Source organism: Triticum aestivum, chromosome 1B (genome assembly GCF_018294505.1).
Source record: "Triticum aestivum cultivar Chinese Spring chromosome 1B, IWGSC CS RefSeq v2.1, whole genome shotgun sequence".
Lineage (NCBI taxonomy): Eukaryota > Viridiplantae > Streptophyta > Magnoliopsida > Poales > Poaceae > Triticum > Triticum aestivum.
The window spans coordinates 352,312,651-352,384,739 of NC_057795.1; the positions used below are offsets into that span (position 1 = coordinate 352,312,651).

Sequence of the window (72,089 nt, forward strand, 5' to 3'; positions counted from 1 at the left end):
CCTAGTGCATCTGGTCCAATGAAAATCTTTTGTGACAATACTAGAGCAATAGCCTTGGCGAAGGAATCCAGATTTCACAATAGAACCAAACACATCAAGAGACGCTTCAACTCCACCCATGATCAAGTCAAGGAGGGAGACATAGGGATTTGCAAAATACATACGGATCTGAATATAGCAGACCCGTTGACTAAGCCTCTTCCACGAGCAAAACATGATCAACACCAAGACTCCATGGGTGTTAGAATCATTACTTTGTAATCTAGATTACTGACTCTAGTGCAAGTGGGAGACCGAAGGAAATATGCCCTAGAGGCAATAATAAAGTTGTTATTTATATTTCATTATATCATGATAAATGTTTATTATTCATGCTAGAATTGTATTAACCGGAAACTTGATACATGTGTGGATACATAGACAAAACATCGTGTCCCTAGTAAGCCTCTACTAGACTAGATCGTTAATAAAAGATGGTTAAGTTTCCTAACCATAGACATGAGTTATCATTTGATGAATGTGATCACATCATTAGGAGAATGATGTGATGGACAAGACCCATCCGTTAGCTTAGCATAATGATCGTTAAGTTTTATTTCTATTGCTTTCTTCATGACTTGCAACTCCCGAATACCGGATGAATGCCTTGTGTGCTATCAAAGGTCACAACGTAACTGGGTGATTCTAAAGATGCTCTACAGGTATCTCCGAAGGTGTTTGTTGGGTTAGCATAGATCGAGATTAGGATTTGTCACTCCGAGTATCGGAGAGGTATCTCTGGGCCCTCTCAGTAATGCACATCATAATAAGCCTTGCAAGCAAAGTGAATAATGAGTTAGTTGCGGGATGATGCATTACGGAACGAGTAAAGAGACTTTCCGGTAATGAGATTGAACTAGGTATGGAGATACAGACGATTGAATCTCGGGCAAGGAACATGCCGATGACAAAGGGAATAACGTATGTTGTCATTGTGGTTTGACCAGTAAAGATCTTCGTAGAATATGTGGGAGCCAATATGAGCATCCAGGTTCCGCTATTGGTTATTGCCCGGAGAGGTGTCTCGGTCATGGCTACATAGTTCTTGAACCTATAGGGTCCGCAAGTTTAATGTTCAATGACAATTTGTATTATATGAGTTATGTGATTTGGTGACCGGATATTGTTCGGAGTCCCGGATGAGATCACGGACATGACGAGGAGTCTCGAAATGGTCAATAGGTAAAGATTGATATATTGGATGATAGTATTCGGACACAGGAAGTGTTCCAGAGTGTATCGGGTACATATCGGAGTACCGGGGGTTACCGGAACCCCTGGGGGGAGATATGGGCCATATGGGCCATAGGAGGGAGGCACACCATACCACAAAGGGGTGGCACGTCCCCACAGGGAAGGAGGCCGAATTGGACTAGGAGAGGGGGTGGCGCCCCCCTTTCCTTCTCCCTCCTCTCTCTTTCCCACTTTCCCCCTCCGGTAAAAGGAAAGGGGGGGCGAATCCAACTAGGAGCCCAAGTAGGATTCCTCCTACTTGGGCGCGCCTAGGGCCGGACTTGTCCCCCTCCTTCCTTTATATACGTGGGGAGGGGGCGCCTACAACACACATCAATTGTTCCAAGCTGTGTGCAGCGCCTCCTCCACAGTTTACGCCTCCGGTCATATTCTCGCAGTGCTTAGGCGAAGCCCTGCGCGGATCATATCACCATCACCGTCACCATGTCGTCGTGCTGACGGAACTCGTCTACTTCCTCGACACTCTGCTGGATCAAGAGCTCGAGGGACGTCATCATGCTGAACATGTGCAGAACTCATAGGTGTCGTACGTTCGGTACTTGATCACTCAAAACGAGAAGACGTTCGACTACATCAACCGCGTTAAGCAAACGCTTCCGCTTTCGGTCTACGAGGGTACGTGGACACACTCTACCCCTCTCGTTGCTATGCATCTCCTAGATAGATCTTGCGTGAGCGTAGGAATTTTTTTGAAATTGCATTCTATGTTTCCCAACATTCAATGCCATCTGCTTAGTTTAGAGATCATACATGCGAGTACCAGTTGCTTATATATGAACCAAGTATGTGAATTATATCATGCCATCTTGTATACTTAGACAACATGTATGTGAATTATTTCATCCCAACCTATTTTAGAAATACATCATATAGTTTTGTCATGTCATCATGTTTAGATAATCATCATATGTTGAATTATGCCATTATATCATGTTAAGTTATCCATCATATATCTGAAACTGGGTGATGCTATCCTATTTAGTTAGCCATCATATATGTGAAATCGTGTCATGTTGTCATGTTTGGTTAGACAACATATATGTGAACTACCACATCTATCTATCATACAATGTTTGTACGTTCAATTTATTTTTTTGTTTATCAGCCATTTGAATTGGAGGGAGTGATGGCAGTATCTAAGGGATTAAAAACCCGTTCTTCACACAAGACGGTGCTACCCGTCGATGCAGATAGAACCATGGTTGTACTGACCCACAAACTAGCCCCACCACACATAATCGAGACTCTTCCAGATTGTATGCTTACACCGTTGGACAGAGAACCAGCAACACCCAATCTAACCCCAACCCAAGCAGATAGTAACCCAATTCTAGTTGACACAACCCATGTCCACCATAGAGTACCCCCACACAAGCAGTTTGTAAGCAACTGCAGTTCCCAAAGCTCGAAGACCACCACAGCGAACTGATAACCCACAAGTATAGGGGATCAATTGTAGCCTCTTTCGATAAGTAAGAGTGTCGAACTCAACGAGGAGCTAAAGGTAGAACAAATATTCCTGCAAGTTCTATCGACCACCGATACAACTCTACGCACTCTTAACGTTCGCTTTACCTAGAACAAGTATGAAACTAGAAGTACTTTGTAGGTGTTGTTGGATAGATTTGCAAGAATATAAAGAGAACGTAAATAAAAACTAGGGGCTGTTTAGATAGAGACGCAATAAAGTTAGTATAGAAAGTGTGGAAAAGTGGCGGTAGGAGTTGTGAAATTGTCCCTAAGCAATTGACTACTTTACTACACCGATAGCAAGTTTTATGTGGGAGAGGCCACTGCTAGCATTTCATCCCTGACTTGGAATTCTATGCACTTATGATTGTAACTATTAGCAAGCATCCGCAACTACTAATTTTCATTAAGGTAAAACCCAACCATAGCATTAAGATATATTGGTCCCCCTTCAATCCTGTATGCATCAATTTCTATGCTAGGTTGAAGCTTCTGTCACTCTAGCCCTCCAATACATAGTCCTATCAACATACAACTAACCCTATGGTGTGATCCACGCGCATGCTCATATGATGGGCACCAAAGGACAACAACATAACCACAAGAAAATTAAACCAATCATAGCAATTCATCAATTACCGATTGGACAACGAAAATCTACTCAGACATCATAGGATGGCAACACATCATTGGATAATAATATGAAGCATAAAGCACCATGTTCAAGTAGAGGGTATAGCGGGTTGCGGGAGAGTGGACCGCTGAATATACATGGGGGAAGGTGATGGAGATGTTGGTGAACATGACAGAGGTGTTGGTGTAGATCACGGTGATGATGATGGCCCCGGCGGCGTTCCAGCGCCACCGGGAGAGAGGGGGAGAGAGCCCCCCTTATTCTTCTTCTTCCTTGACCTTCTACCTAGATGGAAGAATGGTTTCCCCTTTGGTCCATGGTCTCCATGGTGTGGAGGGGCGACAGCCCCTCTGGGATTGGATCTGTCTCTCTGTCTCTCTCTGTTTCTGCGTTCTGATCCTGCCCTTTCACCGTTTCTTATATTCGTGGAGATCCGTAACTCCGATTGGACTGAAACCTTCAACACGATTATTTTCCGGATATTAGCTTTCTTGTGGCGAAAGAAGGGCAAAACTGCCTTATGGGGTGTCCACGAGGGTCAGGGGTGCGCCCACCCCCCTGGGGCGCGTGCCCCTGCCTCGTGGGCCCCTCGAGCATCATCTCACATTGATTCTTCTTCCCAAAATTCATAAATATTCCAAAAAAATCTCTGTCCATTTTTATCCCATTTGGACTCCGTTTTATATGGATTTTCTGCGAAACAAAAAACATGCAACAAATAGGAACTAGCACTGGGCACTGGATCAATATGTTAGTCCCAAAAATAGTATAAAAAGTTGCCAAAAGTATATGAAAGTTGTATAATATTGGCATGGAACAATCAAAAATTATAGATACGACGGAGACGTATCAGCATCCCCAAGCTTAATTCCTGCTCATCCTCGAGTAGGTAAATGATAAAAAAGAGAATTTTTGATGTGGAATGCTACCTAGCATAATCTTGATCATGTAATCTAATCATGGCATGAATATTAAGACACGAGTGATTCAAAGCAATAGTCTATCATTTGACATAAAAGAATTTAATACTCGGGCATCCCAACAAACAATCATGCCTTTCAAAATATCAATGCTAAAAAACATTATCCCTACAAAATCATATAGTCTTTTATGCTCCCTTTTCTTAACACAAGGTACCCCTCATGCCCATCCCGGTGTCAACCAAGCAATTGGTTCATACTTTTTAACGCGCTTCAACTTTTTCAACCCTCATGCAATACATGAGCGCAAGCCATGGATATAGCACTACAGGTGGAATAGAGTATGATGGTGGAGGTTGTGTGGAGAAGACAAAAAGGAAGAAAGTCTCACATCGACGCGGCTAATCAACGGGCTATGGAGATGCCCATCAATTGATGTCAATGCGAGGAGTAGGGATTGCCATGCAACGGATGCACTAGAGCTATAAGTGTATGAAAGCTCAAACTGAAACTAAGTGGGTGTGCATCCAACTTTCTTGCTCATGAAGACCTCGGGCATTTGAGGAAACCCAACACCGGAATATACAAGCCAAGTTCTCTAATGAAAATTCCCACTAGTATATGAAAGTGATAACTCAAGAGACTCTCTATATGAAGAACATGGTGCTATTTTGAAGCACAAGTGTGGTAAAAGGATAGTAACATTGCCACTTCTCTCTTTTTCTCTCATTTTTTTATTTTCTCTTTTTTTGGTGGGCTTCTTTGGCCTCTTTTTCTTATTTGGGCTTCTTTGGCCTCTTTTATTTTTCATAAAGTCCGGAGACTCATCCCAACTTGTGAGGGAATCATTGCTTCCATCATCCTTTCCTCACATGGGACAATGCTCTAATAAGGATGATCATCACACTTTATTTACTTACAACTCAATATTACAACTCGATATCTAGAAAAAAGATATGACTATATGAATGCCTCCGGCGATGTACCGGGATGTGCAATGATCTAGCGTAGCAATGAAATCAAAAAATGGACAAGCCATTAAAACATCATGCTAGCTATCTTACGATCATGCAAAGCAATATGACAATTAGTTCTCAAGTCATGTATATGATGATGATGGAAGTTGCATGACAATATATCTCGGAATGGATATGGAAATGTCATGACAGGTAGGTATGGTGGTTGTTTTGAGGAAGATATAAGGAGGCTTATGTGTGATAGAGTGTATCGTATCACGGGGTTTGGATGCACCGGCGAAGTTTGCACCAACTCTCGAGGTGAGAAAGGGCAATGCACGGTACCATAGAGGCTAGCAAGTTGCGGAAAGGTAAGAGTGCGTATAATCCATGGACTCACATTAGTCATAAAGAACTCATATAGTTATTGCAAAAGTTTATTGGCCCTCGAAGCAAATTACTACTACGCATGCTCCTAGGGGGGAGGTTGGTGGGAGTTAACCATCTCGCGCCCCCGACCTTCACGCAAAGATAAACAATCAAAATACGATGCGCGCCAATTTGGTTACATAGTTAGGGGACCATACGTGCATGCTTCGGGAATCACAAACCTTAACACCAATATTCTTACTAAACACAACCATTTATTAGAACCTCCCACATATTATCATCTCTATATCGCAAAACTATTGCAAGGAATTAAACATATCATATTCGGTGATCTACAAATTTTATGTAGGATTTTATGACTAACCATGTGAATGACCAATTCCTGTCATCTCTCTAAATAGATATAAGTTAAGCAAGAGAGTTTAATTCTTTCTAAAAAAATATATGACCATGCTCTAACAAATATAAGTGAAGCAAAAGAGCATTCTACAAATGGCAGTTTTCTATGTGAAGAGAAACAGGCAATCCAAACTTCAAATGATATAAGTGAAGCACATGAAGCATTCTATAAAGCCATACTCAAAAGATATAAGTGAAGTACAATGACCATTCTATAAATCAACCCTGGACTATCTCATACCAGCATGGTGCATAAAATAAAAGTGAAAACTAAATGCAAAAGACGCTCCAATATTTTCACATATCGCATGAACGAAACGAATCTGAAAACATACCGATACTTGTTGAAGAAAGATGGGATGCCTTTCGGGGCATCCCCAAGCTTAGACGCTTGAGTCTCCTTGAATATTTACTTGGGGTGCCTTGGGCATCCCCAAGCTTGATCTCTTGCCTCTTCTTCTTCTTCTCACATCGAGACCTCCTCGATCTTCGAACACTTCATCCACACAAAACTCAACAGAAAGCTCAGTAAGATCCGTTAGTATAATAAAGCAAATCACTACTCTAAGTACTATTGCAAACCAATTCATATTTTGTTTTTGCATTGTAGATACTGTAATATAACTTTTCCATGGCTTAATCCACTGATAGAAATTGATAGTTTCATCAAAACAAGCAAACTGTGCATCAAAAACAGAATCTGTCTTAAACAGGGCAGTCTGTAGTAATCTGAACATTCACCATATTTCTGGTACTCCAAAATTCTGAAACAATTAGGAAAAATAAAAAATTTGTATATAAAGATAGTGCAAAAAGTTTCAGAACCGTTTGACATTCCAGTAAATAATGTAAAATCGCGCACTACAGCCAAAGTTTCTGTCTTGCACCGCACAAACCAACAAGCAATCTAAACATCCTAAAGGCAAACCTTGGAACATTATTTTTATAATACAATGGAATTATACAAGGGGATAATTATTTTTGATGAAAATTTTCTGTAATTAAGATTCACAAAGTTTCCGTGAGCATGAAGAAAGTTCAAGGAGCTCCCCCACTTCAACAATGCTTGTCTTTCTCACTTTCACTTTCCTTTTTGAAAAGTTTTGGGTTCCCCTCTTTATTTTTTTAATTTTTTAAACTTTATAAAAGCACTCAATGGAAATAAATGACTCTCTAAAACTTCTGGGTTGTCTCCCTAGCAGCACTTTCTTTAAAGCCATTAAGCTAGGCATATAGTGCTCAAGTAATGGATCCACCCGGATCCCAAGGTATATGAAAGCCAATTTTAATTAACAATGATTTGTAATTTAGTAGTGAGTACAAAGTATCATATATCAAACAACAATGAAGTCTAACTCTCTTCCTATGCATCGGCATGTCATAAAAGAACAATTCATGAACACAAAGTAAAGGCCAATGCATAGTATAAACAGTTTCTTGCAATTTTATCATATTGGAAACATAGAGAGGTGGAGATATAGTTCCTCTCTCATAATAATTGCAAGTAGGTGCAGCAAGCACATGCATATTATATTCATCAAAATCATCATGTGTAGTAGTAAAAGGCAACCCATCGATATAATCATTAATAAGGGCAAACTTCTCCGATATAGTGTAGTCGGGAGAATTCAAAAACATAATAGGACTATCATGCATGGGTGAAATAGCAACAATTTCATGTTTAACATAAGGAACTATAGCAAGTTCATCTCCATAAGCATAATTCATATTGGCATATTGTCCACAAGCATATCAAGCATCATCAAAAAAGGATATTTCAAGAGAATCAACGGGATCATAACAATCATCATAGCAATCATCCTTCGGTAAGCACGAAGGGAAATTAAACAATGTATGAGTTGAAGAGTTACTCTCATTATAAGGTGGGAACGGGTAGCTAATCCGCTCTTCCTCCTTTTGTTCTTCGCTCTCCTCATCATCTTTTTCATCCAATGAGCTCACAGTTTCATCAATTCCTTCTTCCATAGACTCCTGCAAAATATTAGTCTCTTCTTGGACAGCGAGACTTCCTCAATAAATGCATCAATATCGGAATTGAATTCATAATTCTCATAGCAATATCAAAATTTTCAGATCTGTAAACAGCATCATCAAGATGTTTTCACGTTTTAAACAAAGATTCAATTTCATAAGCGCCCATAAAAGCAACGAATTCTTCTATTTGTTCCACATCATAGTAATCATATATACCATTAGCATAAGAAGACGAGGTTTTATTATCATTAAATTTGCATGAAAAGGAAAGGTGTGGAGCCTTCATCCTAGAGCAACAAGTATAGTCACATCTCAAGCATAGTTGACGAGCATACCAATGCAACATATGAATTTGATCCCATAATAGTTTCCGTTTTTGTGTGAAGCGATAATCCCTAAAGTATTCACATTGATCCAACGTGTGTCCCATAACATAATAGAATGGGGTTTTCTCGGGATTATCAAAGTAGTACATGATATTTTTCACATAACCAGCATCGAGGGTTTTAGGAGGTTCCCCATCTCCATGAGTAGCAAGTACACCTAATTTTTTTGGTATTTCGTGTTCCATATCCATAACTAAAGATAGAGAACAACTTAGAACAGCAAATAGAAATTACTTAGTGATAAAGCAAATAAGCACACACGAGAATATTCACCCCACGCTATAACTCCCCGGCAACGGCGCCAGAAAAAGGACTTGATAACCCACAAGTATAGGGGATCAATTGTAGCCTCTTTCGATTAGTAAGAGTGTCGAACCCAACGAGGAGATAAAGGTAGAACAAATATTCCCTCAAGTTCTATCGACCACCGATACAACTCTACGCACGCTTAACGTTCGCTTTACCTAGAACAAGTATGAAACTAGAAGTACTTTGTAGGTGTTGTTGGGTAGGTTTGCAAGAATATAAAGAGCACGTAAATAAAAACTAGGGGCTGTTTAGATAGAGACACAATAAAGTTAGTATAGTGAGTGTGGAAAAGTGGTGGTAGGTGTCGGTGTCAAAACCGGCGGATCTCAGGTAGGGGGTCCCGATCTGTGCGTCTAGGCGGATGGTAACAGGAGACGAGGGACATGATGTTTTTACCCAGGTTCAGGCCCTCTTGATGGAGGTAAAACCCTATGTCTTGCTTGATTAATATTGATGATGTGGGTTACAAGAGTAGATCTACCACAAGATCAAGGAGGCTAAACCCTAGAAGCTGGCCTATGGTATGATTGTTGTTCGTCCTATGGACTACAGCCATCCGGTTTATATAGACACCGGAGAGGGCTAGGGTTACACAAAGTCGGTTACAAAGGTAGGAGATCTACATATCCGTATCGCCAAGCTTGCCTTCCACGCCAAGGAAAGTCCCATCTGGACACGGGACGAAGTCTTCAATCTTCTATCTTCGTAGTCTTGGAGTCTGGCCGATGATGATAGTTCGGCTATCCGGACACCCCCTAGTCCGGGACTCCCTCAGTAGCCCCCGAACCGGGCTTCAGCGACGACGAGTCCGGCGCGTATATTGTCTTCAGCGTTGTAAGGCCGGTTCTCCTTCAAACTTCATGTTCCCGTCGAATAGTGTCCGGCTTCCTTATAAATGTTGCGCTCCTTGGCTTCTACGCCCAATAATGGCCCTCTTCCACGTGTCATACGAATGCGAAAGGCTGGGGTATTTTTACAATTTACCCCCTAACCGTGCGAACGAGCCGCCTATAAGAGAGGCGAGGATCTAGATCCAGCTTACACCATCCTCCATCCGCAAGTTCTCATCGAAGCGCCTCTGACAAAAATCCATTCCATAATGGATAGTCGACGCGGCTCCTCCTCTCATGCTCCCAGCCCTAAGCCAGGAGATTGGGGGAGATGCTTAGTTCCACACAGCGAGCTAGTGGTGCTCCAAACCGAGGGATATCTTCCCCCAGCTTTCATGGTTCCGGTTCGAGCCGGACTAGCCACCTACAAGGGTGGGAAGCAGGCGGAGAGCGTCCCCACCCCTCCAAAGGGGAGCGGATATGCTTTGTCCCCTACCTAATAAGGGGACTCGGATTTCCCATACATCCGTTTCTCCGGGGGCTCCTAGAGTTCTACGGACTCCAGCTTCACCACCTCACGCCTGCCTCCATTTTGCACATCGCGGGCTTCGTAGCTCTTTGCGAGCTGTTCTTGGGCGTCGAGCCCCATTTTGCGCTGTGGAAGAGATTGTTTTGCCTCGTACCCCGTTCTCATGAGGGGTCGATATATCAAGTGGGCGGAGCCGAAATATGGCGCATCGCCGGGACCGGATATCTATCCGGCACCCCGAAGAAGGCGTCCGAAGACTGGCCTTTGGAATGGTTCTACATGGAGGACGCCCCTCTGCCGGATCCAGTTCGGATCGGCCTCCCGGAGTTCAGCAATGCTCCCTTGAAGAAATGCCTGAGTTGGCGCCCACGGAGCCCTCAACGGGAAGATGATAGGAGCGTCCATTATCTGATGGGCCGGATTAGATTACTGGCCCACTCCGGATTGACCATGATTGGAGTCATGGCCACGTGTATTATGCGAGGGGTGCAGCCACTCCAATATAGGGGCCACCCTATGTGGGATTTCAACGGGGAAGATGACGCCACCCGTCATGGCCGCAAAGGGCCAGGCTCGGCAGCCGATCTGGCAAAGATCCTGTCCGGCTTGTACAAGGGAGAGGAGGAGGACTTCCTCCGCACGAATCCGCTGAATGGATTCTCTATGAATAACCCTCGGATCTGGGTAAGCGGATTTTCACCCACCCGATCCATACTTTCAAAGTCAAGTATCTTACTCTGTGATTTCGACGCATGAGCTGCGCCGGGATGTGGAAGGCATACGAAGCCTAACTCCACAGCCTGAGGATCCGGAACGATCCCTTGATCCGACCTCCGAAGAGGATCCGGACTTAGCGGTGGAACTGATCGACGGGGTGTTCCACCAGCTCAGCATAGACAATGCTTTAGTCGCCATTATGGCTGACTACCCTGGTTTTTTCCGGCCTCCCAGGTGACTACGACCGAGGTCTTGACACCATTATTTAATCCGTGCTCAATTCTGACCATCCCATACTGATGGTGCATCGCAGGAGGTGCCTTTAAGGCGGGAAGTCGAACCCGCGGTGGCCGGCCAACAAGGGTCAGTCCAGCCTAGTAGGCGGAAGAGGAGTGCGACGCGAACTGAAACGTCGCCGCAATGGTACGGAGCACCGCTATTTTTAAGGGAAGGATTCCCAGGAGGTATATTAATGCTCATAACTTTTCCAGAAAGAGCGCTTGCCGGACAGTGTCCGGAGAGGTTGCCAATCAAGCCTCCGCCAGCCATGCTCCAACGCATGGCCCGGGAGGGGAGGCGAATACAAGGCATGAGTCGGATGCTCCTCCGACGAAGGATGCCGACATGTTGTCCGCCACCCGGTCTGAGGTGGAGAGCGCCATGAATCACAGGCGTCGCCGGACAGTTCTTCGTGACGCGTGTTTCTCCCCGGAGGCGTTAAATGCCTTTGATGCGGGAAACGCGCACCTCCGTGCCGCTCAAGATGGGTTAACCAGAGCCATGGAGCAGTATGTGAAAGACATACGTGTAAGTAATTTTAATAGTTATATATGCCAGTAGCCCCCGAGACTTAAAGTAGTTAAAATAACTGATTTAAGGATCAATTTTTATGCAGGATCTTACGGAGAAGAATACCCATTTGTCCCAGGAGCTCCAAGAGTGCAAGGCCCAACTTGAGGCCGCACTGGCCGCCACAGGGGGAGCCACAGAGACCCCCGCTGGTAAGACATACTTTGAAAAGATAATTAATCAACAAAGTGCGGCGTGAATCTGACAATAATATTGCAGAGGGCGCCGGACTAGATCCGGACAAGCAACAGCTACTGCGTCAGCTAAAGGCCGGCAAGAGGGTGCTTATGAAGGTGCAGCAGGAGAGAAACAAGCTCCAAGATGCCCACACCCAACTAGGAGAAGAGCTGAAGGGTGTTCGGGCCCAGCTGTCTGGCTCCGTGAAGGAGAATCAGCGGCTTCGTCGCGGCATTTATAGTAAGTGCTTGAGCAAATCCCTTTGAAAAGAAGAATTCGGCGAGGAAGTCGATTGACAGAAATATGTCTTTAGGTGTGCTCACAGGTCGCCCTGCGGAGGAAATGCCTGGGTCAATGGGTGACCAACTTCCCGAGCTGGTGCAATTGTTCGAACATGTTCGGCAGGCGATGAGTGGCGTCGTTCAGGCTTTATGGCCATCCGTCTCCCTACCCGAGGGCCTTGGTGAGCTTGCTAAGAAGCTTCAGCGAGCACGGCGACGCCTCCGTTTGTGGAAGATATCGGCCTGCCGTCAGGGCACCAGGGAGGCCTGGGCCATGGTGAAGACGCGATACCCGAAGGCTGACCCAAACCACATGGCCGAGGTCGGACCTGCGGGGCCTGATAGGAAGGAGATCCCTGTGAGCTTGATGTACGGCCAAGTAGAACTGGCCGCGAAATATTCCCAACAGGACTGTAAATTAGACAGCCTGTTAGATGGGATTGAGGAGGAGTACAATCAGTCTGTTTGACGATGTAATTTGAAATGACATGTAAGATGCCTTCTAGCCGGATTGTAGATCGTTTGTCTTTGCGGACTGTTTCGCTTCAACCTCGGGACCCAACAGTCCGGAGTGTGTCCGAATACCCTTACGGTTATAAAAGAACCGGGGCATGCATGGAGACAAGGCGTCGGGGTCATAATTGCTTTATCAGACAAGTGCCCAACTAGTTATGTTATATTACATGGTTAGTAAGAAACATCTTCCAGGGAGAATAGTTCCGTTAAGGGTTCCTTTCCCTGGGAGGCATGCCCTAAGGTGCAATGCCGGAGTGCGAAAATAGCAGAAAAAGCATCTGGGGGCAGATAAATAAATAAGTAAGTAATAAATCATCTTTCAAGTCACCGACCGAATATTCTCTTAAGAACGCTAGCTTTCGGCTTCACCCAGTCTGAGGTACACATCCGGCTGACCCGGCAGTAACAATCGCAGAGGTGCTCCCTTTACCTCCTAGCCGAACAATCGGGAACGTAGGGGTAAGCACAGGAGCCAGGCAACCCAGCTTGGCCAAAACTTAAGTCATATCGATGCATATAATGGTGAATAAAAGGTACATGTGGAAGTATGACACATGTATTGGGCGTGAAGCCCATATGAATAAGCTTCTGGTAAAGAAGCCCCCAGGTATAATGAGTGCTAGGAGCACATCACGTGTGTGCGAATAAAGCGCAAATCAGCCTATAAAAGGTATTGAAAAAAAAGGTGCGAAGAAAGAGGGGGACAAGAGACAGTAAAAAATATAAAAAGGTGGACGGGGGAGTGAGACGAACTCTGAGTCCGGTGTTTAGGCGTAGAATCTTTGGAGACGGGTTGCGTTCCATGGGTTCGGCTCGAGTCGGTTGTCAGATGCTTTACGTAGACGGTATGCTCCGCCGGCCAGGACTTGGTCGATGATGAAGGGACCTTCCCACTTGGGCTTAAGTTTGTCCTTTTTCTTGTCCGGCAGGCGTAGAACAAGTTCGCCGACATTGTAAGTTTTGGCCCGTACTTCTCTGCTTTGATATCTTCGAGCCTGCTGCTGATAAAATGCGGAACGAGCCTTTGCCACGTCCCGCTCCTCCTCTAAGGCGTCCAAACTGTCCTGCCGATCCAACTTGGCTTCTCTTTCTTCGTACATGCGCACACGAGGTGAGTCATGAATTATATCGCAGGGGCAGAACTGCATCTGCGCTGTATACCATGAAAAATGGTGTGAATCCAGTAGTTCGGTTTGGCGTGGTCCGCAGTCCCCAGAGTACGGAGTCGAGCTCCTCTACCCAGTGCGTGTTAGATTCCTTGAGGGACCGCACTAGTCTGGGTTTGATGCCGCTCATGATTAGACCATTTGCTCGCTCGACTTGACCGTTAGTTTGGGGGTGATAGACTGAAGCGTAATCGAGCTTGATGCCCATGTTTTTGCACCAGAGTTTAACCTCGTCGGCCGTGAAGTTCGTGCCGTTATCAGTGATGATGTTGTGGGGGATGCCAAAATGGTGTACTACCCCGGATATGAAGTCTATCACCGGTCCGGATTCTGCCGTTTTAACCGGCTTGGCCTCAATCCATTTGGTGAATTTGTCCACCATGACCAATAAGTATTTGTGCTTGTGGGTTCCCCCTTTAAGGGGTCCAACCATGTCAAGCCCCCAGACCGCGAACGGCCAGGTAATGGGAATAGTTTTGAGGGCGGTGGGTGGCATGTGGCTCTGATTAGCAAAGAGCTGGCAACCAACGCATCGTTGGACTAAGTCCTGAGCATCTGCCCGGGCTGTCGGCCAATAAAATCCTGTACGGAAGGCCTTGCCTACAAGGGCCCGGGCTGCAGCGTGGTGCCCGCCGAGTCCGGCGTGAATTTCAGCCAGGAGATTCCGCCCCTCCTCTTCGGAGATACACCTTTGAAGGACTCCGGTTGTGCTTTTCTTATAAAGTTCGCCCTCATGGACCTTGTAGGCTTTAGATCGCCGAAATATGCAGCGGGCCTCATTTTGGTCTTCGGGAAGTTCCTGCCGAATTAAGTAGGCTAGGAATGGTTCTGTCCACGGGGCAATTACTGCCATTATTTCGTGAGCTGAAGGTGTCATTTCATTGGCTGAGCCGCCAATTGTGTCAGAATGGTCTGAGTTAGGTGATGCAGCTGGCTCCGAATTGTTATTTCCGGACTCCTCTTCCCATAACACGGATGGCTTAAAGAGCCATTCCAGGAAGATGTTTGGAGGGACGGCATCTCGTTTCGCGCCGATGCGCGCTAACACGTCTGCTGCCTGGTTATTATCCCGGGCTACATGGTGGAATTCGAGTCCTTCGAACCGAGCTGACATTTTTAGGACGACGTTGCGGTAAGCTGCCATTTTTGGATCTTTGGCGTCAAAGTCTCCATTTACTTGGGATATTGCGAGGTTTGAATCCCCGCGCACCTCTAGGCATTGAATGCCCATGGAGATTGCCATCCGGAGGCCATGCAGAAGGGCCTCGTATTCGGCTGCATTGTTGGAGTCTGTGTACATTATTTGAAGTACGTATTGGATTGCGTCTCCAGTTGGGGACGTCAGGACGACGCCAGCCCCCAAGCCAGCCAACATTTTGGATCCGTCGAAATGCATGATCCAATTGGAGTATGCGCCGTACTCTTTAGGGAGTTCGGCTTCGGTCCATTCGGCGACGAAGTCAGCCAGAACCTGCGACTTTATAGCTCGCCGTGGTTTATAGGTTATGTCAAATGGTAAGAGCTCAATAGCCCATTTTGCAATTCTGCCCGTTGCGTCGCAATTGTTTATAATATCGTTGAGAGGTACTTCGGAGACCACCGTTATGGAACACTCTTGAAAGTAGTGTCGCAGCTTCCGGGATGCCATGAACACCGCATACGCTATCTTTTGATAATGTGGGTACCGGGACTTGCATGGCGTTAGAACAGTGGATATGTAGTACACTGGTTTTTGAAGAGGGAATATGTGCCCTTCTGTCTCTCGCTCGACGACGAGTACCGCGCTGACAACTTGATGTGTTGCTGCGATATATAATAACATAGGTTCGCCCAGGTTGGGCACGGCCAGGACCGGATTTGTTGCCAGTATGGCCTTTATTTCTTCGAGTCTGGCTGTGGCAGCATCCTTCCATTCGAAATGTTCGGTGCGCCGGAGGAGGCGGTAGAGGGGCAGAGCCTTTTCTCCCAAACGGGAGATGAAGCGACTTAAGGCCGCTACGCATCTGGTTAGTTTTTGTATTTGCTTGAGGTCCTTTGGAATATCCAATTGTGACAGAGCTCGGATTTTGGCCGGGTTTGCTTCAATTCCTCTACCGGATACGATGAAGCCCAAGAGCTTTCCATCTGGTACGCCGAGAATGCATTTTTTCGGATTGAGCTTAATGTCATATGCTCGGAGGTTGTTGAATGTCACCCTCAAGTCTTCTACTAGAGTTTCGACGTGTTTGGTCTTGACGACCACATCGTCTACGTATGCCTCTACTGTTTTGCCTATCTGGGTAGCCAGACATGTTTGAATCATGCGCTGATATGTTGCGCCAGCGTTTTTGAGTCCGAAGGGCATTGTGTTGAAGCAGAATGGCCCGTATGGAGTAATGAATGTTGTTGCAGCCTGGTCTTTTTCCGCCATCTTGATTTGATGGTATCCAGAGTATGTGTCGAGGAAGCACAATGAATCGTGCCCTGCGGTAGCATCGATGATTTGGTCGATGCGAGGGAGGGGAAAAGGGTCCTTTGGACAGGCCTTGTTAAGGTCTTTAAAATCGACGCAGAGGCGCCAGGATTTGTCCTTTTTTGGTACCATTACTAGATTGGCTAGCCAGTCCGGATGTTTTATATCTCTGAATGAATCCGGCTTCTAAGAGTTTGGCTAGCTCCTCTCCCATTGCCTGTCTTTTAGGTTCGGAAAATCGCCGAAGAGCTTGTTTGACCGGCTTGAATACTTTTAGGATGTTTAGGCTGTGCTCTGCCAGCCTGCGTGGGATTCCTGGCATGTCTGAAGGGTGCCAGGCAAAAATGTCCCAATTTTCCCGAAGGAATTCTCGTAGTGCGGCTTCGACATCAGGACTTAATTGTGCCCCAATGGAGGCCGTCTTTGTGGGGTCCGTTGGATGGACCTAAAATTTGACTATTTCGTCTGCTGGTTTAAAAGAGGTGGACTTGGACCTCTTATCGAGGATCACATCGTCCCTATCCACCGTGGAGCGCAGCGCAGTTAGTTCCTCTGCCGCTAGGGCTTCGGACAATGCCTCTAGGGCCAGTGCGGCTATCTTATTTTCAGCGCGGAGTGCTGTATCTGGATCACTGGCAAGAGTGGTTATCCCATTGGGTCCGGGCATTTTGAGCTTCATGTACCCGTAGTGGGGTATAGCTTGGAAGATTGTGAATGCCTCTCGCCCTAACAAAGCGTGATATCCGCTGCCGAATGGGGCCACTTGGAACGTGACCTCCTCGGACCTGTAATTGTCCGGTGAGCCAAACACTACATCTAGTGTGATTTTTCCTGTGCAGCGTACTTCTCGACTAGGGATTATCCCTCTGAAGGTTGTGCTACTTCGCTCGATGCGGCTCCAGTCAATATCCATTTTTTGAAGGGTTTCCTCGTAGATGAGGTTTAATCCGCTGCCGCCATCTATGAGTACCTTGGTAAGGCGAAAGCCGTCCACTATCGGACTGAGGACCAGTGCGGCTGGTGCTCTAGCTGTTCGGAATTTAGGTTCGTCGCTGGCGTTGAAGGTGATAGCCGTGTCACTCCATGGATTTGCTGTTGCTACTTGGTAGACTTCGGCGAGGCCGCGGATTGTTCGTTTTCGCATGTTATTTGATGCGAAAGTCTCGAAGACTATTAATACCGTACCGGTACTGCTGGGCTGTTTGCCCGGGGCTAAAAAGCCTTCGCCACTTTTGGCCACTTGCCGTAGTATCCAACATGCTCGAAGGCTGTGTGTTGGAGTGGCGCCCTCTGTACTGTGGATTTTGCAGGGTCCGTTGAGCCAGCCCTCCAGTACGGTTCCATGCCCTTTAGGGGGTTTTTGCTTTTTGGTTTTTAACCCAGGTGCTTGAGTATGGCGCACCCTTTTACTTCGGACTAGGGTTGTAGTCAAGGTCGGACTGTCCCAAAACCTAGTTTCGGTGTTCCTGGCACTCTCCACCGCACAGTATTTTTGTACGATGGTCGCTAGGTCGACGAAGCGTGTAACTTTGCGACGACTTATGGCGTTCATGATTCCCTTGTCCGTGCAATTGTTGCAGAAAATTGAAATCGCGCTTTCTTCGCAGCAGTCCTTTATCATGTTCATAACCAGGAGGAATCTGGCCCGGTAATGATGTACTGTTTCATCGGGCTCCTGCCGTATTCGAGATAGATCGCTTATGTTTGGGTGGGCGGGTGGAATCAAGTTCGGAACCCCGCCCGATATGAGGCTCAAAGGCCGAGAGGTTTCCGGATTTGGAAGCTTGACTTGCTGGATGCTTTCCGACGAATCTAGTCCGATGCCTGACTCTAAGTTCAGTATTTGATTAGCGTCCGTCCCTCCGCGAGAATCCGGCTTGGAGGGATCGGGAATCCGGACATAGTTGGTTTTCAACGTAGAAGAAGGGTTGCCGCATTGTTCCTCTACCACGAGAACGTGGTGGGTAGCCTGAGGAGAGTTAATCTCTCTCAGATCGGTTTTAAGCCCAATCTGATCGTAGTCTGTAGCGACTCCCAGGGCGGCAATGTGATCCAAGAGCTCGTTTACAGAGGAGATCTCAATCGGATCTAACTGCTCGGTGAATTCCGAGCTGACGTGAAGATCGCTTTTGATGACCTGAGAGGTCATCGTCGGAGCGGTGGCCGAACAGGCAGTCATAAGAAAACCACCTAGCCGGACAGTTTGGCCGGCGGCCACAGCTCTCTTGACGACGGTGCCGTCTTTAAAGACGGGAAAAGGCATCCTTCCTGATCGCGACGGCACAGAGGAACTCTCAATGAAAGCACCAATGTCGGTGTCAAAACCGGCGGATCTCGGGTAGGGGGTCCCGATATGTGCGTCTAGGCGGATGGTAACAGGAGACGAGGGACACGATGTTTTTACCCAGGTTCGGGCCCTCTTGATGGAGGTAAAACCCTACGTCCTGCTTGATTAATATTGATGATGTGGGTTATAAGAGTAGATCTACCACGAGATCAAGGAGGCTAAACCCTAGAAGCTAGCCTATGGTATGATTGTTGTTCGTCCTATGGACTACAGCCATCCGGTTTATATAGACACCGGAGAGGGCTAGGGTTACACAAAGTCGGTTACAAAGGTAGGAGATCAACATATCCGTATGGCCAAGCTTGCCTTCCACGCCAAGGAAAGTCCCATCCGGACATGGGACGAAGTCTTCAATCTTCTATCTTCATAGTCTTGGAGTCCGGCCGATGATGATAGTTCGGCTATCCGGACACCCCCTAGTCCGGGACTCCCTCAGTAGGAGTTGTGAAATTGTCCCTAAGCAATTGACTACTTTACTAGACCGATAGCAAGTTTTACGTGGGAGAGGCCACTGCTAGCATGTCATCCCTGACTTGGAATTCTATGCACCTATGATTGGAACTATTAGCAAGCATCTGCAACTACTAACGTTCACTAAGGTAAAACCCAACCATAGCATTAAGACATATTGGTCCCCCTTCAATCCCGTATGCATCAATTTCTATGTTAGGTTGAAGCTTTTGTCACTCTAGCCCTCCAATACATAGTCCTATCAACATACAACTAACCCTATGGTGTGATCCATCAGCGCGCTCATATGATGGGCACCAAAGGACAGCAACATAACCACAAGCAAATTAAACCAATCATAGCAATTCACCAATTACCGATATGACAATGAAAATCTACTCAGACATCATAGGATGGCAACACATCATTGGATAATAATATGAAGCATAAAGCACCATGTTCAAGTAGAGGGTACAGCGGGTTGCGGGAGAGTGGACCGCTGAATATAGATGGGGGAAGGTGATGGAGATGTTGGTGAAGATGACGGAGGTGTTGGTGTAGATCACGGTGATGATGATGGCCCCGGCAGCGTTCCGGCGCCACCGGGAGAGAGGGGGAGAGAGCCCCCCTTCTTCTCCTTCTTCCTTGACCTTCTCCCTAGATGGGAGAAGGGTTTCCCCTCTGGTCCATGGTCTTCATGGCGTGGGAGGGGCGAGAGCCCCTCCGAGATTGGATCTGTCTCTCTGTCTCTCTCTGTTTCTGCGTTCTAATTTTGCCCTTTCACTGTATCTTATATTCCCGGAGATCCATAACTCTGATTGGACTGAAACCTTCAACACGATTTGTTTCTGGATATTAGATTTCTTGCGGCGAAAGAAGGGCAACAACCGCCTTACGGGATGTCCATGAGGGTCAGGGGCGCGCCCACCCCCTGGGGCACGACCCCTGCCTCGTGGGACCCTCGAGCATCGTCTCGCGTTGATTCTTCTTCCCAAAATTCATGAATATTCCAAAAAAAATCTTTGTTCGTTTTTATCCCGTTTGGACTCCGTTTTATATGGATTTTCTGCGAAACAAAAAACATGCAACAAACAGGAACTGGCACTGGGCACTGGATCAATATGTTAGTCCCAAAAATAGTATAAAAAGTTGCCAAAAGTATATGAAAGTTGTATAATATTGGCATGGAACAATAAAAAATTATAGATACGACGGAGACGTATCACGAACCCAAACTCCATGTTTAAAGCAGAAGAGCGACTGTTCTCAGGTCAGATTCCGTAGCTATGGTCCATACTCCTTTGCTCTTGCATCACTGTATTTTCTCATACCAACTAACTTCAAATTTGAAGGATCCAATTGAAACCCCAATGGCGCAACAGGCATGTTTTAAACCTATTTCTTTAACTGGATTGTTGTTCTAACTTCTTGCTCTATGCTAATTTCGGTTTCAGTTGTATAAACAATTATGTTCTCATGTCATGCACATTACAAGTGTTGCCAGTGTTGTGTAGTTTCCACACTTATATTCTGTCTATGCTATTGTGTCTTAAAAATATATGATTTGAACTGTGTCTCTATCTTGATTTGGCAACATAAACTAGAACGATGGACAATAAAGTGACCATAGTACATAGATATATGCTTGTTTCATGTTGTTATCATGTCCACCTTACTAATGAACCAGTTTACCAAAATGAGTTTTATATACTACATGCTAAACCTATGATGTGTCTGCTTATTTCTCTTGTAGAATGCGAACAAAATATTGGAGAAGAGCACCCCATTATGCAATGGTAGAGAAAGTAATGTAGATAAGGTTCAAGATAGTGAGACAACCCTGTTGGTCTCCAAGAAAGGTGATAAAAACTATCTTGTAGACAGTGAGACTACCCCAAAGTCCTGTGTTGATGTAGTGTTCGAGTTACTGGCCACTACCGCTGGCACAAGCTCTTCGAACTCGCTGCCTGAATCACTTCGGCTTCTTCAGTCTCAGCTACAAGCTGAAAGGCATCAGTCAGTTGTGTTGCGGCAAGAAGCCGAAGGACTGAGGAAGTCCCTGCATAATTCAGATGCATACTTTCTGGTGCAACAAGAAGCACTGGACGATTTTAGCGCCAAACAAGAGAAAACTAATAAGCTTGCTAAGCTTCTTGCCAGCATGGTGGGTATCTAGGATATCGTTTCTTGTGCTCTTCTGAAGTGGTTTCAGTTCTGGACTTGTTTTGCTGTCGCATTTATTTTCACTGGTGGCCAATTTAGATGCACGGTTGTATGTAATATGATGCTTTGTTCACTATATTTGCACTGGTGGCGAACTTTGATGCCTAGTGGATGTAATATTTGTAATAGCCGTAATTGCCTAGCGTAAGTTGCTTAATTATTTATTTCATTATTGTCTTGTTTATTTTTTTGCTGGTAGTCGATGTAGTTCTTTTTCCGTGGTAACCTTTTTATTTAGAACTAGGCCACAATAACCATGGGAAACATACGGACCGTTGTAACCATGGTACTGCTACCTGCTGTAGTGGCTAAGTTCCGTATGATCCATGGGCCTTCTATGGGTCATAGATTCAATGGGACTTCTACGGGTCGTATGATTGATTGGCCAAACATGGGCCGTACTTTCGTGGACAATTAATGGAACGCAATATGGGTCGTAAATGGGCTATAATGGGAATCGTCTATTTATGGGGCAACCATAATGAGCCATTAATAGGCCCATGTGTACAACAGGCTTAATTCCAACGATAGTCATAACGGGTCGTTAATGGGCCATACTTCATGACGCTATGAAAACGGTCCAACGGATTAAAGGGCCATAGATGGGCCGACTTTAACCATGGGCTGAATTTGGCCCACAAGCAGAACATGCCAGTAATGGACCATATGTAATCGAATGCCGGAAATGAGCCCAATAATAAATGGCCCCTTGGAAGGCCAAAAGACAACACATGCTAAAACAGCCCAATGGAATAATGGGCCATTAATGGGTATAAAGCGATGTACTGTTCATTATGGCCAGTTTCACCACATGTCGTTTATGAGCCAAGATTTACAAAGGGCCTCATATGGGCTGAAAGACGTCATGGGCCATACATGGGTCGGAAGTTACAACGGGCTAGAATCATATTGGATGGCCCATATGGCGCTACTGGGCCTAATTTGGATAGGCTATAACGGGTCTTGAGTTAGCCAGCTGTAAATGGGTTATATACAAGCAGGCCGTCAACAGGCCTTCCGTGGGCCGTTCCGCTACCTTTTGACTAAGTCAAACGGGTCAGCCATTTGACCTGAATGGGCCACTGTTGAGTCATGCCATGTGTCGGTGTATCATAGGCGTGTCCGGTCCATTCACTAGATGACATCTATCCCACCACTGAGCTAACACGTGGATACTCTGATGAATGAGAATTTTACACATGGAAATTCCCCACTAGTCAGGGTTGTTAATGGGTTATCGGATCCAAACCGGAACCCAATAGCTTAACGGCGACCCGTTATGGTGGATGCCACGTGTCAGTTACCCTTGACGAAAACACATCCATGACGCGCGATTTATCGTCATGGATGATGATAATTTTGGTATTGTCATGGAACACTTCTATAACAGCACAGGTATGACTACCTTGATTCTATCATACAATCTTCATGGATGTACATGCATGACAGAAAACGTGACCTTCTATGGCAAACACGTATCATCATGGAAGTGGTTTCTTTGTAGTGCATACGGATTTGAATGTAGCAGGTGTTGGGATCTACGGTAGGGTGCGTCGACTGCAAATTAAAATTCCTACGCAGAACATCCAGGAACATGCTATGGGAGATGGATCATAGTTCATTACCACTAGACGCACAGTGTCGTGCAGCGGAAGAAGAGTTGGGGCAGCGCGTTCGTGTGGATCGTCTCCTCCTCGTCCAATCTCCCTCGAACAGCCGGTCGTCCGATCCCACGTACAAGTTCGCCGGAGCGGTGCAGGTGCACCACCTCTAACGGTATCCGCGCGTGCAGGAGGAACACCATGCGGCAAACTGCTAGGTCCGATCACACAGTCGGCGGCGAGTGCAGGTGGCTATTCACAGCGCATGCAAACCCTAGTCGCAGCACCGAAGTGATCAACCGAATGAGTGTGCCGTACCTCCACCTTATATATGCGTCCGTCGCGGGCTCAACACTTGGGCCTCGTACGGACCCTAAAGCCCAAGGTCTACTCGGTCACGTTCCTAGTCCAGTTCGGATCGCATCCGACCAGTGTCCTACGAACCGACCTCGTAGGTTCCTTCCCTTAAGCGCGCGACCCCTTAGGTTCAAGTCAGCTTGGTCGCAGTTCGGATCACCTCCGACCTGCACGGTTGGTAGCGGCCTCTAGCAAGGCGTGCCGACCACCAAGCAGACTATGAAGCTGGTTAGGCGAACCTGTACAACGTGACACACTTATGTTCCCTTTGCCACACGATATATGTTGTCGGGCTCAAGGCGAGATTGTCATCCTTGTGCTAGCCCGACCTCTTTCTCATTCCAGTGATACCGACCACAAACCGGATTATCTCATAATCCTTGTCGCATGGCCATGCTTATCCTTGTCGGATCACTCGAGGGCCCCAGAGTATATCTCTCCTTATCGGAGGGGCAAATCCCATCTTGCTCGACCATGTCTCGCGGCATGGGACTGGATAAACCCAAAACCTACCTTTGTAACTACCCAGTCACGGAGTAGCATTTGGTCGGCCCAAAACAAGTCTGTCACCATCCTGAATACATGTGTCAGCTCAGGTCTTAGGAAATAGAACGTATGTTGTACTAGAGACTCACAGATGACATATCGATGCGTCTCATAGTTGGGTCTGTCCGACTCGAACCTTATCTCGACTCGGATCCGACTACGTCGAATCAGACCAGACCTTTCCAAGTCCATATTATCTGGTTAGCATCGAATGCTCCATGGCTAGTGAGACCAAGCCATCGACCGTGTCATATGCTAGTCTAGTCGGCTGCGCGTCCACACAGCCCTTTCGACTAGGGACCTTTTAGGACAGTCATCATACAATGCATATTCCCACAAACAAGTCACGTACTTGCTGATACACATCATTGATAATGTCCAAGGACTATCTTTATTCATAAACACATAGGAAATATCATCATACATGATTGCCTCTAGGGCATATCTCCAACAGCATGCCCGTTGACTAAGCCTCTTCCGCGAGCAAAACATGATCAACATCAAGACTCCATGGGTGTTAGATTCATTACAATGTAATCTAGATTATTGACTCTAATGTAAGAGGGAGACTGATGGAAATATGACATAGAGGCAATAATAAATTTGTTATTATTATATGTCCTTATTCATGATAAAGGTTTGTTATTCATGCTAGAATTTTATTGATCGGAAACTTAAATACATGTGTGGATACATAAAGAAATATCGTGTCCCTAGTAAGCCTCTACTAAGACTAGCTCGTTGATCAAAGATGGTTAAGGTTTCCTAACCATAGACATGTGTTGTCACTTGATAACGGGATCACATCATTAGGAGAATGATGTGATGGAGACCCACTCGTTAGCTTAGCATATGTCAAATACATATTCCTTCGACTATGAGATAATGCAACACCCGGATACCGGAGGAATACCTTGTATGATATCAAACGTCACAATGTAATTGGGTGATCATAAAGATGCTCTACAGGTATCTTCGAAGGTATCTGTTGAGTTGGCATGGATCGAGATTAGGATTTGTCACTCTGTGTATCGGAGAGGTATCTCTGGGCCCTCTCGGTAATACACATCACAAAAAGCTTGCAAGCAAAGTGACTAAGGAGTTAGTTACGATATGGTATATTACAAAACGACTAAAGAGACTTGCCGGTAACGAGATTGAACTAGGTATGAAGATACCAACGATCGAATCTCGGGCAAGTAACATACCGACAAACAAAGGGAATTAAGTATGTTGTCATAAAGGTTCGACCGATAAAGATCTTCGTAGAATATGTAGGAACCAATATCGACATCCAGGTCCCGCTGTTGGTTATTGACCGGAGAAGCGTCTAGGTCATGTCTACATCTTTCTCGAACCCGTAGGGTCCGCAGGCTTAACATCCGTTGACGATATAGTATTATATGAGTTATGTATGCTGGTGACCGAATGTTGTTCGGAGTCCCGGATGGGATCATGGACATGACGAGGAGCTCCAGAATAGTCCGGAGGTAAAGATTGATATATGGGATAATAGTGTTTGGCTTTTGGAAAGGTTCCGGAATTCACCGGAAGGGGTTTCGGATGTTTGCCGAAACATTCGGGTACGAGAACACTTTATTTGGGCCAAGGGATAAAGCCCACGTGGTTTTTTGGTAAGTGCAAAAGGCAGTTTTGCATAGGCCAGGGGCCAGACGCCGGGGACCCTGGCGTCTGGTCCTGGAGTCCAAGAAGGACTCTTGCCTTTCGGGCAAAACCGACTTTGAGGAGGCTTTTACTCCAAGATTTGACCCCAGGGCTCAACATATAAATAGAGGGGTAGGGCTAGCACACGAGACACATCAAGAATCACCAAGCCGTGTGCCGGCAACCCCGTCCCCTCTAGTTTATCCTCCGTCATAGTTGTTGTTGTGCTTGGCGAAGCCCTGCGAAGATTGTTCTTCACCACCACCGTCACCATGTTGTCGTGCTGCTGGAACTCATCTACTACTTTGCCTCTCTTGCTGGATCAAGAAGGCGAGGACATCATTGAGATGAACGTGTGATGAATGCGGAGGTGTTGTACGTTCGGTACTTGATTGGGATGGATCGTGAAAGTGTATGACTACATCAACCGCATTGATAAACGCTTCTGCTTAGCGATCTTCAAGGGTATGAAGATGCTCTTCCCCTCTCGTAGCTATACATCTCCATGCATAGATCTTGCGTGTGCGTAGAAATTTTTTGTTTTCAATGCAAGTTCCCCAACATGTAGGAATACGTGTGTCGATCAGCCCAGGCCGGACATGACCCAGAAAAGTGTGTCCGGCCGGAGTTAGTCGAGCATGTTGGGTAAGTTGGTGCACCCCTACAGGGAAGTATATCTATTCGAATAGTCGTGTCTAGGGTAACGGACGCTCGGAGTTGTATCCCGATCTATTACAACTAGAACTGGATATAGAAGACACTAAATGGATATGATGGCTCCGGGATCGCTTTCTCGCAGGGAGTCGGGAAGGATCTCTGGCCGTTGATACTACAACAAACTTATTACTTATTGATACTACAACAAACTTATTACTTATGATATGTTACTCTACTCTCTTCTGTTGCTGCAAGATGCTATTCTTTGATAGGCTAGGCCTTCCCTTCTATTTTGGCATTTCTGCAGTCTAGTCCAAAGATATAGCCCCATTTCTTTGCTATCGATGCATACTTAGTATAGATCTGATGTAAGTCTTGCGAGTATTTTGGATGAATACTCGCGGTTGCTTTGCTATCTCTTTTCCCCTCTACCCGATTGATGCGATCAGATGACGGAGTCTAGGAGCCAGCTGATCCCGCCGACGACTATTACTACCCCGACGAAGCCTATTATTACGTGGAGACCGCCGATGATCAGGAGTAGTTAGGAGGCTCCCAGGCAGGAGGCATGCGCCTTTTCGGTCCAATTATCTTTGTTTCGCTAGCCTTCCTAAGGCAGACTTGTTTATTTATGTCTGTACTCAGATATTGTTACTTCTGCTGACTCTTATGTATTCGAGTCATCGAGGCGCCTGTCTTGTAATATAAAACTTGTATTATTTTATTTATGTCTATAGTTATGCTGTGATATCTTCTTGTGAGTCTCTGATTTTGATTGTGCGCATTTACTTATATGATTATAGCTAGCCAAATGGGCCGGCCCGGTAGCACATAGGAACGGCACGGCCCAGGCACGGCACGGACCAGGCCTGACACGCGGCACGCCATGGGCCATGCCTGGGCCTAGAGGCTGGGCACGCGGGCTGGCACAGCACGACCCGTTTATTTTTATTATTATTTTTCCAGAATTTTTTTATATATATGACCAAAATTACAATCCAATAGGCCTAAAATGCAGCCCAACAGGCTAAAAACAGATGGACCAGTGTGCTAAACATGCCACAGGCCGGCCGTTTAATAGTTTCTTTTATAAAAAAATCCCAATGAAGATTAGCCTTTGGGTTGGTCTCATTTTCTTTAACAGGTGCCGGTCGGCCGGCTCCCACTGCCCATACAACATGCGTCATCGTTCGTCGATGCCATGCCTTGGCCACTTTATTTTTGTATTTTTTGAGGGGTTGTCCACACTAATCGGCAGTTTGCGCGTCACGGAGAGGACGCCGTTACCTTGCCCGCCCTTGCAGTACGAGCTAAGCCACTAATTAACCTGTGTACTCGATGGTGCTTGAAGGTTGCCTTTTTTACACCAGCGTTTGTCAAAAGGGCCATTGAAGATCGCACGGCCGTTCAGTCAATCATCAGATGGTTAGTTAGCACTTGCAGCAGTACCACGTTGCAGCAACTTGCTTTTGCTGGTTAATTAGGTTGGACGCCCCGTAGGCCGTAGCAGCAGTAAGTGTCTTCCTACCGTCTGAAAGATGAGAACTATGTGACGGCGGAAAGGCACACGTGACTGCGTGAGTCAGGAATCGGGGCAGTGGCTCCGTCTTAATTTTGAACAGACGCTTGGATGGCGATAAGCAAGCGATCGATCCTGCCGTTAAGGCGACGGTTAGAGCGTCAGGATTCTCAAAAAAAGGAAAACGTCAGGTAAGGCATCCAGTTCAGCGGGCCATACGATCGATCACATCCCGTTGATGAGAGATGGTAAGCCATTTATCACCGAAATCATTAATTAAAGAGTACTCCTTGCGGAGATCACTCCAGCTCCCCCATGTTGCGATAAGTGGCGCGCTGCATGTGCGTCACTTGTCGCAACCTGAGAGTTTTCCTTTTTTTCGTAGATCCCTTTATTCAAAATGTTTTGTCTCTTAAATCGTGCATTCAAATCTCGAACTGCTTTCGTCATTGGATTCCTCGCGTCGAGATCTTCAAAACTAGATCCCATGTTGATAGGTTTTGACGAACTTTTTTTTTCACGAAAAAACCGACAAAAAAACCGAACCGAGAACACGGGGTTTTTTCCCTTTCCGAAAGAGGCATGCCCGTGCTTCTGACGAAATAACAATCGTGCCTCTCGCGAAAGGAAAAAAAATAGAAAATGCATTTTTTTTCCTTTTCCGAAAGAGGCACGCCCGTGCCTCTCGCGAAAGCACAAACGTGCCTGTGGCGGAAGCAAAACCGTGCCTCACGTTTTTTTTTCTTTTCCGAAAGAGGCACGCCCGTGCCTCTCGCGAAAGAAAAAAACATAAAACGCGTTTTTTATTCTTTCCGAAAGAGGCACGCCCGTGCCTCTCGCGAAAGCACAACTGTGTCTCTCGCGGAAGCAAAACCGTGCCTCTCGCGAAAGAAAGAAAAAAACAGAAAATATGTTTTTTTTTCGTTTCCAAGAGGCACGGCCGTGCCTCTCGCGAAAGCACAACCGGGCCTCTCGCGAAAACAAAATCGTGACTCTCGCGAAAAAAAATGTATTTTTTTGCGCAAAAAAATTATTCTTTTGAAAGAAAAATTGGTCGAAAAGCGAGAAAAGACCGGTAAAAAACTAAAACGTCAAAAAAAACCGAAAAAATCGTTTAAAAAGCCGAAAACACGTGCGTAAAAATAAAAAAAATAAAATCCGGAGGGAGCGCCCAAAGCACGATACGTGGCGAATGGCTATGAGCGCGCCAAGTGGCACTGATAGTTGCGAGGCTTCCGAAGGAGCGCTCGTTAGTTAGTTGCTCCCATTTATCACAGTGGACGCAGTTATGGTCGTGGGCTTTCTTGGGCCGTGCAGCTAAGGTACGGAGCCACTGAACGGGTCGTTAATTAGCGCCGAAAAGCTTGAGTTAACGTTGCTCCCCGCGTGATCTTCTCCAACGACTTGCCTCGTTTCTCGGTTCTCAAGCCTGGAGACTCAAGTCTCAACCCATTCCAACTCACCGCGCACACACGTACTCGTCAGAACAACAGAAGCTCCTCTCCTCTCCTCTCTTCCGTTGCGTCTGCATGCATACTCCACGGCTCGGCTTCCGCGGGCTGCAGCCTGCAGCCATGACCGCCCCCACCGCGCCACCAAGAAAGCTCTCGCCGCCCGCCGCGCCGCGAAGAAGGCTATCGCCGCCGACCGCGCCACCAAGAAAGCTATCGCCGCCCGCCGGACGGGCGCGGCCCGTGAACATGAGCCCCCCGCGCCGCGTGCCCCATCCCCATCCCCCACCCCACCATCGGCCGCCGACGCCGACGCCGCAGCGCAGCCACCTCCACGGCCAGCAGCAGCAGCACAAGCAGCAGACCTCCGCGTGGAGCGTCGGCTTCCTGAGCGCCTGGCTCTCGCAGCGCACCCCCGTGCTCGGCCTCCGCGCCTGGGTCCTGGTCGCCGCGGCCGCGGCCGCGGTCGTCCTCGCCGTCCTCGTGCTCACCGTCTGCCTCTGCCGCTGCCGGCGCCGACGCCGGCGATGCCCCCGCGTCGCCCCGAGCCTGCACCACGGAGGCGCGTCCAGGTCCATGAAGCATCACTTGCATCAGGCGATGGCGGACAAGGACATCGTCGAGGAGTCCATCCGCTGGCACCCGCCGCCTCCGTGCGAGCCGCCGTTCCAGCCGCCGATCGAGGTCATCAAGGCGGAGCAGAAGGCCCCGCTGATCACGGTCGAGTCCGCGCGGACTAGCGGCGAGACGGGGACGAGCATCGCCGGGAGCGCGCGCGGGTGGAGCACCGAGAGCGGCGCCAGCGACGCGGGGGCCGACGCGTCGCAGCGCGGCTGGGGCCGCCGGTACACGCGCCGGGAGCTGGAGGAGGCCACCGACGGGTTCGCCGCCCAGAACGTGCTCGGGGAGGGCGGCTACGGGGTGGTCTACAAGGGTGTGCTACGAGACTCCACCCTCGTCGCCATCAAGAATCTGCACAACAACAGGTAATCCTCGTCCCGGTGCTCGAATTTTTCGGTGTCTCACGAGTTTCTCCAATTGAATTTCAGGCAGCACATTGTTCAACCATTCGAATTTGTTGTCATTAGAAACGCGAAATGATGTCCTCCTTTGAATTCGTTACGAGGCAATCCGAAAGCCACACGTCGTTTGTTGATCTAGGTTCCGGGTTAGCTTCGAAATCTGGATTGATTTAAAATGCAGAACTCCCACTAGAACCGCACTCTTCTGTTTTTTGACGCTGAAATTTCACACTGTTTTCCGATATGTGTGTGATCAGGAGAAGTGTTATTTTCTTGTTTAGTTGGGAGCAACAACTTTGTTCGGGGCAGATACCAGATTTGAATTTTCAGTTCACGTGTACTACTCCGCAACCATGGCCAGCAGTAACTGCCTCCAGCGGCCTTCTGGGACCCAAGATGTTCAAATTTCAAAACAGCGATCACCAACTGCTCCGTCCTTGGTTTCAGGGGCCAGGCCGAGAAAGATTTCAAGGTGGAGGTGGCGACGATCGGGCGGGTTCGGCACAAGAACCTGGTCAGTTTGCTCGGCTACTGCAGCGAGGGCGCCTGCAGGTGAGCAATGCAATGCTTAACTGTGCCACATTTCTTCAGTTACCTCTGTTTGTCCTCTGTTCACAACATTGCTTAATTTGATCCATGTCACTGCTTTGGTTGGATGGATAGGATGCTGGTCTATGAGTACATGGAGAACAGTAACCTCGACAAGTGGCTGCACCATGCGGAGGGTGAAATTAGTCAGCTCAACTGGGACACAAGGATGCACATACTTCTCGGAACTGCTAAAGGGTACGGCAATTCTTCAATTTCGTATCATTCAACAAAGCATGGATTAAAAAACCTAAAATTAAAGATGGTCGATTAGGAGTAGAGAAGAAGTATGGTATGTATCTAGACAACAAATTTTATGCACGCACATCACTGCTGCTAGTTGGCATGATTGACAAGTGGTGTGTCACTCTGAAATCTGAATGCTGAAAACAACATCGCCAGTGCTACTCTTGCTTAAACGGCACATATGTCTTGAACATCGAAAGTCTGATACGCGTGCGCAGTGCACACTAGCAAGAACTGATGTGCATCTTTTACCCGAACTTCAGGTTGGCGTACCTTCACGAAGGGCTGGAGCCCAAGATCGTCCACCGAGACGTCAAATCCAGCAACATCCTTCTGGACGGGCAGTGGAACGCCAGGGTGTCGGATTTCGGGCTCGCCAAGCTCCTCTGCTCCGAGGCGTCCTACGTCACCACCCGCGTCATGGGAACCTTCGGGTCAGTCTCTCAACTAAATTTCCATGGCACCGTTACGTAGAGTTCGTTTGCCTGGCCGCAGCTTAGCAATTCGCCTGGTCGCGTTGCCTGCAGGTACGTGGCGCCGGAGTACGCGCGGACCGGGATGCTGAACGAGAGGAGCGACGTGTACAGCTTCGGGGTGCTCGTCATGGAGATGATAACCGGCAGAACTCCGGTGGACTACATCAGGCCCACCGCGGAGGTCAGCTGCCCTCGCCGTCGTTTTCTTTCTTTTCCTACCCGCGCACTTCGATCGGCATGCACTGCCAGTGCACTCTTCTCTAGTGGAAGTGGAACTGAACTTTCCGTGGTGACTCAGGTGAACTTGGTGGAGTGGCTGAAGCGCATGGTGGCGGAGAGGAGGGTGGAGGAGGTGCTGGACCCGACGCTGCCAGAGGCGCCGCCGTCCAAGGTGCTGAAGCGCGCCGTCCTCGCGGCGCTCCGGTGCGTCGACCCCGACGGCGGCCAGCGGCCCACCATGGGGCACGTGGTGCACATGCTCGAGGACGACCTCAGGTTCAGAGACGTACGTCGCCGTTGCCATACACCGCATTGAACTGCAACTGTGTTTTTGGTGTCGTCAAACCGTTTTGCTGCTCCATGCAGGAACTCCAGCTTGCGCGGGGTCTGTCGGCCCACGCTTCGGCGTCGGCGTCGTCGGGGAGCTACGAGCGCGAGGAGTGAACGCCATGGACAAGGACGGACGAATGGCTGTGTTTCCTTCGCGTTCGCGCACCGAATGCTCTTGACAACAAGCTAGTCGATCGGATCTCTTTTCTTCTCCGGTTGTGTTTGTTTGCATGACAGACAGCAATGACTCAATCAAACAGCAGGCATACAGCCGGCGCATAATCAAGGCTAGCAGTAGTACGAGGAGTACTTCGCAACTTTATATGATCGACATAACGGAAGTCCGTCTATGCTTCCCCGGCACTACCTGTGTCACTTTGGTGTCTATGGTTTGCTTTAGTTGTTGAATTTCGGTTGCCATAAGTTTGCGTCGTTGCCATCGCTTAACTTAAGTTCAGCCCGTACGTACGGTAGCACTCGCCATTTCAAGCAGGGCGCAAGAAAGAGATATTTCTTCTGGGGCCGGCCCACGTGCCACCCAACCCAGGAACGCATCGAGAATGCAGTTACGTGCCACCACTGACCACTGCCCATGGCGATAAGGTTATTGCCACGAGAGGGGAGAGCAGCTCGTCGTCTCCTGCAATCCACCGGCGGCGCGCATGGCCGCCTTGCTCCACGTAGCGGCTCTCCAGCCCCCTCACCCCACCCCAAAAACCCATCATCCATGGACGCACAGCCGGGCCACCACGTCCATCCTCTCGGCACCTGACGCAGCCCCGTCGAAGCGACGACGAGCCCCAGCTCGGCGGCTACACGCGGCCGGCAACGGCAGCGGCGTCGGCACGCCAGCCACGGACAGCACAAGCAACAAGAAGCCGAGCCGCAAGGAGAAGCAGCGGCAGCAGCAGCGGGTGCGGGAGCGGGAGGAGCAGCAGCAGCTGCTGCTCCTGAAGGAGTCGCTCGTGGAGCCCGCCCGCGAGGAGGACGGCGGCGGCCGCGGCGACGACGAGCTGCCGCAGGTGGTGTTCGACCGCATCCTCCGGCGGATCCTGTTCACGGTGGGCGTCCCGATGGCGTCGGGCGTGGCGCTCCTCAACGTGTACGACGCGCTCAAGCGCGGGGGCGGCGCGGAGGTGCCGTCGTGGGTGCAGCTGCTCACCATCCTCCTCTCCTTCGGCACGTCGGCGCTCGGCATCGCCTACGGGACGCTGTCGGCGAGCTGGGACCCGGAGAAAGAAGGCTCGCTGCTCGGCATCGACGAGGCCCGGACCAACTGGCCGGAGCTGTGGAAGGAAGAGATCGAGAAGGATAACAAGTAGTAACTGTAAATAGACTAGATATTTTCTCCACTGGAAATAGCAGTACGCTTGTTGTCGACACTTGATACTCGTACAGGCTACAGCAGTGAAACTATGAAACAATTCGCAGTGGCTTTGCAAGGTCTCTGCAATAGGTAGAATGGCCAAAACTGAACACTTGGCAGCAAAAATGAGAAAACTGAATGAACCCCCAGGCCGGCCAGAATACAACACTGATGAGTCAGTTGCTTTCTGTTCTCCTAAAGCAGATGGATGGGTTATTTTGATCAATCGAGCCACCTGGTGACGCCATCTTCTTCGCTCACCGCTGCGAGGATCTCGATATAGACCTCCAATACAGCCTGCAGACAATTTTAACTACCATCAGGAAACAAGATACTACCAACAGAACTGTTTATTTTCGAGTTAGTCAATGGCAGTGGAAATTTCCTGGTCCAGAACATTAATGGGTCCTGTTTTGTGATAAAAATAAAGATTCGCTATTACCATTGACGGGGACAGGTGTGCATCTTATAACTCTTAAATATTGCTGTCATGTGCATGAAATGGTGATTCATAAATGGGCATACCAAAGGATTTCTGTGGTTGACCAGTTTGCAGCATTCCAGTAAAGACCCTTCCAGCGTCCAGCTCTCCCAAATATCGAAAGCATGACTGGCAAATACGAGCTCCGCCTTCTTATTAACCTAAAAACAAGTTTAAAAGGGAGTTAAACATAGTAAATCGGCAATCTACATAAAGCATTTTACTTTCAATGCTGAAAATTATACAGGGATCGTGGAATGTAAGAACAAATCAGTGATTCTATTGATAAACTCCTCGAAGCTCCTGCAATGGAATCGAGCATGGAGCAAGCACTTCACAACTATTCAAAGTAAATTCTCTAAAAAATAGATCGAACGAAAGAGGAGTACCAGATACACTAGGACTTATTTTAAGCACATCATGGAATTAAGTTGGTAGTTTTCAACCAGAACAAAAAAATGGGACAATGGGTAAAGCATAAAAAATGACGTGACCATAGATGCCATTGCATCTAAAAATTACCAAGAGGTTCATGCACAGAAGAACACCGGTGCATAATCTTTAATTTCACAACTAGTGTTATATTCACCTCTCACCATATCTTCAGAGAACGAGTACTAACTGGAAAGGGTATTATTACCTGCAATAGTTTGCCCCCAGCAACAAAAGATCGCAATCCCATCGTATCCTGAAAGGTGTAAATTCTATCATAAGTACATGTATGTGTAGTTGTACAAAAAAATAAATACATGACAGGTTAGGGAACAGCATAGAGAAAAGAGGGAGAGGGAGAGACAGAGGAAACCCGACTACCACCTTGTTTTTAAATGTGATTAGGAACTGAGAAGCAGGATCCCTCTTTGTAGCATTTGACACAACATCAAGATACCAGCCACCACCAGCAACTCTTTCTCTTGAAACATGAAAACCCAAATTATCTCTTGTCCTTAGGGCAACGACAAAGCCATCTTTAAGCCTCTCAGGAGGCTTTCTACCAAGCCCTGCAGGCAACTTATGTTCAGAAATTATTTCCATTGGAGATTCAGCAGAAGACCTGAGCTTATTTTTGGATTCCTCGGGGGAAGCAAATCGTGAACTGGAACTTAACACTTGGTCCCGGCCACTCATCACAGTATCATCATCTCTTCGTGAAGAATAATTACTTCCACTCTCCACAGTTGACAATTCATCCATTTTCTGTTGTGATCTGCGGCGCGCAGGTCTCTTTTTCCCTTTCTTTCCAAATCTGCTACGCCTTCCTTCCGATCTTAAGCCAATACTTTGGGACTGCCCTGAAGCTTCAGGAACTTCAGGCTTGGAGATGGCTCTTCTCTTGTCACACTCTAGAGTTAGTTGGCTTTCATCTGTCTGTTGTTCACCATCGCAGACCCGCAAAGAGTGTTCATTTGCCTGTTTATATAGCTGATCATCTTCACATCCAACATCACTTATTGCTTCATCTTCATCAGAAATAGCATTGTTTGGAACAATGCCATCAAAGAAAAAGGATTGTAATATTGTGATTGCTTTCTCTCTGATTTCCATCCACACTTCTTCACTGTAGTCTGCACTTCGAGGAAGAATTAACACGTTCGGCATCTCGTGTACCTATTATTGAAAAAAAAAACGTAGTTAGTGCTTAACCATTCATTTTCCTTGCGGCAGGACATGCTCTTATCTTGCCGAAGTTCATAGTAGGGTGACCATAGTCCATACGTAGGGCAAAAGAACTAAAGATTGCATCAATTGTGTATCTCTTGGAACCAGTAGGCAGGTCTATTATCTAACTGTATAGTCTATGCCTCTAGAAGAAAGTTTCCTACATATACATCACTTGCACTGTCTTCCCTATCCTCACTGACATATGTGGTTATGTTAACAAGGAGCACCTTCTGCAATTGGTGAACTGGAAACTGTAATACAGTGTCACGACATATCCTAGCAGAACTGAATCTTCCGCATGGGAAAGAAACTGAAACTCAAAGAAGGCTTACTGGAAAGAAACTGAATCTCAAATAAGGCGTACTGAAAAGAAGAACAGACTATTCTATAGGAAGATATTTGGCTGTTTCATTTCAAACAGCCCTTTGGACAAAAATCAATTGTAGCCAGATCTAAGTTTCATCATACCCATGCTTCCATCCATTGTGGACCTTCAGCGCCATCCAATGCACATCCAGCAATAGTGCCATCGAGCAAGAGTTGTTTGAGTGCACAGTCATCTATCAGCTGGCAGCTACTGGTATTGACTATGAAAGCTCCTGCAGGGCTCAAAAGATAGTCAATCAGAGCAAGCTATACTATGAACTAAGAAAACCAGTTAGCCTGTCAAGGCCAAATATAAGGGAAAACAGAAATATGAAAATAGGAAGCAACTATCTTACCAGGTTTTATGTGCTGCAGACGCTCGGCACTAATTATGTTTGTTGTATCATTTGTTAAAGCACAGTGAAGTGAAACAAGGTCACTTGCTGCTAATAAATCATTGAGAGTATCCATTCTTCTAGCAGAAGAAGGAAATACAATGGAAGGCCGCTTTGTTTTGCCCGCACCCTTCACAAAATGTTTAACAGTTGGAAATCAGCGTGGTCCTTTAACTCTGATACATACTTACATGGGGTACAATTTATTGTATGAAGAAACATAACAAAAGCTGAGAAATTCCTTGTGTAGATACTAATTCCGCCATAAAACATAAATTTATGTTCATGTGGTCATACTAACATAAACTACTCGTGAGACAGGTTGTTGTGAAAAACGATAAATTGAGTTTTTAGCTCTAGAGACAAGATCAGATCACTCCTAAAAGGGCATACAGAATATCAACAAAATTCAGACTGTCTGATCATCTTTACTGATTCTTATCGTGAGTTACTTTAGCATACAAAATTATAAATAAAGGAATGCAATGATTTAACTTTAGCATACAAAAATAGGACGATAATCTTACAAGATACACTCATAAGTAACAGCTAGCAGGAGGGTAGAATACACTAAATGCCAGAAATTTGATAACATATATATTATGAAACAAATGCTGGAAGTTAACGAACAATTAGTTACTATGAAGTCTTCAAAACCACCCAAACTAGCAACGAACAAGAACCATAGAACAATGCTAGAGCTAAACATTAACATAAGAAAAGTAAGCTAACAAAACAATTTAACTGTAAAAACCTAGCAGTGTAGATCAGAGGTTTATAAGCGCAGAAATAGCGGATCCGATACCTCGTAGAGCGGATCGAAGTAGAGCACGCTCATGCGGAAGGCGAGGCTGCGGGTGGCGAGACATCGCGCGGCGGCGTTGACGCCGACGATGCCTAGCACGAGCCCACGGCAGCGCCGCATGCCGCGGCACAGCGGCTGGACGGAGCCGAGCCACCCGGCGGACGGCGTGGAGGAGGACGCGTGCCCGGACAGCAGGTGGGTGCGGCGGAGGAGGCCGAGGAAGAGCGCCATGACGGTGTCCGCGATCTCCTCGGCGCGGTTGGCGTCGACGTGGACGAGACGGAGGCCGAGCTCCGCGGCCGCTGCGGCGTCCGCGGCGCGGTCGGGGGATCCCAAGCAGAGCAGCAGCTGCCACGGCCGGAGCCGGCGCTGCGCGGCGCGCGGGAGGAAGGCGAGAGAGGTGAGGAGCACGGCCGCGGCGGCCTCGACGTGGCCCGAGGCGAGCGCAGAGAGCGGTGCGTGCTCCACGGCCGCCGCGCCGGCCAGCGCGTCCCGCTCCACCGACGGGTCCTCGAGGCAGTTGAGCGTCACCACCAGAGGCTGCCCGCCGCCGCCGGCGGCGGCGGCGGTCGCCGGCACGGAATGGGCCGGGCCGCGCAACATGTTTGGGCCGACTCCGCTGCAGAGTTGCTCGCTTGTCGGATCAGAACGTGGAGCAGAGGACACTCCACTACAGTACTATACAGCAGCGAGGCGCGGTCTCTGGAAGTTTTGGATTTTGGTGCTCCGAGTCGAGAACTCGCGATCTGCACGGCTAAACGGACGAGCAGAGATGGGTGGGGGAATGCGCTTGCTCGTCAACGGTCTGTGCTGTGCACGGGGATCGCTGCTATGAAAAAACTCAATACGCAAGTGACAGCATTGGCCATTCGGGTTGGATAACATGCTTCCACCCCAAAAAAAGGCAGATAATAATGCCGCCGATGGATTCAAGAGTCAAAAGATTTTCGTAGGTTTAGCCTAAAAAAGGATTTCCTTAAGAATTTTGTATATTTGTTGTTTGAGAAAAGTTCAACCTGAATTCGTATGCGAAGTCTGAATCAAACCCTAACCTTAAAATCCCTGAAACTGGCACCCTGTAATCCTGGCCGATCTCCGCCGATTTTCACATAAAGCTCGTTTGGGCTCCAGGATTGCTTACATGGCGCACGTACGAGGGAGAATTCAGCGTTATTCTTGCACTAGAGCTTGATGGTGACATAGTGCTCAACATGGGTCACCTCCTGGTGCTCGACACTTTTATATTGTCGTTGGCAAGAAGCGTGCGGGAAAGGGGGACGGGTAGAGACGCGCTGGTCTGAGCACCTACAGCCCTCAACAGTCGGCATGCTATTGGAGCATGGTGACTGCCCTTCCGTCGGAGTGGGCATTGAGCCAAACACCATGTGTCCCAAATAAACCACCGATCTAGCATTGAGGCATTGAGCTAGTAGTCTTGGCGAAAGACAAGATGGAGAGATAGAATTTGAGGCAATGGCACAATTCTCAAAGCCTACCGATGACTCGAGGGTGGAACCGAGCTGTGAGGTCATCACCGTGAAGCAGCATCACCGTGAAGCTCATCTCCACCTTCTCCCACACTCTCGATGACTCCAGGGTGGAACCGAGTTGCTCATTCATGCTCGGAGGAGTCCAGTGCACCATGACGCTGGAGCAGTTCTGCAGTGCCTTCGGTTTCGAGAACCAAGGAGTTATCAACACCAGGGGCATGCCAGTTGCTGACGCGTAGGGTTCGTGAAAACTGATACGTCTCCAACGTATCTATAATTTTTGTTTGTTCCATGTTGTTATATTATCATTCTTGGATGTTTTACAATCATTTTTGGGGACTAACCTATTGACATAATGCCCAGTGCCAGTTGTTGTTTTTTGCTTGTTTTTTACTTCTCAGAATATCAGTACCAAACGGAGTCCAAACACCGCGAAACTTTTTGGAGAATTTTTATGGACCAGAAGACACCCAGTGGGCCAAAAAAATACCATAGGGGAGGCCCGAGGTGGGCACAACCCACTAGGGCGCGTCTGGGGCCCAGGCACACCCAGGGGGGTTTTGCCCCCCTCGGTAACTGGAACTTGTTGGTGCATGGGTTTCACGTTTCAGCATCACTTTGGTTTGTGCATGGTTGTGAAAAGAAGGCTTTCTATACACTTATATAAACTTCATTGGCGAAAGAAAGAGAAGCTTGCCATGATAAAGCACAGCCTTTCGCACTCCAATAGGCATATATTGTTACAAGGTTATGCCCAAAGGTCTCAAAAACGCCGATGCTACATGCAACATGGCACTCGATACCCATCAAGCGTAGTGTTCAGTAAGTCAAGTCTCTGGCAAGCTTTTTCCGGAGTTCCGGAAGGTGAGATGGGGAGCAGAGGGCCCCTGTCCTCGCCCCGCACCGCCTCTTCGGCCTATAAATTGCCAAATATTTTAGAAACCCAAGGGGAGTCGACTAAAAATAATTTCAGTCGTCGCAAGTTCTAGAACCATGAGATCCAATCTAGACACAATCACGGAGGGGTTCGTCATCCTCATTGGTGCCTCTCCGATGATGCGTGAGTAGTTCATCTTAGACCTACAAGTCCGTAGGCAGTAGCTAGACGACTTCTTATCTCTCTCTCTCTCTCTCTCTCTTTTGATTCTCAATATAATAGTCTCTTAGAGATCTATTTGATGTAACTTTTTTTTGCGGTGTGTTTATTGGGATCCAATGAATTTTGAGTTTATGATCAGATCTATATCCATGAATATTATTTGATCTTCTTTTGATCTCTTATATGCATGATTATTTATAGCCTCATATTTCTTCTTCGAATCTTGTCATTGTTCTCATTGCATTACTCCGTTTGTCCATGAACTTAATACACTAGATGCATCCTGGATAGCGGTCTATTTGTGGAGTAATAGTAGTAGATGCAGGTAGGAGTCGCTCTACTACTGTGCACAGCATGATCCTGATTTCTGTGGTCTCACTGTTTACAAGTTACTAGCAGTTCCTTATTTCTGTTCGCTCAGTGTTTACAAGTTACTTATCAATCACTAGCTAGCCTACTAATACGCTCCTGGCAGTTTTAGTTGCGACGCAAGATTCAAAGGTGTCAGATTTTTGAGTTAAAATGCCTACCTCTAAAGAAACTAACAAGCTGTTCTGAAGAAAATGTCATGCGAATCTGAAGAAACTGCCAGCAAAAACATTCACAAATGTCTTATCTCCCAGCGAACATTCATTAGCTAATGTGATCCTACACGTACACTATCCGACCTACTCGATCCTACACGTACACTATCTGACCTACTCGATCCTACACGAATAAATAGCGGATCACGCACGTACTACCTCCTTTTCGGTTTGCAGGGCTCAATTCAAAAATCTTATCAACCAAGGTAGATGATGAGTGGTGGAATAATTTTTGACAAGAAGGGAGTACCTCATCTGGATGATTCGAGTGCACCCGTTTGACCGTCATGCTGATGTGCAACCCAGCAAGGACGGGACGCAACACTGAAGGGACGGGACGACACATTAGTTTTTTCAGTTTTCCATGATAAGCTGGCGCGCTAAGGCATGCCTCGTTATGCATTGAATTTGGATGACCGTCGCGTTTCCTGTGACACGCTGCTTCACCTACATTCCGCCTATAATTACTGGTTCCCGACGTTCTCCGGTATCACCGTTACCCAACTCGCCCTATCGGCTCCCCTCACAACCCCCACCGCCCCGACGCCGCTCGCCACTTGCCCTCGCTCTCGCCACGTCTGTCATGCCCCCGACCGTCCGCAATAGGCGACGCCAGAGGCGCTCACCACCGAAGCTAGTGTTCTGTTATTCACGGGAAGGAAGACGGAGGGAGGAGACATTCTATCGATCTTTAGATGACAATGCGGAGTACGAGGACTTGTTGAAGTGCGACCGCCTGGCGAAGGAGCAGCGTATCGCCGATTGCGCCGCCAGCGGGGCATGGAGCAGCAGCGCACCACCGCTTTGAGTCGCGAGCAAAGTGCCCGCGACTGGGCCAACTACATGGAGGCCGGTGCCCGGCAAATAGCCCTTGATGCTGTCGGGCACGCACGTGTGCGTGATGCTGAATTTTACTACCTGCTCGTCAAGTGGGTTTCCCGCTTAGAAGCCGAAGCTTTGGTGGACGACGCCGGCATGGAAAGAGCCAACGCGTGCGAGCAACGCGCCCTATCGCACCTCCGGCAAGTCCGAGGCGAGGAGGAGGACGTCGATGCCATCATTTAGCGTGTACCGCAGATGGCGGCCAACATCGTCTAGTTAGCTAGGAGTAAGTCAGTACTTGTACACTAGAGTATTAGTGGGAGTAGATAGTTAATTTGGCTATGATGGTTGTCAACGTGGAAGTTCAGTACTCTACATCTGATCAAACTTGTTACTTTGCTTTGAATGTTAAACTTTCCGTGTGAACGTATGGAATGGGCTGTTATTTTTTTATATGGGTTGTATTTGTCCACCACGGGTTTGGAGGCTGACTTGTGGGCCTACTAGGTTGACGCGTACATAATTAGGAGATGATTGTACGTGGAGACGATGACAGCAGGGACCCACCAGGGTCATGGCAGTATGCAAGCAAGTGCCTCCTTATTTCCAGCCAAAAAATGGTTCCTCCTAATGGATTTCTGACATCCGGGTCACATGCCATTGTCAACATAGTCAATAAACGGGAGAATTGCACAACCAACGGCTGACACGAGGAACCCAGTAGCTTGCCTAGTTACTTTTGTTTTTGAGACGGAAGCAGGGTGTCAACTAGGCCGTGCGGGGCACTCTGGCCTGTCTAGCCAGCCTTTTCTTTTATGTTTACCACAAGACTAGTAGTTTTTTTCATTCCAAAAATGGCTAGCCCAGTTTTTTTGTTCTTTTGCAAAATACAGAACCGAGGCCTACTTGCTTTGTCAGTCCTACTGGGCTACAAATCTTTCAAGATGAGAAAATGGGCTATCAGTGATGAGAAACGGGTTGTACATTTTTAAAACACATCAAACTGACAATTAGTTTAAAAAAATCATTTCGAGATTTTAAATTCCATTGATTTTTATGCATGGACAATTATTTGGATTTTATATTGATATGAATTTATTTCAAATTAGTTTGAATGTGACTCGAAATTTCGGGATTAAAAATAGTTGGGACCGCATGGAAATATGCAAAAATTCGTATAATGTTTTAACCGTGCCCACAATATGGGTTGTAATGCTAACAAAAAAGAATATGGTCTCCAAAAAAATCATTAAAAATTAACACATGGACTGTAAATTATTAGAAATTATGCAAGATGGGGTGTATGCTGTTTTCCACGGATTTGAGGCTGACTTGTGCGCCTACTATAGGTTGATGCATACGCTTTCCTAAAAAAGGTTGACACGCACGCAACGCTGTGCAAACTTAGTCAACACGCGAGAGCAGTGACTGTTGGATGTCCATCCAACGGCCGTCGTGCTTCTTCAATCTCTGCTCTTCCTGCTGCAGCCGCTCAAACAAGCGCTGGCGGGACTGCCTGCTCCCTCCTCCCGCGGTCGGCTGTGTTGCCGCGCAGGCCTCACCACCCCACCATACTCCCATCGCTGGCCTAGCCATCCCTCTACTCACCCAGACCTCCTGTTATTCTCCAGTGATGACAACCTCACACTGCAGCCGAAGCAGTAAACACTCGTACTCCCTCCGCGTGGTAAACAACTGTCGAGTCTTCCCCGGCTCCTGGTCATTCCCTTCCTAGGCCTCGCCGTCGTCCCCGCCTTGGTCCACTCGACGCGGCGTGCTCAACGTGGTCAAGGAACGACTTCCATCGGAAGAGGACTGTACGTGGAGAGGTTGACAACTGGGTCCACGGGTGCAGCAAGAAAGTGCCTCCTTATTACGCGCAAAATAATAATTTCTCCACCTAACAGTGGGGACCCACCGGAAGGACCTCTATATTTCGTGAAAAAAAACATTCCCATTGCAGACAGCTCAGACCCACCAGCTATATCTCTTCGCACGCAAGTTCCTCCTTATTACACACAAAAAAATGAAGACCCCCACTGCTAGGTGGTACCCACCATATTTGGAGGCTGACTTGTGGGCCTACTAAGTTGACGCGGACACAGGGCTTTGTCAACTTAGTCAACATAAATGATTCTAGCTATAGTGACCATACGATGTCCATCCAACGGCTGTCGCGCTTCTTCAACCTCTGGTCTTCTTGATCCAGCCGCCCAAACCATCGCGGGCTGTGCCGCCTGCTCCTACCTCCCGTGGCCGGCTGTGCTACTGCACAGGCCTCACCGCCCCCTCCTACTCCAATCGTTGGCCAGGCCATCCCTCTAGTCACCCACAACCCCTGTTATTCTGCGGTGGCAGCAGCCTCACACCACAGCCGAACCAGTCAACCCTCGTACTCCTCTCCACGTGGGCATCCACTGTCGTGTCTTCCCCGGATCCGCGTTGTCCTCTTCCTAGGCCTCGCCATCATCCACCACCTCGGTGCTTTCGGCGCGGCATGGTCAATGTGGTCAAGGAACGACTTGCATCGGAATAGTACTGCAAGTGGGGAGGCTGACAGCTAGGTCCACGGCCGCAGCAAGGAAGTGCCTCCTTATTATGCATTAATAATGATTCCTCCACCTGACAGCAGGGACCCACCGGATGATCCATCGTATTTCATGAAAAAGACGTTCCCCCTGACAGCTGGGACCCGCCAGCTACATCTTCGCATGCAAGGAAGTGCGTCCATACTACGAAAAAAAGATGTTGTCGGCGTTCTGGGAACCAGGGTACCCAACCCTGCCTGCCTGCGGCCTATGACGTGGCTTCATCGACGGCCTGGTACGGTCCAACTTCGACTACTGCAAGACAAGACCCTCGCGAGGGGCCATGCCTCACAAGGCGGGCGACATCAAGACCTCCCGAGGGAGCAGCCTCCCTAGGCGGCCTCCTGAGCGGAGCAGAGATTTATATGCAAGACCCAGCCTCACGAGGCTGGAATGACATCAGCCATGACGACCAAGGCCAGGCATGCGCCAGCGGGCGCAGTACAGCAGGTTTCCTATTTGGTGCAAAGGAGGCAAGCGCAGGTGTGGAGTCCTAAGGAATCAATCAATGGTTGCCATTTGCATGCAATGAGACCAAGACCGCCAGAACAGCAGGATGGATGTCATCGCCGAGCCCACCACTACGTCACGCTCAGGGTTTTTGCAGGCGAAGACCACCTTTCGTCAGGATTAGATGTACTTCTTATTCCCCTTCAAATTTGGCTGTTGTGGGATCCCTTCCCGCCTAAGTTTTGGAGGAAGAGGACCAAGGCCACTATAAATAGGGCCTAGCCACCACCGTAGAGAGGGGGTCGGTCGGTCGATCAACTCACTAGGTGATCAGCTCATAGAACCACCAAGAGCTCATCACAAGAACACGCCTCCTGAGGCTGTTCTTCCACTTGTACTAGTTCATCCTTAGCCCCCCACGAGGCCAATCCACCACAAAGCAGGAGTAGGGTATTACACCGCAAGTTAGCCCGAACCTGGGTAAACTGCCATGTCTTTCTCTGTCGTGTTCATCGAGCTAGGTCGTGAGAGCAGCGGATCGGGAGGCTTGAGAGGTTGAGTTCTTCTCACATGCCCCTGATTTCAAACCTTTCTTGGGTATGCGGAGCCCGGAATCCGACATTTGGCGCGCCAGGTAGGGGGCGTCTCGGAGGTGGGCCTCTTCATCAACCACGCTCCGCCCTTGCCGTTCCTCCATGGTGGGCACCGCTCCTTCCGCTGGTCCACCGGGCGCGTTCAGAGGCGCTGTGGGCCTTCGGGCCTTTTCCCCCGCCTTGCGACAGGATCAGTGGCCTCCGAAGTTCAGGTGGGAGCTGCTGCCGTGCTATGACGGCACGGCGGACCCTGCGGGGTTCCTCTAGGCGTACGAGGAGGCCATCTGGGTAGCAGACGGAGACGGCAAGGTCATGGCCAACTGGCTCCCCATGGCGCTCACGGGCATGCTACGCACCTGGCTGCTCAACTTACCAGAGTCTTCATTTGCTTTGTGGGAGGAGCTGTGCGGGTTATTCGCCGCACGCTTCACAGTTCTGGCGCACCACGCCGTCGCCGCCATCCTCGGTGGGTCGCAGGCGCCAGCTTCAGACCGCCACACCAAGTAGTTCTTCTGTCAGATGGGCGCTCCTCCGTCCCTGCGAGGGGCCCCTCTGGGCTGGGCGACGCCTCGGGCTGACCTCACCTTTGACGCCAGAGATCACCCCAAGACCACGGACGGCGCATGCGCGTTGCCCATGCTCTGCACCCCCACCATCTACAACATGGCGGTAACCAGGACCCTCATCGATGGCAGCGCCGGCCTCAACGACCTCTCTGTGGAGGCGTTCAGCCTGCTACACATGCCTCACGACCGGCGCCTCCCCACCAAGCCATTCTCCAGAGTGTTCGGCGGCTCCACCTGCCATGTGGGGCAGATCCGTCTCCTCGTCACCTTTGTGACGCGCGACAACTACCGCACCGAGCTCATCGACTTCGACGTCGCGCGCATTGGGCTCCCATACAACACCGTCCTCGGGTACTGATACGTCTCCAACATATCTATAATTTTTTATTGTTCCATGCTATTATATTACCCGTTTTGAATGTTTATGGGCTTTACTTTACACTTTTATATCATTTTTGGGACTAACCTACTAACCGGAGGCCCAGCCCGAATTGTTGTTTTTTGCCTATTTCAGTGTTTCAAAGAAAAGGAATATCAAACGAAGTTCAAACGGAATGAAACCTTCGGGAGCGATCTTTTTGGAACAAACGCAATCCATGAGACTTGGAGTGGACGTCAAGAAGCAGCCAAGGTGGCCACGACGCAGGAGGGCATGCCCTAGGGGGTTAGGCGTGCCCCCCACCCTCGTGGGCCCTCGTGGCTCCCCTAACCTACCTCCTTCGCCTATATATATCCACGTACCCCTAAAACATCCATGAGCACCACAAAAAATTATTTCCACCGCCGCAACCTTCTGTATCCGCAAGATCCCATCTTGGAGCCTTCGTCGGCGCTCCGCCGGAGGGGGAATCGACCACGGATGGCCTCTACATCATATCCAAGGCCTCTCCGATGAGTTGTGAGTAGTTTACCACAGACCTTCGGGTCCATAGTTATTAGCTAGATGGCTTCTTCTCTCTCTTTGAATCTCAATACAAAGTTCTCCTTGATCTTCTTGGAGATCTATTCGTTTTGCGGTGTGTTTGTCGAGATCCGATGAATTGTGGGTTTATGATCAAGTTTATCTATGAGAAATATTTGAAACTCCTCTGAATTCTTTTATGTGTGATTGGTTATCTTTGCAAGTCTCTTTGAATTATCAGTTTGGTTTTGGCCTACTAGATTGATCTTTCTTGCAATGGGATAAGTGCTTAGCTTTGGGTTCAATCTTGCGGTGTCCTTTCCCAATGACAGCAGGGGCAGCAAGGCACGTATTGTATTGTTGCCATCGAGGATAAAAAGATGGGGTTTATATCATATTGCTTGAGTTTATCCCTCTACATCATGTCACCTTGCTTAATGCGTTACTCTGTTCTTATGAACTTAATACTCTAGATGCAGGCAGGAGTCGGTCGATGTGTGGAGTAATAGTAGTAGATGCAAAATCGTTTCCATCTACTTGTTGCGGACGTGATGCCTATATGCATGGTCATGCCTAGATAATCTCATAACTATGCACTTTTCTATCAATTGCTCGACAGTAATTTGTTCACCCACCGTAATACTTATGCTATCTTGGGAGAAGCCACTAGTGAAACCTACGGCCCCCAGGTCTATCGTTTATCATATAAGTTTTCCATCTACTTTTATTTGCATCTTTACTTTCCAATCTATATCATAAAAATACCAAAAATATTTATCTTATCTTATTATCTCTATCAGATCTCACTTTTGCAAGTTACCGTGAAGGGATTGACAACCCCTTTATCGCGTTGGTTGCGAGGTTCTTGTTTGTTTGTGTAGGTACAAGGGACTTTTGAGGAGCCTCATACTGGATTGATACCTTGGTTTTCAAACACCGAGGGAAATACTTACGCTACTTTGCTGCATCACCCTTTCCTCTTCAAGGGAAAACCAACGCAGTGCTCAAGAGGTAGCAAGAAGGATTTCTGGCGCCGTTGCCGGGGAGGTCTTCGTTCAAGTCAAGACATACCAAGCACCCATCACAAACTCATCTCCCTCGCATTACATTATTTGCCATTTGCCTCTCGTTTTCCTCTCCCCCACTTCACCCTTGCCATTTTATTCGCCCTCTCTTTCCCGTTCGCCTCTCTTTTTCGCTCGCCTCTTGTGTGCTTGTGTGTTGGATTGCTTGTCACGATGGTGCAAGATAATACCAAATTGTGTGACTTTTCCAATGCCAATAATAATGATTTCCTTAGCACTCCGATTGCTCCTCTTAGTGATGCTGAATCTTGTGAAATCAATGCTACTTTGTTGAATCTTGTTATGAAAGATCAATTCTCCGGCCTTCCTAGTGAAGATGCCGCTACTCATCTAAACAACTTTGTTGATTTGTGTGATATGCAAAAGAAGAAAGATACGGATAATGATATTGTTAAATTGAAGTTATTTCCATTTTCACTTTGAGATCACGCTAAAACTTGGTTTTTGTCTTTGCCTAAAAATAGTATTAATTCATGGAATAAGTGATATGCTTTTATCTCTAAGTATTTTCCTCCCGCTAAGATCAACTCTCTTAGAAATGATATTATGAATTTTAAACAACTTGATCATGAGCATGTTGCCCAATCTTGGGAAAGAATGAAATTAATGATTCGCAATTGTCGTACTCATGGTTTGAATTTATGGATGATCATACAAAAGTTTTATGCCGGATTGAATTTTGCTTCTAGAAATCTTTTAGATTCGGCCGCGGGAGGCACTTTTATGGAAATCACTTTAGGAGAAGCTACTAAACTCCTTGATAATATTATGGTTAATTATTCTCAGTGGCACACCGAAAGATCTACTAGTAAAAAAGTTTATGCGATAGAAGATATTAATATTTTGAGTGGAAAGATGGATGAACTTATGAAATTGTTTGCTACTAAGAGTGCTCCTGTTGATCCTAATGATATGCCTTTGTCTACTTTGATTGAGAATATAATCAATCTATGGATCTGAATTTTGTTGGTAGGAATAATTTTGGTAACAATGCTTATAGAGGAAACTTTAATACTAGGCCGTTTCCTAGTAATTCCTCTAATAATTATGATAATTCCTACAACAACTCTTATGGAAATTTTAATAAGATTCCCTCTGATTTTGAGAATAGTGTTAAAGAATTTATGATCTCTCCAAAGAATTTCAATTCTTTGCTTGAAGAAAAATTGCTTAAAGTTAATGAATTGGAAAGAAACATTGATAGAATTTCTCTTGATGTTGATTCTTTTAAACTTAGATCTATTCCACCTAAGCATGATATCAATGAGTCTCTCAAAGCCATGAGAATTTCCATTGATGAGTGCAAAGAAAGAACCGCTAGGATGCATGCTAATAAAGATTGCTTTGTAAGAGCGTGTTCTTCTAGTTCCATGAAAATAATGACGAAGATCTAAAAGTTATTGATGTGCCTATTAAATCCTTGTTTTGCAATATGAATCTTGATAATGATGGGACTGGAGATGAGTTAACTTTAGTTAAAAGGCGTCCCAATGATTCGGAGTTTTTAGATCTTGATGCTAAATTTGGTTAAAGTGGGATTGGAGAGGTCAAAACTTTACACAGCAATGAACCCACTATTATGGATTTCAAGGAATTTAATTATGATAATTGTTTTTTAATAGATTGTATTTCCTTGTTGCAATCCGTGTTGAATTCTCCTCATGCTTATAGTCAAAATAAAGCTTTTACCTAACATATTGTTGATGCTTTGATGCAATCTTATGAAGAAAAACTTGAATTGGAAGTTTCTATACCTAGAAAACTTTATGATGAGTGGGAACCTACTATAAAAATTAAAATTAAATATCATGAATGCTATGCTTTGTGTGATTTGGGTGCTAGTATTTCCACGATTCCGAAAACTTTATGTGATGTGCTAGGTTTCCATGAATTTGAAGATTGCTCTTTAAACTTGCACCTTGCGGATTCCACTATTAAGAAACATATGTGAAGGATTAATGATGTTCTTATTGTTGCAAATAGGAATTATGTTCCCATAGATTTCTTTGTTCTTGATATAGATTGCAATCTTTCATGTCCTATTATTCTTGGTAGACCTTTCCTTAGAACGATTGGTGCAATTATTGATATGAAGGAAGGGAATATTAGATTCCAATTTCTATTAAGGAAAGGCATGGAACACTTTCCAAGAAAGAAAGTCAAATTACCTTATGAATCTATTATGTGTGCCACTTAGGAATTGAATACCAAAGAAGGCAATACTTAGATCTATTCTCGCTTTTATGCCTAGCTAGGGGCGTTAAACGATAGCGCTTGTTGGGAGGCAACCCAATTTTATTTTTGTTTTTGTTTAGTAATAAATATTTCATCTAGCCTCTGTTTAGATGTGGTTTTATGTTTTAATTAGTGTTTGTGCCAAGTAGAACCTATAGGATAACCTACAGTAATAGTTAATTTGATTCCGCTGAAAAACAGAAACTTTTGCGTGCACGAGAATAATTTTAATAAATCACATAAACGTGATATTGTGTTGATTCTTTTTGAAGTAGATCAATAGACAAATTGCCCAGGAATTCCTATTTTGGTAGGATTTTTAGAGTTTTCTAGAAGTATTCGAAAGTTACAGATTTGTACAAACTGTTCTGTTTTTGACAGATTTTGTTTTTCGTGTGTTGTTTGCTTATTTTGATGTATCTATGGCTAGTATCGGGGGGTATGAACCATAGAGAAGTTGGAATACAGTAAGTTTAACACCAATATAAATAAATAATGAGTTCATTACAGTACCTTATGTGGTGGTTTTTCTTTCTTGCACTAACGGAGCTCATGAGATTTCCTGTTGAGTTTTGTGTTGTGAAGTTTTCAAGTTTTGGGTAAAGATTTGATGGACTATGGAATAAGGAGTGGCAAGAACCTAAGCTTGGGGATGCCCATGGCACCCCAAGATATTCAAGTACAACCAAAATCCTAAGCTTGGGTATGCCCCGGAAGGCATCCCCTCTTTCGTCTTCGTCTATCGGTAACTTTACTTGGAGCTATATTTTTATTCGCCACATGATATGTGTTTTTCTTGGAGCGTCTTGTGTGATATGAGTCTTTGATTTTTAGTTTACCACAATTATCCTTGCTGTACACACCTTTTGGGAGAGACACACATGATTTGGAATTTATTAGAATACTCTATGTGCTTCACTTATATCTTTTGAGCTAGACAATTTTTGCTCTAGTGCTTCACTTATATCTTTTTAGAGCATGGCGGTGGCTTAATTTTGTAGAAATTATTGATCTCTCATGCTTCACTTATATCATTTTGAGAGTCTTTTAGAACAGCATGGTATTTGTTGGGGAACGTAGTAATTTCAAAAAAAATCCCACACACACGCAAGATCATGGTGATGCATAGCAACGAGAGGGTAGAGTGTTGTCCACGTACCCTCATAGACCGAAAGCGGAAGCATTAGCACAACGCAGTTGATGTAGTCGTACATCTTCACGATCCGACCGATCAAGTACCGAACGTACGTCACCTCCGAGTTCAGCACACGTTCAACTTGATGACGTCCCATGAACTCCGATCCAGCAGAGCTTTGCAGGAGAGTTCCGTCAGCACGACGACGTGATGATGGTGTTGATGATGCTACCGCCGCAGGGCTTCGCCTAAGCACCGCTACGATATTACTGAGGTGGAATATGGAGGAGGGGGGCACAGCACACGATTAAGAGATCAATGATCAATTGTTGTGTCTGGAGGTGCCCCCTCGCCCCCGTATATAAAGGACCAGCGGGAAGGGGCGGCCGGCCAGGAGGAGGGCGCGCCAGGGGAGGAGTCCTATTCCCACCGGGAGTGGGACTCCCTCTTTTCCTAGTTGGAGTAGAAGTGGGAAAGGAAGGGAAGGAGAGAGGAGGAAGGAAAGGGGGCACCGCCCCCCTCCTTGTCCAATTCGGTCTAGAGGGGGAGGGGGCGTGCGGCCAGCCCTAGCCGCCCCTCCTCTTCTCCACTAAGGCCCATCTTGGCCCATTAAACTCCCCGGGGGGTTCCGGTAACCCCCCCGGTACTCCGGTATATGCCCCAAACCATTCCGGTGTCCGAACATAGTCATCCAATATATCGATCTTTACATCTCGACCATTTCAAGACTCCTCGTCATGTCCGCAATCATATCTGGGACTCCGAACTACCTTCGGTACATCAAAACACAAAAACTCATAATACCGATCGTCACCAAACTTTAAGCATGCGGACCCTACGGGTTCGAGAACTATGTAGACATGACCGAGACACGTTTCCGGTTAATAACCAATAGCGGAACCTGGATGCTCATATTGGATCCTACATATTCTACAAAGATCTTTATCGGTCAAACCGCATAACAACATACATTGTTCCCTTTGTCCTCGGTATGTTACTTGCCCGAGATTCGATCGTCGGTATCTCAATACCTAGTTCAATCTCATTACCGGCAAGTCTCTTTACTCGTAATGTAATGCATCATCCTGTAACTAACTCATTAATCACATTGCTTGCAAGGCTTATAGTGATGTGCATTACCAAGAGGGCCTAGAGATACCTCTCCGACAATCGGAGTGACAAATCCTAATCTCGAAATACGCCAACTCAACAAGTACCTTCGGATACACCTGTAGAGCTCCTTTATAATCACCTAGCTATGTTGTGACGTTTGGTAGCACACAAAGTGATCCTCCGGTAAACGGGAGTTGCATAATCTCGTAGTCATAGGAACATGTATAAGTCATGAAGAAAGCAATAACAACATACTAAACGATAAAGTGCTAAGCTAAAGGAATGGGTCAAGTCAATCACATCATTCTCCTAATGGTGTGATCCCATTAATAAAATTACAACTCATGTCTATGGCTTAGAAACACAACCATTTTTGATCAACGAGCTAGTCAAGTAGAGGCATACTAGTGACACTATGTTTGTCTATGTATTCACACATGTATTATGTTTCCGGTTAATACAATTCTAGCATGAATAACAAACATTTATCATGATATGAGGAAATAAATAATAACTTTATTATTGCCTCAAGGGCATATTTCCTTCAGTCTCCCACTTGCACTAGAGTCAATAATCTAGATTACACAGTAATGATTCTAACACCCATGGAGCCTTGGTGCTGATCCGTATGTATCTTGCAAATCTCTATGTCTCCCACCTGGACTTGGTCCCGGATGAAATTGAAGCGTCTCTTGATGTGCTTGGTTCTCTTGTGAAATCTGGATTCCTTTGCCAAGGCAATTGCACCCGTATTGTCACAAAAGATTTTCATTGGACCCGATGCACTAGGTATGACAGCTAGATCAGATATTAACTCCTTCATCCAGACTCCTTCATTTGCTGCTTCCGAAGCAGCTCTGTACTCCACTTCACATGTAGATCCTGCCACGACGCTTTGTTTAGAACTGCACCAACTGGCAGCTCCACCGTTCAATATAAACACGTATCCGGTTTGCGATTTAGAATCGTCCGTATCAGTGTCAAAGCTTGCATCAACGTAACCATTTACGACTAGTGATCCACTCCTGGATTACTTTGTGACCTCCCTGCTAAGCTAATAGCAAGGCACACATCAGGTCTGGTACACAACATTGCATACATGATAGAGCCTATGGCTGAAGCATAGGGAACATCTTTCATTTTCTCTCTATCTTCTGAAGTGGTTGGGCATTGAGTCTGACTCAACTTCACACCTTGTAACACAGGCAAGAACCCTTTCTTTGCTTGATCCATTTTGAACTTTTTCAAAACTTTATCAAGGTATGTGCTTTGTGAAAGTCCAATTAAACGTCTTGATCTATCTCTATAGATCTTGATGCCCAATATATAAGCAGCTTCACCGAGGTCTTTCATTGAAAACTTTTATTCAAGTATCATTTTATGCTATCCAGAAATTCTATATCATTTCCAATCAACAATATGTCGTCTACATATAATATCAGAAATGCTACAGAGCTCCCACTCACTTTCTTGTAAATACAGGCTTCTCCAAAAGTCTGTATAAAACCATAAGCTTTGATCACACTATCAAAACGTTTATTCCAGCTCCGAGAGGCTTGCACAAGTCCATAAATGGATCGGTGGAGCTTGCACACTTTGTTAGCACCTTTAGGATCGACAAAACCTTCTGGTTGCATCATATACAACTCCTCTTCCAGAAATCCATTCAGGAATGCAGTTTTGACATCCATTTGCCAAATTTCATAATCATAAAATGCGGCAATTGCTAACATGATTCAGACAGACTTACGCATCGCTACGGGTGAGAAAGTCTCATCGTAGTCAACCCCTTGAACTTGTCGAAAACCTTTCGCAACAAGTTGAGCTTTGTAGACAGTAACATTACCATCAGCGTCAGTCTTCTTCTTGAAGATCCATTTATTCTCGATGGCTTGCCGATCATCGGGCAAGTCAACCAAAGTCCATACTTTGTTCTCATACATGGATCCCATCTCAGATTTCATGGCCTCAAGCCATTTTGCAGAATCTGGGCTCATCATCGCTTCCTCATAGTTCGTAGGTTCGCCATGGTCAAGTAACATGACCTCCAGAATAGGATTACCGTACCACTCTGGTGCGGATCTTACTCTGTTTGACCTACGAGGTTCGGTAGTAACTTGATCTAAAGTTTCATGATCAATATCATTAGCTTCCTCACTAATTGGTGTAGGCGTCATGGGAATCGGTTTCTGTGATGAACTAGTTTCCAATAAGGGAGCAGGTACCGTTACCTCATCAAGTTCTACTTTCCTCCCACTCACTTCTTTCGAGAGAAACTCCTTCTCTAGAAAGGATCCAAATTTAGCAACAAAAGTCTTGCCTTCAAATCTATGATAGAAGGTGTACCCAATAGTCTCCTTTGGCTATCCTATGAAGACACATTTCTCTGATTTGGGTTCGAGCTTATCAGGTTGAATCTTTTCACATAAGCATCGCATCCCCAAACTTTAAGAAACGACAACTTTAGTTTCTTGCCAAACCACAGTTCATAAGGCGTCGTTTCAACGGATTTTGATGGTGCCCTATTTAACATGAATGCAGTCGTCTCTAAAGCATAACCCCAAAACGATAGCGGTAAATCAGTAAGAGACATCATTGATCGCACCATATCTAGTAAAGTATGATTACGATGTTCGAACACACCATTACGTTGTGGTGTTCCGGGTGGCGTGAGTTGTGAAACTATTCCACATTGTTTCAAATGTAGACCAAACTTGTAACTCAAATATTCTCCTCCACGATCAGATTGTAGAAACTTTATTTTCTTGTTACGATGATTTTCCACTTCACTCTGAAATTCTTTGAACTTTTCAAATGTTTCAGACTTATGTTTCATTAAATAGATATACCCATATCTGCTTAAATCATCAGTGAAGGTGAGAAAATAACGATACCCGCCGCGAGCGTCAATGTTCACTGGACCACATACATCAGTATGTATGATTTCCAATAAATCTGTTGCTCGCTCCATAGTTCCGAAGAACGGCGTTTTAGTCATCTTGCCCATAAGGCATGGTTCGCAAGTACCAAGTGATTCATAATCAAGTGATTCCAAAAGTCCATCAGTATGGAGTTTCTTCATGCGTTTTACACCAATATGACCCAAACGGCAGTGCCACAAATAAGTTGCACTATCATTATCAACTCTGCATCTTTTGGCTTCAACATTATGAATATGTGTATCACTACTATTGAGATTCAACAAAAATAGACCACTCTTCAAGGGTGCATGACCATAAAAGATATTACTCATATAAATAGAACAACCATTATTCTCTGGTTTAAATGAATAACCGTCTCGCATCAAACAAGATCCAGATATAATGTTCATGCTTAACACTGGCACCAAATAACAATTATTCAGGTCTAAAACTAATCCCGAAGGTAGATGTAGAGGTAGCGTGCCGACCACGATCACATTGACTTTGGAACCATTTCCCACACGCATCGTCACCTCGTCCTTAGCCAATCTTTGCTTAATCTGTAGTCCCTGTTTCGAGTTGCAAATATTAGCAACAAAACCAGTATCAAATACCCAGGTGCTACTGCGAGCACTAGTAAGGTACACATCAATAACATGTATATCGCATATACCTTTGTTCACCTTGCCATCCTTCTTATCTGCCAAATACTTGGGGCAGTTCCGCTTCCAGTGACCAGTCCCTTTGTAGTAGAAGCACTCAGTCTCAGGCTTAGGTCCAGACTTGGGTTTCTTCTCCTGAGTGGCAACTTGCTTGCCGTTCTTCTTGAAGTTCCCCTTCTTATTTCCTTTACCCTTTTTTCTTGAAACTGGTGGTCTTGTTGACCATCAACACTTGATGCTCCTTCTTGATTTCTACCTCCGCAGATTTTAGCATCGCGAAGAGCTCGGGAATAGTCTTGTTCATCCCTTGCATATTATAGTTCATCACGAAGCTCTTGTAGCTTGGTGGCACTGATTAAAGAATTCTGTCAATGACACTATCATCAGGAAGATTAACTCCCAGTTGAATCAAGTGATTATTATACCCAGACATTTTGAGTATATGTTCACTAACAGAACTATTCTCCTCCATCTTGCAGCTATAGAACTTATTGGAGACTTCATATCTCTCAATTCGGGCATTTGCTTGAAATATTAACTTCAACTCCTGGAACATCTCATATGCTCCATGACGTTCAAAACACCGTTGAAGTCCCGGTTCTAAGCTATAAAGCATGGCACACTAAACTATCGAGTAGTCATCAGCTTTGCTCTGCCAGACATTCTTAACGTCGTCAGTTGCATATGCAGCAGGCCTGGCACCCAGCGATGCTTCCAGGACGTAATTCTTCTGTACAACAATGAGGATAATCCTCAAGTTACGGACCCAATCCGTGTAATTGCTACCATCATCTTTCAACTTAGCTTTCTCAAGGAACGCATTAAAATTCAACGGAACAACAACACGGGCCATCTATCTACAATAACATAGACAAGCAAAAATACTATCAGCTACTAAGTTCATGATAAATTAAAGTTCAATTAATCATATTACTTAAGAACTCCCACTTAAATAGACATCCCTCTAATCATCTAAGTGATCACATGATCCAAATCAACTAACCATGTCCGATCATCATGTGAGATGGAGTAGTTTTCAATGGTGAACATCACTATGTTGATCATATCTACTATATGATTCACGCTCGACCTTTCGGTCTCAGTGTTCCGAGGCCATATCTGTATATGCTAGTCTCGTCAAGTTTAACCTAAGTATTTTGTGTGTGTAAAACTGTCTTACACCTGTTGTATTTGAACGTAGAGCTTATCACACCCGATCATCACGTGGTGTCTCAGCACGAAGAACTTTCGCAACGGTGCATACTCAAGGAGAACACTTATACCTTGAAATTTAGTGAGAGATCATCTTATAATGCTACCATCAATCAAGCAAAATAAGATGCATAAAGAATAAACATCACATGCAATCAATATAAGTGATATGATATGGCCATCATCATCTTGTGCTTGTGATCTCCATCCCCGAAGCACCGTCATGATCACCATCGTCACCGGCGCGACACCTTGATCTCCATCGTAGCATCGTTTTCGTCTCGCCAACTATTGCTTCTACGACTATCGCTACCGCTTAGTGATAAAGTAAAGCAATTACAGGGCGATTGCATTGCATACAATAAAGTGACAACCATATGGCTCCTGCCAGTTGCCGATAACTTTGTTACAAAACATGATCATCTCATATAATAAAATTTAGCATCATGTCTTGACCATATCACATCACAACATGCCCTGCAAAAACAAGTTAGATGTCCTCTACTTTGTTGTTGCAAGTTTTACGTGGCTGCTACGGGCTGAGCAAGAATCGTTCTTACCTACGCATCAAAACCACAACGATATTTCGTCAAGTTAGTGATGTTTTAACCTTCTCAAGGACCGGGCGTAGCCATACTCGGTTCAACTAAAGTTGGAGAGACTGACACCCGCCATCCACCTATGTGCAAAGCACGTCGGTAGAACCAGTCTCGCGTAAGCGTACATGTAATGTCGGTCCGGACCGCTTCATCCAACAATACCGCCGAACCAAAGTATGACATGCTGGTAAGCAATATGACTTGTATCACCCAAAACTCACTTGTGTTCTACTCGTGCATATAACATCTACGCATAAAACCAGGCTCGGATGCCACTGTTGGGGAACGTAGTTATTTCAAAAAAAAATCCTACGCACACGCAAGATCATGGTGATTCATAGCAACGAGAGGGGAGAGTGTTGTCCACGTACCCTCGTAGATCGAAAGCAGAAGCGTTAGCACAACGCGGTTAATGTAGTCGTACGTCTTCACGATCCGACCGATCAAGTACTGAACGTACGGCACCTCTGAGTTCAGCACACGTTCAGCTCGATGACGTCCCACGAACTCCGATCCAACAGAGATTTGCGGGAGAGTTCTGTCAGCACGACAGCGTGATGACGGTGTTGATGATGCTACCGACGCAGGGCTTCGCCTAATCACCGTTACGATATTACCGAGGTGGAATATGGTGGAGGGGGGCACCGCACACGGCTAAGAGATCAATGATCAATTGTTGTGTCTAGAGGTGCCCCCTTGCCCCCGTATATAAAGGACTAGGGGGAAGGGGCGGCCGGCCAGGAGGAGGGCGCGCCAGGGAGGAGTCCTACTCCCACCGGGAGTAGGACTCCCTCTTTTCCTAGTTGGAGTAGGAGGGGGAAAGGAAGGGAAGGAGAGAGGAGGAAGGAAAGGGGGCGCCGCCCCCCCTCCTTGTTCAATTCAGACTAGAGGGGGAGGGGGCGCGCGGCCAGCCCTAGCCGCCCCTCCTCTTCTCCACTAAGACTCATCTTGGCCCATTAAACTCCCCGGGGGGTTCCGGTAACCCCCTAGTACTCCGGTATATGCCTGAAACCCTCCGAAACTATTCCGGTGTCCGAACATAGTCATCCAATATATTGATCTTTACATCTCGACCATTTCGAGACTCCTCGTCATGTCCGTGATCATATCCGGGACTCCGAACTACCTTCGGTACATCAAAACACAAAAACTCATAATACCGATCGTCACCAAACTTTAAGCGTGTGGACCCTATGGGTTCGAGAACTATGTAGACATGACCGAGACACGTTTCCGATCAATAACCAATAGCGGAACCTGGATGCTCATATTGGCTCCTACATATTCTACGAAGATCTTTATCGGTCAAGCCGCATAACAACATATGTTGTTCCCTTTGTCATTAGTGTGTTACTTGCCCGAGATTCGATCGTCGGTATCTCAATACCTAGTTCAATCTCGTTACCGGCAAGTCTCTTTACTCGTTATGTAATGCATCATCCCGCAACTAACTCATTAATCACATTGCTTGCAAGGCTTATAGTGATGTGCATTACCGAGAGGGCCCAGAGATACCTCTCCGACAATCGGAGTGACAAATCCTAATCTCAAAATACGCCAACTCAACAAGTACTTTCGGATACACCTGTAGTGCTCCTTTATAATCACCCAGATATGTTGTGACGTTTGGTAGCAGAGAAAGTGTTCCTCCGGTAAATGGGAGTTGCATAATCTCATAGTCATAGGAACGTGTACAAGTCATGAAGAAAGCAATAGCAACATACTAAACGATCAAGTGCTAAGCTAACGGAATGGGTCAAGTCAATCACATCATTCTCCTAATGATGTGATCCCGTTAATCAAATGACAACTCATGTCTATGGCTAGGAAACACAACCATCTTTGATCAACGAGCTAGTCAAGTAGAGGCATACTAGTGACACTATGTTTGTCTATGTATTCACACATGTATTATGTTTTCGGTTAATACAATTCTAGCATGAATAATAAATATTTATCATGATATGAGGAAATAAATAATAACTTTATTATTGCCTCTAGGGCATATTTCCTTCAGTATTTACTATGGTTATAAAATTGGTCCTAGAATGACGGGCATCCAGGTTGGGTATAATAAAAACTATCATAGAAAGTGCATTAAACACTATGATCAATTTGATGCTTGATAATTGTTTTGAGATATAAAGGTGGTAATGTTAGAGTCATGCTAGTTGGGTAATTATGAAATTGAGAAATACTTGTGTTGAAGTTGGCAAGTCCCGTAGCATGCACGCATGGTAAAAGTTGTGTGACAAATTTGTTGCATTGGGTGCTCTTTTAATTGTCTTCCTTATGTGTGGAGGTCGGGATCGCGCGATGGTTAACTCCTACCAACCCTTCCCCTAGGAGCATGCATAGTAGTGCTTTGCTTCGAGGGCAAGTAGACTTTTGGAATAAGTATATGAGTTCTTTATGACTAATGTGAGTCCATGGATTATACGCACTCTCACCCTTTCACCATTGCTAGCCTCTATTATACCGTGCAACTTTCGCCGGTATTATACACCCACCATTTACCTTCCTCAAAATAGCCACCATACCTACCTATTATGGCATTTCCATAGCCATTCTGAGATATATTACCATGCAACTTTCCACCGTTCCGTTTTATTATGACACGCCCCATCATTGTCATATTGCTCTTTGCATGATCATGTAGTTGACATCGTATTTGTGGCAAGGCCACCTTCATAATTTTTCATACTGTCACTCTTGATTCATTGCATATCCTGGTACACCGCCGGAGGCATTCACGTAGAGTCATATTTTGTTCTAAGTATTGAGTTGTAATTCTTGAGTTGTAAATCAATAAAAGTGTGATGATCTTCATTATTAGAGCATTGTCCCAAGTGAGGAAAGGATGATGAAGACTATGATTCCCCCACAAGTCGGGATGAGACTTCGGACTTTATAAAAAATAAAAGAGGCCAAAGAAGCCCAAATAAATAAATAAAATAAAAAAAGAGGCCAAAGAAGCCCACCAAATAAAATAAAATAAAGAAGAAAAAAATGAGAGAAAAGAGAGAAGGGACAATGTTACTATCTTTTTTTTCCACACTTGTGCTTCAAATAGCACCATGATCTTCATGATAGAGAGTCTCCTATATTGTAACTTTCATATACTAGTGGGAATTCTTCATTATAGAACTTGGCTTGTATATTCCAATGATGGGCTTCCTCAAAATGCCCTAGGTCTTCGTGCGCAAGCAAGTTGGATGTACACTCACTTAGTTTCTTTTGTTGAGCTTTCATATATTTATAGCTCTAGTGCATCCGTTGCATGGCAATCCCTACCCACTCACATTGATATCTATTAATGGGCATCTCCATAGCCCGTTGATATGCCTAGTTGATGTGAGACTATCTTCTCCCTTTTTGTCTTCACAACCACCACCCTATTCCACATATAGTGCTATGGCCATGGCTTGCGCTCATGTATTGCGTAAGAGGTTAAAAAGCTGAAGCGCGTTAAAAAGTATAAACCAATTGCTTGGCTGAAACCGGGGTCGTGCATGATGGGAGTATTTTCTGTGATGAAAATGAAGCATGACCTAACTATATGATTTTGTAGGGATGAGCTTTCTTTGGCTATGCTATTTTGATAAGACATGATTACTTGTTAGTATGCTTGAAGTATTACTATTTTTATATTTTATGGACTTTTATCTTGAATCATTTGGATCTGAACAAACATGCCACAATAAAGAAAATTACATTGAGAATTATGCTAGGTAGCATTCCACATCAAAAAAATTGTTTTTATCATTTACCTTCTCGAGGACGAGCAGGAATTAAGCTTGGGGATGCTTGATACGTCTCGAACTTATTTATAATTTTTGATTGTTCCATGCTATTATATTACGCGTTTTGGATGTTTATGGGCTTTACTTTACACTTTTATATCATTTTTGGGACTAACCTACTAACCGGAGGGTGTGACAGCCTGGTTTTTGCCTTCTTTTCTTTGCTTGATTTTCAGCTGAGTTGACTTTGGATTTGGAGTTTTGAATCATTTCATTTGGACTTAACCACTTGGGTCTCCCTTGATTTTCACCCAAGTGTTCCCTCTCCTCCTCAAAGCCATCATTTCACCCCTGGCCAACCCAACAATATTGCTTGGAATATTTTTCTTAAATGAAAAATATTCATTATGGTTTCCCAAACCCCAGCTAACTCCTTGAGCTCCAAAGCAACCCTAATTTCTCTTACCCCAAAAATCCTGAGAAAAATCCCAATTATTCTTTGGGCCCTAGGGCACATTTCTGAGCAAAAATATTTCACCACTCTTTGGAATATTTTGTCTACAGAAAATAAAATCACTTCTGGGCTGAAATGGTAGTTTCTACAGCACTACCTTTTTACTAGCTCTAATGTAGCTGGTTTTCCCTGAGCTTATTTACCTTAGTAAGAGTCAGTAAAACCCCAAAGCTCAGCCCTTGAATCCCTGTGGTTTGACCACACTAACTCCCCAAAGTTTCTGTCTAGTAACTTGACATCATCACCATTTTACTTCTACTACACCTGGAACCAAACCAAGCCATGGTAACATCTCAGTTTACTAAGGACTACACGCCAGACATCCTTGTTAGTGCGTAGGTGGCCTAATGTCACGGTCCACGTGGTGACCGCGTTCGTCCGAGCGTGCTGGCATCCCAAACGCGCGATCTGCGTGTCGCCAGCGCCTCTGTTGAGCGCGTGCTCGCTGCTCGGCCGGCCAGAGCATGCCACCCCTCGCCACCATCCTCGAATCCACCTCCATAACTCCACCCTGCCGCTCGCCAACGTCGGAGCTCGCCGCAGCGAGCACGGGCACGGTCCGGCCAACGGCACAGTGCGCACGCACTGTGTTCGTCTCTTTCCCCCTCGTTCCCGTGCTCGTCCGTGCTCGCGTACAATGGCTGCGTGACCTCCGTCGCCTTCTCCATCGCTCTCTGGCACCGTTCATCACTGGACACCAGGGACAAGTGTCCTCCGGTGGAGCCCGAGCCCTCCTCGCCGCCCCGCCTATAAACCCCCCCCCCTCTGCAGCCTCCTGGAGAATCGCAAACCACTCCCACTCCCTCCTAGAGCCATTAGAAGCCGCAGCCCGGCCGGGCAGGCCGCGGGCTGCCTCCCCGGAGCCGAGCTCGCCGGCGGTCCCCTCTGGATCGTTCCCGCAGCTCCGGCCCCTCCCGCAGCTCCAGCCTCTGGATCGTTCCCGCAGCTCTGGATAATATATTCTGTTATATGCTTGTTATGTTAAAATACTTGAACTTCAGAATGTTTGAAGTAAATAATGTTGGCAAGATAAGGAGAACTTAGTTGCAAGTAATAAATAAATAATATGGTCATAGAGTTTGACGAGTAGTTTAAATATTATTTTGCATGATGAATAATGATGAGAATGCTAGAAATGGTTCTGGTATAAGTAGAGTGAGATTTTAACCAGAATGGTAGCATGAGTTGATGATGGCTCCGTAGGAGCGTGGTTGGTGCAGTTATTTGCATGGTTATGTGATGCATATGTTAAGTGATGCATAGTATGGCAGTATGACACCGGTTATTTTTCACATTAAGTTGAACCTGATTAATAATTCAACTTGAACATGTTGTTGACCGGGTCGTGGTGCCGCTGAAACGATTCTTTGCCAGTGCAACTACATTTGCCGGTATGGGACGGCCTTAATGCGTTTCATTGTCGTGCCTCTGGTCGGTGCCTCCATTTAGGGAAGGATATAGGCATGCTGTACCCTGGACCGATAGGCAAGCATAACCTTGTGAGCCCATTGTGAAGTTAATTTTGGTATCGGGTCCCAGAGTGGATCATGGCCACGACGGTGGTCGAGGTGTCTGGAGGTAGACACGGGGCCACCCAGGACTAGCCCGTTGGGGTCTGAGTCGGAAGGGCCGGGAGAGTGTCATGACAATGAAATGGTTTCGTCGGAACGCTGTTGGTCCACCCGAATGGGAGTGCGAGGCCATGGGTTCCATAGTGTGGGTACAGTGTACTAGCCTTTGCAGAGTGTTTTTAATCTATCGATAGCCGAGTCCAGGGTTATGGACACGCTCGAAAGTAGGGTACACCATGGGTCAACACTTAATAAATATGCACACTAAATTGCACTAAGGATGGTAGTGAGGCCATCGTGTTGAGTTGGCCATGAGTTGGTCGGGTTGTGATCGCCATAAGGATCACGGGCCACTAGTTGGTCGGGTTGTGATCACCGTAAGGATCACGGGCCACGAGTTGGTCGGGTTGTGATCGCCGTAAGGATCACGGGCCACGAGTTGGTCAGGTTGTGATCGCCGTAAGGATCACGAGTGTGTTTTTGGTATTATCATGTTTATTGGTCACATCTGGTAAGCAAGTCGGGAGAATGAGTACCCGCTGAGCATAGTCACAGCGTGTTGGATATATGGTTGCATTGTTGTTTAATTGGATAAATATCATGATATTGTTTGTCATCATGTTTATGCTTATTGTGAGCTTGCAAGTACATTCAATGTACTGACCTGGCGTGTCATGCCAGATTTCAGGAAAGTCCTATTGGAAAGGAGTGCTGTCCGAGTCTAGACCGTGTCCACGTCGGTGTCCTTGTGCTATGGAGTCCCGCTACGACATTGTTCCACTGCCGAGTAGTTGTCATGATCGAGGCCCCTTTATGTTCACTAAATAATGTACATATTGTTCAGCCGCACCGTGTGTGCCGCTTGGCCTCGCTAACTGTTGTAATATGAACTATGCTCCACTAGCATGAATAAAGCGGTTGTTTTCTGTACCATGTTGTTGTGAGTTGCCAGAAGACAAGGTCTATGGGCTGGCAATGCAAGGTAAACCGGTCGCTCTGAGCCGGGGTGCCACAATGCTTGGTATCAGAGCCGCGCTCACTGTAGGCCACGCTAGACTAAGCCGAGTTAACTGGACGCTAGATATGAGTTGTAGCTGAGTTACGATAATAACTGTAGCTGGTTGTTGCATTGCTTGCACTGATTATATTTTTCTATGCTAACCTGCTAATGGTTGTGAGTGTAGATGGCTCCGGTGCTGTATCCGTGCCAGTTGCAGCTGATGCCGTACATGTCGCCGCATCTCCTTCGTAACGTGTGGAGTCGGATGTACCCTCACGGAGACGATCCAGTCTATCGTGTGTACCGGGAGCACCTAGCTGACTCAGTGTATGAGTATCACGCCGTGGTTACTCTGCGCGCCAGTTCCGATTCCAGCTCTTACACTCGTACCTCTCGTAGCGGCTACGCTTCTTCCGCTTCTCAGGCTGTCCAGTTTGCTGCATTCGAGGTACTTGTTGAGCTCCGCTACAACGAGGTCCGGATGCAGAATCACCCAGGTTTCCATTACTACCCTTCTCTCCACGATAATGGTCGTGTCCGTTTCCCTATCATTGATCCGGAGTCTGATAGTGTAGCTAGCCACCTTTCTCGCTACATCACTGCTAACTATCTTCTAATCTATGAGCTGGCTCGTGAGCTGAGTCATGCCCGTACTGCTTTAGCCTCTACTTTAGTCTCTGCTCGCTCAGCCACTACTTCTCCATCTGTAGGAATTATTCCCTATGTTCCTGCCAGTTCTAGATCCCCTGTTTCTCCGGTTACTCCCCCGAGTAGCTCGAGCACCGCGACTGCGAGACCACTTAGTGCTCCTGCCGAGTGGGTTTCACTCCTCGCCACTCCTGCAGCCCCGATGGTCCACCCTCCACCTGCCCCAGAGGGAGAGCCCTCGAGGCAGCGTCGTCGTGTCACTTTTAACCCGGAGGTCTCTGTTAACCCTGTCAGTTCTGGATCCGAGTCTACTTCAGGAGAGGACCCCGCAGCGCCAGCTGAGCAGTAGAGCTTTCGAGTATTCTCAGTCATCGGGATGGAGTACGGATGTAGTCGTACGAGTTATGATGTTTCGTTTCATGTATGAGGGTAGTTGGACCTGGCATGTTGTTATCTTTCATGTATGAGTCTATGTATAATTATGTTGGACTTTATTTTATCCGCCGTATTTTCTTCGTCTTTTGGGTTTCACTTGGTTTTTGTTGCTGGCTTCTCCGCAGTTTTTGTTGAATGCTTCTCATCTCGATTGCGTTGACTTGGGAAAAATCATATTAGGATGACGCGGGGAGGCTGCAGTAGCAACGTTCGCGAGGGTTCTCCTGTTCGGCGTTCCGCACGACAGGCAGGACAATCGCCCGAGCCATACGTTCCACCACCGCCTCCACTGCCAAATCCGCCCTCCACCGAGCAAATTATGCGTATGTTCGAGGAACGACGAAACAATGATCTGATGGAAATATTCAGAAGTATTCAAGCAATGGTTGGACAGAATGGAAATCAGCCCGCCCCTCACTCCAAGCTATCTGATTTTCAAAGGACTAAGCCTCCCAGTTTCAGTCAGGCCATTGATCCCTTGGATGCAGATGATTGGTTGAGAACTATGGAAAAGAAACTTGAGGTTGCTCGAACTGATGAAGAGGATAAAGTTCCATTTGTAACAGATTATCTGGAAGGCGCTGCTGCTATATGGTAGGAAAATGAGAAAGCCATAGGCACTAAGAATGAAGCAATTACCTGGTCAAGATTCAAGGAGCAATTCCGGAAATATCACATCCCTGCGGGAATTATGAAGACTAAGTAGCGTGAATTTCTCGCGCTCCTCCAAGGAAGTCAGTCAGTGGGAGAATATTTGCAGAAATTCAATCACCTGTCATGTTACTCTCAATATGCTGTGGCCACTGAAGAAAGGAAGATAGACCGATTTCTTGGTGGATTAAACCCGCAACTTCGCTGTGCTCTCAGTGTGCTCGATTTTCCAGATTTCCAAACCCTGGTGAACAAGGCTTTCATTGCTGAAAGGGAACACAAGCTTGTGTCAGATATTAAGTCTGCCCATAATGATCACAAGCGCAAGTTTGAGCCCAAGAAGGAAATGCAACCAGTGCAGAAGGTTCGTACCTGGCAGCCAACTCCGGTGGCATACCAGCCTAGTTGGCAACAAAATGTTAACAAGACCACCACCCAAGTCAAGAATGACGTGCTCAACCCAGTTATGGAGAATCGCCTGCACAACAATTCCTGTTATAGTTGCGGACAAACCGGACATTATGCCAAATAGTGTCCCAAGAACAACTGGATCAATGCTACGTTCAAGCCTCAAATCCATTATTTGGAAGCCGGTCCAAGTCAGCATGACGTCACAGGATACGTTCATCACATTTCAGCCGATGAAGCCCAAGAAAATCCCGAAGTCATCATTGGTATGTTCCCTGTTAATAACATACCTGTAGTAATTTTATTTGACTCTGGGGCTTCCCACTCTTTTATTTCTCAGAGTTTTGTTGCCCAAAACAAATTTCCTTGTTCACTTTTGGGCAAGAATATGCTGGTACAAACCCCGGGATCTCTTATTCAAAGCAATCTTGTCTGCCGCAATCTGGAAGTCAGTATCAACGGAATCCATTTCCCAACGTCTTTGATACTTATTGAGTCTGATAAATTGGATGTTATCTTGGGTATGAATTGGCTGACTCAGTACCAAGTATGCATAAATTGTGCGACCCGAGAAGTCAACTTGACCGGACAAGATGGACAAGCTAACAAGTTTATTGCTCGTAGAAGCATACCCTCCAAGGAAATGGTTTTTACATCAATAGCAGAAATGGAATTAATTCCGGTGGTCAGTGAGTTTCCCGATGTATTCCTAGAAGAACTGCCAGGCATGCCACCTGACCGAGAGCTTGAGTTTGCAATAGAACTTGTGCCCGGAACCACACCAATACACAAGAAATATTATCGAATGCCGTCATCCGAATTGGTGGAGCTAAAGAAACAGCTCGATGAAATGCTCCAAAAAGGATATATCTGCCCCAGTTCCTCACCATGGGGATCACCTGCTACTTTTGTGGACAAGAAAGATGGCAGCCTTCGTATGTGTGTGGACTACCGACAGTTTAATGATGTCACGATCAAAAACAAATACCCTCTGCCAAGAATTGATGATTTGTTTGATCAGCTCAGTGGAGCCAAGGTATTCTCAAAGATTGATTTGCGGACTGGATATTACCAGCTCAAAATTAAAAAGGAGGATATTCCCAAGACCGCGTTCACCACTCGCTACGGTCTCTATGAATATAACGTCATGTCCTTCGGCATCACCAACGCCCCCGCCTTCTTCATGCACATGATGAATAAAGTATTCATGGATTTCCTCGATAAGTTCGTGGTCGTCTTCATCGATGATATACTTATTTACTCAAGAAGTGATGAAGAGCATAAAGGACACCTCCGCGCAGTGTTACAACGACTCCGTGAGCACCAATTATACGCCAAATTCAGTAAATGTGAGTTTTGGCTCAAGAAAGTTGGATTCCTCGGGCATGTACTATCCGCTGAAGGTATAGCCGTGGACCCAAGCAAAGTAACAGATGTGCTTGACTGGTTGCCACCCGCCATCGTATCTCAGATCCGGAGTTTTCTTGGATTAGACGGATACTACCGTCATTTCATTGAAGGGTTCTCCAATATTGCTAAGCCCATGACGGAGCTGCTCAAAAAGTATAAGAAGTTTGAATGGACGTCAGACTGTGAGAAAAGTTTCACCGAGTTAAAGAAACGCTTGACAACTGCGCCAGTATTAACACTTCCAGATATCTACCGCAGCTTTGACGTATACTGCGACACTTCCTGGCAAGGACTTGGATGCGTGCTTATGCAAGATGGGAAGGTAGTAGCTTATGCCTCACAGCAGCTACGACCCCATGAAGGAAATTACCCCATTCATGATTTGGAATTGGCCGCGATAGTACATGCTTTAAAAATTTGGAGACACTACCTCATTGGAAAAAGGTGCCAAATTTTTACCGATCACAAAAGTCTCAAATACATATTTACTCAGCCGGATTTAAATCTCCGTTAGCGAAGATGGCTGGAGTTGGTCAAGGATTATGACCTTGGTATAAATTATCATCCGGGTAAGGCCAACGTGGTTGCCGATGCACTCAGTCGAAAGCCCGTTAGTTTAAACGTCATGTTGGAATATTTGCCTTCCAAACTTAAAGAGGAAATTGCTCAGCTCAACCTGGTCATAGTTGAGGCTGGCCTTGCCAATATCCTGACGGTTACCCCTACTCTTGAGGAAGAAATCCGTAAGGCCCATTCAGGCGATGCCGATCTGCAGAAACACATCAAGTCATCCGATTTCTCGAAGGATCAGTGCGGTACCCTCTGATTCAGGGGAAGGATTTGTGTGCCTAATCAAGCTGACCTAAAGCAGAAAATTTTGTCAGAAGCCCACGAATCCTCGTATTCAATCCACCCTGGAGGTACAAAAATGTATGAAGACCTTCGAAAAATATTCTGGTGGGATGGAATGAAGAAAGACATTGCTTATTTCGTGGCCTGTTGCGACATATGCAACAAAGTTAAGGCAAAACATCAGAAACCAGCCGGACTTCTCCAACCACTGCCCGTGTCACAATGGAAATGGGACGATGTCTGTATGGATTTCATCACAGGACTACCCAGGACCCGATGAGGCAATAATGTGATCTGGGTCATAGTGGATACATTAACCAAGGTGCCCCACTTCCTCCCAGTCAAAACCTCATACCGAGCAGATGAGCTTGCCCGATTGTATGTATCCAGGATTGTCAGTTTACATGGAGTTCCCCGAACCATCACTCCTCGGAATGGAATTGAAATACAGTACCGCTTATCATCCTCAGACGGATGGGCAAACAGAAAGAGTAAATCAGATACTCGAAGATATGCTCTGAGCCTGTGTTTTGGCCCAAGGACCACAATGGGAAGATTGCTTGCTATATGCCGAGTTCTCGTATAACAATGGGTTCCAGACCAGTTTAAAGATGTCACCATATGAAGCTTTGTATGGCCGTAAGTGCCGCACTCCATTAAATTGGTCTCAAACCGGAGATAGCTGTATTTTCAGAATAGATCTCATGCTGGAAGCCGAAAAGCAAGTCAAGGAGATCCGAGACAGATTACAACTGGCCAAATCGTGACAGAAAAGTTATTACGGCGCAAAGCACCGACAGATCAGTTTTGAACCCGGAGAACATGTCTATCTTCGAGTCACGCCCATGAAAGGAATAAAAAGGTTCCAAACCCGTGGAAAATTGGCACCCAGGTTTATTGGTCCATTTCCCGTTATGACGCGAGTAGGTGCTGTGGCATATCAGTTGGAGCTGCCCCCTGAACTGTCAGACATGCACAACGTGTTCCACATTTCACAACTGCGACGGTGCATCTCACCACCCGAGAAAAAGACCGATTTGGCAGAGATAGAGCTGGCAAAAAACTTGACCTATGAAGAGAGGCCAGTGAAAATTTTGGATCAGATGGAAAGGGTCACTCGCAGTAAGTCATGAAAGTTTTACAAGGTCCAATGGATGCATCATACCGAGTCAGAATCAACCTGGGAATCAGAAGAATTTCTAAGGGCATGCTATCCAGAATGGTTTTCCCAAGCAACCGAATCTCGAGGACGAGATTCATTCTAAGTGGGGGAGGTTTGTGACAGCCTAGTTTTTGCTCTCTTTTCTTTGCTTGATTTTCAGCTGAGTTGACTTTGGATTTGGAGTTTTGAATCATTTCATTTGGACTTAACCACTAGGGTATCCCTTGATTTTCACCCAAGTGTTCCCTCTCCTCCTCAAAGCCATCATTTCACCCCTGGCCAACCCAACAATATTGCTTGGAATATTTTTCTTAAAAGAAAAATATTCATTTTGGTCTCCAAAACCCTAGCTAACTCCTTGACCTCCAAAGCAACCCTAATTTCTCTTGCCCCAAAAATCCTGAGAAAAATCCCAATTATTATTTGGACCCTAGGGCACATTTCTGAGAAAAAATATTTCACCACTCTTTGGAATATTTTGTCTACAGAAAATAAAATCACTTCTGGGCTGAAATGGTAGTTTCTACAGCAACTACCTTTTTACTAGCTCTAATGTAGCTGGTTTTCCCTGAGCTTATTTACCTTAGTAAGAGTCAGTAAAACCCCAAAGCTCAGCCCTTGAATCCTTGTGGTTTGACCACACTAACTCCCCAAAGTTTCTGTCCAGTAACTTGACATCATCACCATTTTACTTCTACTGCACCTGGAACCAAACCAAGCCATGGTAACACCTCAGTTTACTAAGGACTACACGCCAGACATCCTTGTTAGTGCGTAGGTGGCCTGATGTCACAGTCCACGTGGTGACCGCGTCGTCCGAGCGTGCTGGCATGCCAAACGCGTGCTCTGCGCGTCGTTAGCGCCTCTGTTGAGCGCATGCTCACTGCTCGGCCGGCCAGAGCGTTCCACCCCTCGCCACCATCCTCGTCTCCACCTCCATAACTCCACCCTGCTGCTCGCCGATGCCGGAGCTCGCCGCAGCGAGCACGGGCACGGTCCGGCCAACGGCACAGTGCGCGCGCACTGTGTTTGTCTCTTTCCCCCTCGTTCCTGTGCCCGTCCGCGCCCGCGTACAGTGGCTGCGTGACCTCCGTTGCCTTCTCCATCGCTCTCTGGCACCGTTCGTCGCCAGGCGCCGGGGACAGGTGTCCTCCGGCGGAGCCCGAGCCCTCCTCGCTGCCCCGCCTATAAAAGCCCCCCTCCACAGCCTCCTGGAGCATCACAAACCACTCCCACTCCCTCCTAGAGCCATTAGGAGCCACAGCCCGGCCGGGCAGGCCACGGGCTGCCGTCCCGGAGCCGAGCTCGCCGGCGATCCCCTCTGGATCGTTCTCATAGCTCCGACCCTCCCAAGCCAAGGCGACCCCGCCAGGGCCTCCGCCTCTTCTCCGTGAAGCCAGCGCACCTAGCTAGAGCCCCTGGAGCCGCCCCAAGCCGCCGTCTTCTTCAACTCCGACAACCTCCGCCCTCTATTGCCATTGGAGAGGTCAAATCCGACGCCGTCTGGCCACCGTTAGCCATGCTATGGGTACGGGCAGGTGTGCAATCGCCTTCTCCGTTGATCCCTCCCTCTAGTTAGCCTCTAAGAAGTCTCATCGCCGGCGTGAGCTCCGGCGAAGCGTCGCGCTCCTCTGTTTCCCTCTCCCCTCCCTCCGACCTGACTAGCGGGGCTAGTCAGCCACTCATTACGCGCGTGAAGCGGTATGAGTGGTGGCGCCCCGGGAGATTACGCCTTCGACGTCACCCCCTCTGTTTATTATTTCATTTTTCATTTAAATTCCAGGAGACTTCAAATGGCCATAACTTTTTATCTACAAGTTCAAATGCAGTGATTCTTTTTGCATCGTGTTCAATGTCCAAAAATCTAACAGCACCCAAAAGATGGGATTTTTCCTTGCTGTCTAGATTTTCTGGCAATTTTCAGAAAGTTTCTTGATACTTTCTTTTTGTGGTTTTGAATATTTTCAGCAGAGCCAGCTTGTCTTGAGGATCACCAGGAGCTTTGTGAACCTCATCAGTACTAAGGCAAGCCTAGTGACATTTTCATGGTGCCACTTCAATATTTATGATTTTCATTCTTGAACTTACGAATATTGATGCATTTAAATTAGTTATATAATAAATATATTCTGTTATATGCTTGTTATGTTAAAATACTTGAACTTCAGAATGTTTGAAGTAAATAATGTTGGCAAGATAAGGAGAACTTAGTTGCAAGTAATAAATAAATAATATGGTCATAGAGTTTGACGAGTAGTTTAAATATTATTTTGCATGATGAATAATGATGAGAATGCTAGAAATGGTTCTAGTATAAGTAGAGTGAGATTTTAACCAGAATGGTAGCGTGAGTTGATGATGGCTCCGTAGGAGCGTGGTTGGTGTAGTTATTTGCATGGTTATGTGATGCATATGTTAAGTGATGCATAGTATGGCAGTATGACACCGGTTATTTTTCACATTAAGTTGAACCTGATTAATAATTCAACTTGAACATGTTGTTAACCGGGTCGTGGTGCTGCTGAAACGAGTCTTTCCCAGTGCAACCACATTTGTCGGTATGGGACGGCCTTAATGCGTTTCATTGTCGTGCCTCTGG

The 72,089-nt window shown here is 46.4% G+C and overlaps 3 protein-coding genes across 3 annotated transcripts; 2 read left to right on the plus strand and 1 right to left on the minus strand.

Moving 5' to 3' along the window:
• Positions 1-29,028: 29,028 nt before the first annotated feature.
• On the plus strand, positions 29,029-32,329 carry LOC123123468 (probable serine/threonine-protein kinase At1g01540). The gene is made up of 7 exons (XM_044543987.1): positions 29,029-30,071; positions 30,555-30,659; positions 30,771-30,893; positions 31,205-31,375; positions 31,469-31,598; positions 31,716-31,922; positions 32,003-32,329. The coding sequence occupies exons 1-7, from the start codon at positions 29,164-29,166 to the stop codon at positions 32,078-32,080; spliced, it is 1,722 nt and encodes a 573-aa protein (XP_044399922.1). The 5' UTR covers positions 29,029-29,163; the 3' UTR covers positions 32,081-32,329.
• A 167-nt stretch (positions 32,330-32,496) lies between these two features.
• LOC123123479 (protein PAM68, chloroplastic-like) lies at positions 32,497-33,558 on the plus strand. The gene has a single exon (XM_044543999.1). It carries the CDS (start codon positions 32,629-32,631, stop codon positions 33,286-33,288), a length of 660 nt encoding a protein of 219 aa, XP_044399934.1. The 5' UTR covers positions 32,497-32,628; the 3' UTR covers positions 33,289-33,558.
• LOC123123459 (C-terminal binding protein AN) lies at positions 33,289-37,833 on the minus strand. Its single transcript, XM_044543976.1, has 7 exons — positions 37,042-37,833; positions 36,198-36,366; positions 35,944-36,074; positions 34,630-35,421; positions 34,454-34,501; positions 33,858-33,974; positions 33,289-33,629 (listed from the first exon to the last, which is right to left on the minus strand). The coding sequence occupies exons 1-7, from the start codon at positions 37,642-37,644 to the stop codon at positions 33,555-33,557; spliced, it is 1,935 nt and encodes a 644-aa protein (XP_044399911.1). The 5' UTR covers positions 37,645-37,833; the 3' UTR covers positions 33,289-33,554.
• Positions 37,834-72,089: the final 34,256 nt, after the last annotated feature.

What these genes read in the sequence shown, in the direction of transcription:
- LOC123123468 (XM_044543987.1), top strand. Translation starts at nt 29,164, where the DNA reads ATGCATACTCCACGGCTCGGCTTCCGCGGGCTGCAGCCTGCAGCCATG. An exon ending in ACATCAGGCCCACCGCGGAG is followed by an intron (nt 31,599 to 31,715) that starts GTCAGCTGCCCT and finishes GTGGTGACTCAG; the next exon opens with GTGAACTTGGTGGAGTGGCT. An exon ending in ACGACCTCAGGTTCAGAGAC is followed by an intron (nt 31,923 to 32,002) that starts GTACGTCGCCGT and finishes TGCTCCATGCAG; the next exon opens with GAACTCCAGCTTGCGCGGGG.
- LOC123123479 (XM_044543999.1), top strand. Translation starts at nt 32,629, where the DNA reads ATGGCCGCCTTGCTCCACGTAGCGGCTCTCCAGCCCCCTCACCCCACC.
- LOC123123459 (XM_044543976.1), bottom strand. Translation starts at nt 37,644, where the DNA reads ATGTTGCGCGGCCCGGCCCATTCCGTGCCGGCGACCGCCGCCGCCGCC. An exon ending in CACAATGGATGGAAGCATGG is followed by an intron (nt 35,422 to 35,943) that starts GTATGATGAAAC and finishes TTTCAATAATAG; the next exon opens with GTACACGAGATGCCGAACGT. An exon ending in TAATCACATTTAAAAACAAG is followed by an intron (nt 34,502 to 34,629) that starts GTGGTAGTCGGG and finishes TACACCTTTCAG; the next exon opens with GATACGATGGGATTGCGATC.